Below are 72,089 nucleotides of genomic sequence, written 5' to 3'. Positions count from 1 at the left end.
AGGTCATTACAACAAATCATATCTATATTTTTAGACTTAACAATCTCCCCCTTAGATGTGATTTGTTGTTGATAATCTCTTGTTGTTGATCATCTTCGTAATCTTGTACACTTAGGGGTCTCGGGGATCTCTTTGATGACTTGAACTCTCCCCCTTGGAATAGGATTAGTTGTTGTCTTGAAATGTTGTAGAGGAATGATTACAATGCACACCATCTTTTGATCCTGATATTGGTTCTCCCCCTTGGTGTGCGTTGTTCAAATATATCTTTATTAAATTGATAGGAGTGTAGGAAAGAGCTTGTTTGACGATTTTCTTAAGCTCCCCCTTGAAGGATGAATCATCGTGCTCCCTCTCAATCAGACATAGGGAGTTCGAATTGTTGTTGGGAAGAGTTTTTTTGGGGATTTTGTGCGGAAGTTTGAGTAGTGGGGTTTTCGGTTAGCATTGTCATTGTTTTTGATGTACAATTTGTAGCATTGTCATTGTCATTCTTCAAAACCAATTAAGTACTCATTTGGTGAGTTACTTGCTTTCAAACCAAAACCCGTAAGTTTGAAAAACCAAAATGAGTTTAAATTTCCATTGCGCCCATCAAACTTATTTTTCAATAATACAACGTGTATTAAACCCAAATGGAATGTAATGTCAATCAATCACATCGATCGTACCTACAAATGGTACTTCAAAGATAAACTCAAAATGAATTGATTTTCATAATGGCTTCTACATACTTCAGTGTAGAACCCACACTTCAAATTGGTGTGAAACACCATAATGGCTTTTGTACATATAACAGTACAAAACCCGTGCTTTAGTGTTTTTCTCGCAGGTGTAAGGATAACATCGTCATTGTTATTTAGCGAGGTTTTATGAAAACAATCGACTCAACTCTGTTTCAAAGGGGAGGAAATTTAATTTCTTCAAGACGGAGTATTCCTCATGCACTTACCCGGAAAACTAACCCTATTCTTCATTTTGATTATTATTAACTGTTGAATATGCTTACCTTCAAAATAATCAAATGATAACGGTGTAAAGTCACCTCCACAGAAAGTAAAGTCTTCCGCTAAGTCACAATTTTCTGGCTTATGTCATAAATTGTAGTCCAGAATGGCTGAAGAGGTTTCGAAAAACCTTGAAAAGAAACCCTGCGTATCGGCTAGAAATCCTCTTGCTAAATCACATCAAAACCAAGATGTGGTTGAGCCTCAACATCAAACAGGGTCTGGAGGTCAGACTTATCTTGATGAGGGAGATCTGTCTCGTCTAACGGAGAGGCAATATGACACTACATCGGTAGATTTATCAGACCTCCAGAAGGATGATCCCCTTAACGATAGGTCAGCATTTAAGCCTAACCACACACACTCCTCAGAGAGTGCAATAACTGAAATAGATTTGTCACCTCATGACATATCAATGATTTCAGGACTCGATGTAACATCTTCCTACATTACAATGATTTCTACCGAGACTTCAGTGTTGGGTACAGTTGGAAGACTTGGTATAACCAAGAGCGGCAAAGTCGCACAAAAGTCCCATGATACTTTAATCATGGAGGCGGATAGCTTGCTAACGTTGGCTGAAACTTCGGTTATCAGTCATCCTCACCATCCGCTGACAGTGGCGGAACTTAAAATTTTCGATTAGGGGGGCGACAATAAACGTTCAAAATTTTTTAAGTGTAGTACATTACCAAATAAGCATCATATAATCATATAAAATCGAAGATGAAAATTAGTACAAGTCGACTCCACGATCTTTAAACATTTTTAAAATTATCCATAAAAGATTTTAAATTAAACTCTTCAACAAAAGATTTACTATTAATTAATAACAAAAGCTAAACTCAAGTTTCAAAAAGTCATAAATAAACTTAGCATTCAATATAGAATTATACGGAGTAATAATTTTAAGCTTTAAAGCATAAACTCCATATTATTAGTATTAGATATTAGACGTAAAGATATTCAGTTGCCATCCAATTTAATTAATAGTTTAAGGCCCGTTAAGTAATAATTCTTTCAGCCCATTCTTTTAGACAATAGAATGCTACAAAACTTATAACAGTAGCCCAATAATCTGGGAGGGCCATGGCCCTCTTTGGTCCTAAGGTAGCTCCGCCATTGTCCGCTGAGGTAATTCTCGGACCAACCAATACCGGTGAGGTCCCCAAATCCGGAAAATGTTTTAGTGAGAAACTTTCCTAGTGTAACAACTGGCATGAACATTTTTAACCTGTCTAGTGTAACAACTAGCTTGAATTTTACAAAACCAAAAACGTTTTCTGAAGATCCTGTTTTTCTTGAGGATCAAATTTTTATGACATAAATTCATGTGTCTTGTCCATCTTGCCTCTTTTAACTCGAGGTGATTTTGTTAGGACTTGATACTTGTACCTTGTCGCAAACCTAAAACCAAGGTTTTGCTGTGGATGACACATTTCATTACCTCAACTTCCACCACCAATAATTACCCTAAAAACCCGTCCTCACGACGACTCAAACAACTTCACCGACATTGCTAGGATCTTCAGTGCCTAACACATCTGGAGGAGATGGTCACAGAGTTAATCAACATGATGCATATTTGGATTTACACACATTGTCACTTTGTCATTGTAATTGTATCAACTCAAGTTCATGATGTATTCGTTTCACAAACACACCCTGAGGGGGAGAAAAGCAAATGTTGATACTAATTCCGGAAGTAATTTCATGAGCTCAAACTAAGTCTCCCTCAAATACCAAAGGCCAACACCAAATGAGGATCTTCATCAAGAACATTCAAAGCCTACCAATCATACAACCTTCCGCACCAACATTTTTGAAGATCTTATCTAACCAACATTCAAAGAAACAAACTATTGTCTAATCAAGGGGGAGCAAGAGAATGCAATGATCAAGGGGGAGCAAGAGATAATACATCAATTTAGGGGGAGCAAAAGAAGACCACACATCTCAAGCTTCATCATTAAAGCTCTCTCACGTCAACAAATCAAGTCAACCCATTTACTCAACATGATTTCAAGACAATCAAGCGATATTCAAAGATCAAGAGAATCTCCAAAAGAAGAAGATTCTCAACAACTCATCAACATGACACAAAACAACTTAATCATGAGATCAACAAAGACAAGAACTTCCAAAAGAAGTTTTTCAACAATTTCAACAACACCTTAACTATACAACTTCCAACATCAAAGATTCAAAGTTTATGAGAATTACAAAAGAAGAATTCTCATCAATTCAAGATATCAAAATGATCTACAAATCTTCACCAACTACCATAAACAACTACTTACAAGAAGACACAAGAGAACCTGACTTACATTCAAGACAAAAGCATCATCAACGAGCCTTCAAATAAGTCTTCCTCCAAAGTTCAAAGTCAAGAGATGATCAATGTCAAATCACATCTAAGGGGGAGATTGTTAGGTCTTTAAAATAGATGTAATTTGAGACTAGAAGTATTTTGTAAGTGTGATGGTATGTACCATATAAATACCTCCACCATGCATTAGTTTAGTCTTAAGCCTTCACAATTCACCCTCACCCTTACACCTATACTTTCACACACTTAACAAACACTCTCAACCTCACACTTGTAATCACCTACACTTAACCAATTGTAACTTACAGTGATTTTCAGATTCAACACACATTCATAGCATCTTCATATTCATATATACAGATTCATATACCTATACATACACAAACACAGATACATACACTTACATAATCATAAACATGAATTGAATCAGAAAACGTACTTAACGGAAACTTTATTATTTTTGGGCCTTAATATCGAGGTATAAATGTGACTTTCCAGTCGATATCAAATAATCCACACTTAGATTTTTCTTGTCCCCGAGCAAACCTTTGACCTTTTAGACACAGAAGATTCCTTTTCGTAGTGATCAAGCGATCTTTGTTCCGCAAGACGTAAAAATGAAAACTTGATTTTATTCTTTTTGTTATTCCCGAATCTATCTCCACAAGCATGAGAGGAGGTTACATAACTGTGGGTATCTCACTCTGGTCACTCAACTCACTTAAGTGTATCGGGTGTCCTATAGTTATAAGAAATGAAATCGCTCATAGCCAGTCATGTTTGCACTCTTTGTCATAGGCTTGATCGAGACTCAAATCTCCATCACGTATTTGATAGAAATTCCAGTTATATACTCAGCTTACTTGTGAAGGGAATGTGATTAGAGGTTTGGGTTGTGGAGGTTTTAGGATAGGTAGGAGTTCTTTAAGGATCGATTTTGGTAATCCTTTCAGCTTTTTATCGTAAATTTCAAACTGAGCATCCTTCTTTTTAACTGCCTGGAGTACTTTTCTCGAATCTTTAGGCTCTGCTCTTTTTCTCAGATCCTATTTATTATATATATATATATATATATATATATATATATATATATATATATATATATATATATATATATATTGGCAAGCATCTTTTGCTTCTCTTCGATGTCTCCTTTTTATCAGCGGTCTTCTTGATACTTGACTTGGATGCTCGCATTTTATAATGCGGTTATATGAAGGATTTTACTAAAGTTTACAATTTCCGTAGAATTTATTTTTTTGTTTATGAGATGGATGAAAAGAGAATAGATAGTGATAGATGGTTTCGTGGTGGAGTTTTGGAAGTGAAAATGAAAATGGAAATGGAAATGGAAGTGTGTAATGAGGGTGTTTTGCCTTCACGAGAAGCTGAGGTTTTTAACTTAGTAGTTCTCTTCAAAAAGTGTGATTTCGAAATGTAGATCAATAGCAAGTTCTGATTCAGAGATGCCGACATCAGTACACTCAACGAAAGTATAGTGAAGCACTAAAAATGAGTGCTTCACTGGGCCTTATTTGTGGTACCTCACTGCAATTATAATGGGTCAAAATGTGCCTTGGTTATGCAATGCTCTTTTGGAGAATTGGTTCAGTTTTCGCAAAAAGTTTTGACTTTGTTTTACCTTTTTGTCTATTTTGGTAACAAAAACTTTTTGATCTTTTATAGAATTTGGAACCCTAAGTGTTTTATATAGCTCAAAAAGTTTTAAATTTTGTGAAAAACTCAGTTTGCTAAACACTTGAGGATTTGCTAGAATCTTTATGTGCAATATATTGCTATCCCACACTTTTAAAATAACATTATCCTCAATGTTAGGGATACAAGGTATCCCACACTTTAGTTTTGAAAAGTATTTTTTTATTTTAAGTTTATGATGGTGGAGTTGCTAATCCCACACTTGGTGTTTAAAGTGGTCTATTATATTGCGTATATTCTATTTGAAAAAGCGATGAAGACGTAGTACTCCCCTATGGTCGCAAGGTGTGTATGGATGGTTCGCCTTTTGTGGTTTCTTCTAATCTCGTAGTGGCACCTTTCTCGTTCAATATGTCCTTGCTTCAAGTCGTGCTTGCATTTTGTTGTGTGGTCTCGATAGTCGTTTATTTGTGATGCTTATTCATGCACACTTATTAACTAATACAACCATACATGCTTAAAAGAAAAGATAGTTATGTCCAAAAATGGACGTACAGTATTGAAAATGTAAATAGTTCGAATAATGTATCAAAGATAGTCATAGTGAAGATGATAAAAGGGGTTAGAGCGTAAAATCACTGCTGGTCAGGAAGATGAAAAGGGTTAGAGTATGATACACTGGTGCGGGGATGTCGTGGTGTCCTTAAATCTGTCTGACCCTCATCTAGCATCTCCTCGTCGGTGGCAAACCTTCGTGTCCATTCTGCAGTGTTGGTGCCAGAGGATACCGCGATGCGGAACTCATCTGATCGTACTATCAATCCAGTGATAGATGAGGTGCTGGTGTGTATCATCGGCCCCGTATGCCAACTCGCTCCTTCTTCTAAATCTCTTCCCCATGCACGTGACATATCCAGATCTTCAAATCCATGGGTTACACCCTCAGTCATACCCTGACTAATCGCCTGATCCCATGCCGACATCTGAGCACTGGTAGATGCGTCTCTATGAGTACTAGTGATAGGTGGTCCGAAGATGTTAGTGACCAATCCATCAAGCCCTGTGCTCTGCTCTGGAAATGATGTTGGCGGTGGAGAAGTAACAACTGTATGCTGGGATTAGTGATGTTGTGGAGGACCAGGAGGAAATGGAGGACGCTGATAACTCGTGTTGGCTGGCGTCTCTCGGGTCTCTATGAGCATCAATCAAAGGATGTGGCCAAGGATATGGTGGGATGTTGAAGTGATCACCCGCATGATGTGTAAAGTGCTGAAGGTTCTGGAGCATTGCTGACTCAGCAAACCACCTCTCTGGCCCATACATGTCACCCATGTGATAATGATAAGGATCGTAATATGGTGGTACCTCATGGTGCACATGTGAGTGTTTCTGTGCACCCTTATCAGTGGGCTCACCATGTAATGTGGGGTCATCCTCATCCTTTGGTTCTTGAGAACCCCAAGCTCATATCCTACCACATCTAGTCCTAGGATCGGGTCTAAATATCTCATCCCTGATCACTACATTAGGTAAGTCCGGCCGACTGAACCTCCAACCGATGGATTAGCTAGAACTATCAGTCGATCATCCTGTATCCGAATCAACTGCAGTTGTGCAGTAACTTATAACCAATCTCCTCTGACTCGGACTCCCTCCTATAGCCCAAAGCTTCTGTATCCCCCAAAATATGCATCCGCTTAAGTAACTTAGTGACAGTAGTTCCTAGAAGTGGCTCAACCGTAGCCAATGAGGTTTTCTCAACAGTAAGTGCCTGAGCCAAAAGGTATGCAACCTGCATGTTTTGATTTTGGAACATGGAGTGCATAAAATGCATATCAGAAATCGTTCATTCCCACTATTCCGAGTCTTCGGGTGAATCGTCTTTGCCAGAAGGTGATGCAAAATGCGGTGAACGGGGTTGATGAATCGCGAGGCCTTTTTCCCGGACCTCCACTGCTGGATCACTAGTGTATGTTTGCCTGAAAACATGGTGATCGACTGTTGTATTCAGAGAAGTATACCCTTGTTTGAATATCGGGCATTCCAAGTGAGTACTTTTGTATAATTCTAGATGACGAGCGAACCGCGTGAGAGTGAGGTGGTGGGTGATGTTCTGATGTCGAAAATGTATGCAATTACGAGTGTTATACTCGTCAGGGTCGATATCTGCCTCAAACTCCCATGTAGCCATAAACTCTGCGTATGGCTCTCTGTACACGTACTCGTTTATCTCAAATAGTTTTAACCAAGCCTTGTGTTCTTTATCGTTTGCCTGGAAACATAACAAATTTCTCAATTCTTCAGCCCAACCACATTGCTCCATTATTATCCAGTTGATATACTTATTGTGCCATTTTCTCCGATTTATCCAATTTCGCATGAATGGTTCATATAACGTGGCGTTGCCACGCCCGCGAATAGAATCGGCAACTCGTATTCTTCCGAAAGTTGGTATCTACGTGCCATCTTCAATAATCAAGCAATGTAGGCTATGTTCCAAAATAATAAGACTTCGTATAACAATAAGATACGAAAAAGTGTATATATTTTTCGAAAAAAATTTGAAATGAGGGCTTTAAAAATGGCACTTTCCATATCCCTGTTATCGACAATTATAGCCAAAATTACCGGAATCAATATCTAAACAAACTATAAACATACTTTAAGCAAGATTTAAAGCATACATGTGATTGCAACAAATAATGCTTAAAAATAATAATTATAGCGAGTTAGTACGTAATAAGCAATTTTATCAAAATATGATGATTTTTAATCATACAAAAATCAAAATGATCATTTTTAATTATCTTAAATATTTTTAAACTTCAAACTTTTCCTATAATTCCTTCGAGTCATGATTTATAACCATTTTTGTCGAAAAGTATTAGTTTAGCAAAAATGTACATAATAAGGGAAATCAAAGACTATGTTCCATATTTGTTTCTAAGTCAATGATATCTTAATTATAACTAGTTTTCAAGTTATCTTAGGTTTTAAAAACGTTTTAACATTAGGGAAAACCGAAAGCTTAATTTCGTACATTTTTCTTAACTTGTAGTTTTCAACAAAACGATCCTAAATCTTGTTCCAAAGTGTTTTAGGTGATACACTTAGCCTAAATAAGCTAGCAAAACATCAAAATTCCCAAAGTTTCACCAATTGCTAGTCAAGAACACAATTTATCGAATCGTAAGCTAAAAGTGAACCTAAAGGCCTCAATCAACCTAAAAACTAGCATACAATATCCACATTGTCCTACTAATCATGCAAGGAATCATAATCAAGCATAAAACACAAATTTTTTCAAAAGTTAAAAATTAAACCCCAAATAAAAATTCGATTTTTAACTGTGAAAATGTACCTTAAACACGAAATTGACAGCGGAAATGCATTTAGGAGGAACGAGAGAATAGGTTTTGAGCTTTGAATCGCTTGATTTGGTCAAGATTTGGTGATGGTCATGTGGTGGTCTAGCCGTCGGTCGAAAGAGGAGAAGAAGGGAGGAGAAGAAAAAAGAAAAGAAGAAGAAAAGGAGAAAAAGAAATGGACGGTTTTATTTATGCGGTGCCGTTAAGTCGCAAAATGTCAGAATTATTTACCAAAAGGGAGCAATGATTTTATTATATATATTTAGCTGGGGTTTCCTAGCTATATTTCACCTACTTGTCTTCCTTTAAACGAGTAAGTGGTAAGTATAACTTAGGTTCGTATTTTTATATGTTTGCTCAGTAATGTGGGACAAAAGTTCCTTGAAAGTCAACCTTAATAACAAGTGGTGATAGAATAAACTTAACTAAGATAGCATGAAATTATAAAGATAAAGGGATATATATGTAGAATATGATACGGACGGAAGGTTGTTAAAAGAGTTTAACTTCCTAGAATGAACACTAAACCTCAATCAATCGGGTCAAGGACCTAATCAATTTGTCACTAAGAGTTTAGGCTTTGAAGATTATGGCTAAGAAGGATATCCCTACTCCCAACGTTAACCTTAAAAGGGTTTAAACAACCTTGAGGATGAAATCCTAGGTACATGAATAAAGTGGTATATCCCTAAAGGAAAGTCTCTACTTTTCTTAATCCTAGTTGGTTTAACTACAGTAACGCTTCTCCACTTGATACAAAGTTATACCTTAACATTAACAGATGTGCAATCTTAGATATCCTAAGGTACTGCTAATTGGGTTAAAGGTCTCTCCTTTGGGATCACTTACTCAACTCCAGATCATCTTACAATATCTCTAGAACATTGTTTCTGACGCGAACCATGCTTTTGAGTAAGTCAGTGTTCACTGAACTCTATGTTACCTACTCTAATCACAACCTATGTGGGCAGCTCTTTTTTGATGGATAAGTATTATCAGTACGTAGGTACTATTTCCCTATTGTGACATTAAGCACATATAACTACTTACCTTGTATCCTAGGATTGATCAGGTCCTAACACTAGGTTATAGCCACGTGAGTAAATGGAAAGGGTGGTCTGTAAATTAGACTTCTAAACCCGACAAGGTTTCAGCATAACAATAGTATAAGTTTCAGATAAGGTATTCAACATATAATAAACAATTGTAACATATAATCAAACATGCAAGATGAAAGCAACTTAAAATAACAAAGTAATTTTATTAAGTTAAGGAAGGCTTTCACCGTTTACAGACGAGATCTGGACCATTACAAGTGCTGACATCCTCTAGATCGCTCCTAGTACAATCTTCAACATTCGCCTCGGGGTACTTACTTTCTCGCTCGGAGATGAGAAGGCCTTGAAAGCTTCTAGTGAGAGAAACTGTATTTTAGTGAGAGAGTGAAGAGATGTGTAGAAATAGGATGCCAAGTGGCCTTTAAATAGAAATGGAAATGACTGGAAACGGATGGCAAGCCAGCGCCATAGGCCGTCATGGGTGCCCGGTGCCTGGGAAGCCGGTTGTCTAGCCCGTTTCACATGCTCGGTGTTGGATGATCTGGCAATCCAGCGCTACATTGGCAAGGCCGGCAATGGTGATGGTTGGCTGTTTTGCTTGGATCGTCTTGCTCGTTCCTGGTATTGTAACTTGGTTTCCGGGGTCGTAACTTGTCTTTCATCGTTTTCGCTCTAGGATCTTCGTTTTAGCTCCGTTTCACTTGATTCTTTTTGCATCGCCTTTGTAATTACTAAATCTACAAAATTAATCGACAAAGAGATTATTTTGGCGATAGAGTTTGAAACTTTATTATTTTGGGGCCTTAATATCAAGGTAAAAATGTGACTTTTCAGTCGATATCAACTAGACTAGCCATACCTCCACTAGTAACGACTCGACGCGCCTGAGCATACGTACAAATAGGCACGGGTCGTCTTCGAGCTTCTCCATACACGATTAGTTCTCCCCCACTTGGGGTTCTTACCCTTACGAATTTCGTATGGCATGCAACATTAGATCTATAACGATCGAGCCAATCCATACCAACAACATCATCGAACTCACACAAAGTAATAGGAACCAAGTCAATATTAAATTTCTCGGTCCCAAAATCAATAACACAATTTTTATAAACCCCCACCGCAACCGAGAACCTACCATCCGCTATCTCAACTTGCAACAGTGAGTCAAGATCACTTAAAGGACAATCTAACTTAGCCGCATATTTTAAAGAAACATACATGTCGGCACCACTATCAAATAGTACTTTTGCGGGTTTAGAATTAACCATAAAAGTACCTGAAACAACTTCATTGGATTTCTTATCATCTTCACTTGTCATCAAATAGTTTCGGCCCCTCGCGGGCCCCACCGCTTTCTCTAACCTTTTGGTGTTGTTATGACTCTTTTCACCCATAATCAACTCGGGACACTCGGATATCCGGTGACCCTCTTTGCGGCAATTAAAACATGTAATCTTGTTAGTAGAAGGATTTGTACAATCGCGGGATAAATGACCCGGGTTGCCCACAACTATAGCACCTTGGGCCGCTATCTCACGAACCACCCTTTTTCACACTTCCAACAATTTCGGTCACACTCTTTGATTTTTTGCTAGGAGTGCTACTTGAATCAAACTTTCTCTTACTTGTAGTAAAATCATTCGCCTTCAGGGCGTGAGATTCGAAGCCTTTAACCACATCAAACAACTTTGCAAATGTGTCAACATGGCCAAGACTAATCTTCGCACATAAGTTATCATTCAAGGCCTCATAGAAATCTTCCATCAATAAACGGTCATTCTCGACGTACTTGGGACAAAACCGTGCTTTTGCTAGAAAAGTAGTCTTGAGTGTGTCTAGGTCCATAGACCCTTGTCACAGGTTTCGCAACTCATTCTGTAACCGTGTGAGGTCAGCTTGAGTGCGAACTCTTTGAAGAACTCTGTCTTAAAATCATCCCAAGACATCCCCACAAATTGCTCCTCACCCACCAAAAGGATTTATCATCTAACCAAGTTTTGGCGGCACCCATCAATAGACTTGTAGCTTGCCTTTTCTTCTTGTTGGGAGGGCACACACTTGTTCGAAAGTGTAGTGACCCGAACTTTTCCATGTTTATATATATTAATTGAGATTGATATTTACATGATTAAATGTTTCCAACATGTTAAGCAATCAAACTTGTTAAGACTTGATTAATTGAAATATGTTTCATATAGACAATTGACCACCCAAGTTGACCGGTGATTCACGAACGTTAAAACTTGTAAAAACTATATGATGACATATATATGGTTATATATATAGTTAACATGATATTATGATAAGTAAACATATCATTAAGTATATTAACAATGAACTACATATGTAAAAACAAGACTACTAACTTAATGATTTTGAAACGAGACATATATGTAACGATTATCGTTGTAAAGACATTTAATGTATATATATCATATTAAGAGATATTCATACATGATAATATCATGATAATATAATAATTTAAAATCTCATTTGATATTATAAACATTGGGTTAACAACATTTAACAAGATTGTTAACCTAAAGGTTTCAAAACAACACTTACATGTAACGACTAACGATGACTTAATGACTCAGTTAAAATGTATATACATGTAGTGTTTTAATATGTATTTATACACTTTTGAAAGACTTCAATACACTTATCAAAATACTTCTACTTAACAAAAATGCTTACAATTACATCCTCGTTCAGTTTCATCAACAATTCTACTCGTATGCACCCGTATTCGTACTCGTATAATACACAGCTTTTAGATGTATGTACTATTGGTATATACACTCCAATGATCAGATCTTAGCAGCCCATGTGAGTCACCTAACACATGTGGGAACCATCATTTGGCAACTAGCATGAAATATCTCATAAAATTACAAAAATATGAGTAATCATTCATGACTTATTTACATGAAAACAAAATTACATATCCTTTATATCTAATCCATACACCAACGACTAAAAACACCTACAAAAACTTTCATTCTTCAATTTTCTTCATCTAATTGATCTCTCTCAAGTTCTATCTTCAAGTTCTAAGTGTTCTTCATAAATTCCAAAAGTTCTAGTTTCATAAAATCAAGAATACTTTCAAGTTTGCTAGCTCACTTCCAATCTTGTAAGGTGATCATCCAACCTCAAGAAATCTTTGTTTCTTACAGTAGGTTATTATTCTAATACAAGGTAATAATCATATTCAAACTTTGGTTCAATTTCTATAACTATAACAATCTTATTTCAAGTGATGATCTTACTTGAACTTGTTTTCGTGTCATGATTCTGCTTCAAGAACTTCGAGCCATCCAAGGATCCGTTGAAGCCAGATCCATTTTTCTCTTTTCCAGTAGGTTTATCCAAGGAACTTAAGGTAGTAATTATGTTCATAACATCATTCGATTCATACATATAAAGCTATCTTATTCGAAGGTTTACACTTGTAATCACTAGAACATAGTTTAGTTAATTCTAAACTTGTTCGCAAATAAAAGTTAATCCTTCTAACTTGACTTTTAAAATCAACTAAACACATGTTCTATATCTATATGATATGCTAACTTAATGATTTAAAACCTGGAGACACGAAAAACACCGTAAAACCGGATTTACGCCGTCGTAGTAACATCGCGGGCTGTTTTGGGTTAGTTAATTAAAAACTATGATAAACTTTGATTTAAAAGTTGTTATTCTGAGAAAATGATTTTTATTATGAACATGAAACTATATCCAAAAATTATGGTTAAACTCAAAGTGGAAGTATGTTTTCTAAAATGGTCATCTAGACGTCGTTCTTTCGACTGAAATGACTACCTTTACAAAAACGACTTGTAACTTACTTTTCCGACTATAAACCTATACTTTTTCTGTTTAGATTCATAAAATAGAGTTCAATATGAAACCATAGCAATTTGATTCACTCAAAACGGATTTAAAATGAAGAAGTTATGGGTAAAACAAGATTGGATAATTTTTCTCATTTTAGCTACGTGAAAATTGGTAACAAATCTATTCCAACCATAACTTAATCAACTTGTATTGTATATTATGTAATCTTGAGATACCATAGACACGTATACAATATTTCGACCTATCATGTCGACACATCTATATATATTTCAGAACAACCATAGACACTCTATATGTGAATGTTGGAGTTAACTATACAGGGTTGAGGTTGATTCCAAAATATATATAGTTTGAGTTGTGATCAATACTGAGATACGTATACACTGGGTCGTGGATTGATTCAAGATAATATTTATCGATTTATTTCTGTACATCTAACTGTGGACAACTAGTTGTAGGTTACTAACGAGGACAGCTGACTTAATAAACTTAAAACATCAAAATATATTAAAAGTGTTGTAAATATATTTTGAACATACTTTGATATATATATATATATATATATATATATATATTGTTATAGGTTCGTGAATCAACCAGTGGCCAAGTCTTACTTCCCGACGAAGTAAAAATCTGTGAAAGTGAGTTATAGTCCCACTTTTAAAATCTAATATTTTTGGGATGAGAATACATGCAGGTTTTATAAATGATTTACAAAATAGACACAAGTACGTGAAACTACATTCTATGGTTGAATTATCGAAATCGAATATGCCCCTTTTTATTAAGTCTGGTAATCTAAGAATTAGGAAACAGACACCCTAATTGACGCGAATCCTAAAGATAGATCTATTGGGCCTAACAAACCCCATCCAAAGTACCGGATGCTTTAGTACTTCGAAATTTATATCATATCCGAAGGGTGTCCCGGAATGATGGGGATATTCTTATATATGCATCTTGTTATTGTCGGTTACCAGGTGTTCACCATATGAATGACTTTTATCTCTATGTATGGGATGTGTATTGAAATATGAAATCTTGTGGTCTATTATTATTATTTGATATATATAGGTTAAACCTATAACTCACCAACATTTTTGTTGACGTTTTAAGCATGTTTATTCTCAGGTGATTATTAAGAGCTTCCGCTGTCGCATACTTAAATAAGGATGAGATTTGGAGTCCATGTTTGTATGATATTGTGTAAAAACTGCATTCAAGAAACTTATTTTGTTGTAACATATTTGTATTGTAAATCATTATGTAATGGTCGTGTGTAAACAGGATATTTTAGATTATCATTATTTGATAATTTACGTAAATCTTTTTAAACCTTTATTGATGAAATAAAGGTTATGGTTTGTTTTAAAATGAATGCAGTCTTTGAAAAACGTCTCATATAGAGGTCAAAACCTCGCAACGAAATCAATTAATATGGAACGTTTTTAATCAATAAGAACGGGACATTTCAGTTGGTATCCGAGCGTTGGTCTTAGAGAACCAGAAAATTTGAATTAGTGTGTCTTATCGAGTTTGTTAGGATGCATTAGTGAGTCTGGACTTCGACCGTGTTTTCTTTAAAAATGATTGCTTAACATTTTTGTTGGAAACTATATATTTTTAACATATGAATATTATGTGATATATTAATCTCTTAACGTGTTTGATATTATGTGATAGATGTCTACCTCTAGAACAAGTACCATTGACTCACCTAATAATAATGAAGAGTCAAATGTAAATTGGAATGATTCGTGGACTGATTCACAAGTTCCCGAAGAGGAACCGGAAGAAGAGTCGGAACCGGAAGAAGAATCGGAACCGGAAGAAGAATCGGAACCGGATGAAGAAATAGAACCGGTGGGGGAAATAATAAAACGGTTAAGTAAAAGAAAATCCTCAACCAACCGACCAAGGTTAATTATGGTCAATGGTGTTTCCACCAAGGAAGCAAAATATTGGGAGGATTACAAATTCTCCGATGAATCGGATTCCGACGAGAATTCCGATGATGTTATAGAAATTACCCCAACTGAATTTAAAAAGGCGAAAGAAAATAATAAGGGAAAAGGCATAAAAATAGAGAAATCTAATTTCAATCCCGATGAACTTTATATGTATCGTCAACCCCCGAAGTCCTTAAGTTGTAACAATGACCCGGGAACCTCTAAACCACCAGGTTTTTCTAAACCAATGTGGATAACGACGGCTCGTATTAGGGGAACATCATATATCCCTAGAAACTTGGCAAAACTAACCAAAACCGAAGAAGAAGAAATGAGCGAGTCGGAATAAGATAGTTGTATTCGTGTGGTGTAATATATGTAATATAGTGTGCTTATGCTTTATGATATATGTAAAAATTGCTTGTATTAATAAGTATTTTTTTTATGAATCTAACTCTCGTCTATTTTACAGTTTAAAAACACAAAATGGATAGACAACCCAATATTTTAAGAGACCTACCAGGAGACATGATTGATGAAATCTTGTCTAGAGTCGGTCAGAATTCCTCGGCACAACTATTTAAGACGAGATCAGTTTGTAAGACATTCGAAGAACGTTCCAAGAATGTCTTAGTTTATAAGAGACTTTCGTTTGAAAGATGGGGGATATCACATTGGGAAACCCATAAGTTACGATGTGTTTACTTTGACACATATATTGCGGGGAACCCAAATGCTATTTTACGCAACGGGTTAAGAAATTATTTTGACTCAATATATCCGAATATTGGACTTCGTGATTTAGAAAAAGCGGCTAACATGCAACATAAAGAAGCATGTTATGCTTACGGATTAGTAATGTTCGCTTCTCACCAAAGTGAGAACAAGAACATCGGGCTACAACTATTAAACAAAACGTTTCCACAAGTGACGGAGTCGGTAATTGGGGTAAGAAATGAGGTTTTTAGATTGTTACGGGACTGTTGGACATTACGTAACCCTCGTCCCTTTGACGACGTTACAACACGCTGTCTTATCAACGGCCATAACGGTTATGTTCCACAAGACCAAGGATGGGAAGTAATCCTAGTAAAACCAGAATACATGACTTGTTTCTGGACGTATGAATTACGTGTCTTTATTGCCTTTGTTGAACGACTTGTGTACTAGCTAGAATTATCTTCACAACTATCTTGTATCAAAGTTATTATGTGCTATATTTCATGCTTTATGTAAAATAAGCGGTATTGTAAGTTTGTAAAATATTGTATAAAAGTTTGAACGCGAAATATTATTATAATCAGTTTTTCATATAGAATTGTAGTAGTTGAATTGTATATTAGCTACTAAGTATGAACTTAACGGGTAGGTACTACCCGAATTTAAACTTATAAAACGCTAATATGAAGAAAAAGCTTTTATAAATGAGTTCATATTATGCTACGAAATACTATTAACTACTCTTAATATTCTGTATGATTAACTTGTTCCATTTGACTATTTTGAAGGAAATGGCACCGACTACTCGACACACCGTGAATATGAATGAAGAGGAATTCCGTACTTTTCTAGCTTCAAACATAGCCGCAGTACAGGCTGCGCTACATACCAACAATAACCTTGGATCTACCAGTACAGGAAATCGTGTAGGATGCACCTACAAAGAATTCACTGCCTGCAAACCTTTGGAATTTGATGGAACCGAAGGACCGATCGGATTGAAACGGTGGACCGAGAAGGTCGAATCGGTGTTTGCCATAAGTAAGTGTACTGAAGAGGACAAAGTGAAGTACGCTACGCATACCTTCACAGGTTCTGCGTTAACATGGTGGAATACCTATCTAGAGCAAGTGGGACAAGACGATGCGTACGCACTACCGTGGTCAGCATTCAAGCACTTGATGAACGAGAAGTACCGTCCCAGAACCGAGGTCAATAAGCTCAAGACAGAACTTAGAGGGTTACGAACCCAAGGATTTGATATTAGGCGATTCACAGAATTGTGCCTATTGTGTCCGGGAGCATTCGAAGATGAGGAAGAGAAGATCGACGCGTTTGTGAAAGGATTACCGGAAAGAATCCAAGAAGATATAAGTTCACACGAGCCCGCCTCCATACAACAGGCATGTAGAATGGCTCACAAACTAGTGAACCAGATTGAAGAAAGAATTAAAGAACAGACTGCTGAAGAGGCCAATGTGAAGCAAGTTAAAAGAAAGTGGGAGGAAAACGGTGACAAGAATCACCAATACAACAACAACAGCAATTACAACAATAATCGCAATAATTATCCTAATAATCGCAACATCAATCGCAACTACAACAAACGGCCCAACAACAACAACAACAACAAAAACAACAACAACAACAACAACAACAACAGCAACTACAACAATCATCCCAACAACAATAATAACCGCAACAACAACAACAATCAGAAGCAGCTATGCCAAAGGTGTGAAAAGTATCACTCGGGGTTCTGCACCAAATTTTGCAACAAGTGTAAAAGAAATGGTCATAGCGCGGCGAAGTGTGAGGTCTACGGACCAGGGGTTAATAGAACGAAAGGAACAAATGGTGTCGGAACGAGTAATAGCGGAGCAAGTAGTGTCGGAGCAAGTTATGCCAACGTAGTTTGTTATAAATGTGGAAAACTGGGCCACATTATTAGAAATTGCCCGAACCAGGAGAACACGAATGGACAAGGCCGCGAAAGAGTTTTCAATATTAATGCGGCAGAGGCACAGGAAGACCCGGAGCTTGTTACGGGTACGTTTCTTATTGACAATAAATCTGCTTACGTTTTATTTGATTCGGGTGCGGATAGAAGCTATATGAGTAGAGATTTTTGTGCTAAATTAAGTTGTCCATTGACGCCTTTGGATAGTAAATTTTTACTCCAATTAGCAAATGGTAAATTAATTTCAGCAGATAATATATGTCGGAATCGAGAAATTAAACTGGTTAGCGAAACATTTAAGATTGATTTGATACCAGTAGAGTTAGGGAGTTTTGATGTGATAATCGGTATGGACTGGTTGAAAGAAGTGAAAGCAGAGATCGTTTGTTACAAAAATGCAATTCGCATTATACGAGAAAAAGGAAAACCCTTAATGGTGTACGGAGAAAAGGGCAACACGAAGCTACATCTTATTAGTAATTTGAAGGCACAAAAACTAATAAGAAAAGGTTGCTATGCTGTTCTAACACACGTCGAGAAAGTACAAACTGAAGAAAAGAGCATCAATGATGTTCCCATTGCAAAAGAATTTCCCGATGTATTTCCGAAAGAATTACCGGGATTACCCCCACATCGATCCGTTAAATTTCAAATAGATCTTGTACCAGGAGCTGCACCAATAGCTCGTGCTCCTTACAGACTCGCACCCAGCGAGATGAAAGAACTGCAAATCCAATTACAAGAACTTTTAGAGCGTGGTTTCATTCGACCAAGCACATCACCGTGGGGAGCTCCTGTTTTGTTTGTCAAGAAGAAAGATGGTACATTCAGGTTGTGTATCGAATACCGAGAGTTGAACAAACTTACCATCAAGAACCGCTACCCACTACCGAGAATCGACGACTTATTTGATCAACTACAAGGCTCGTCTGTTTATTCAAAGATTGACTTACGTTCCGGGTATCATCAAATGCGGGTGAAAGAAGATGATATTCCAAAGACTGCTTTCAGAACACGTTACGGTCATTACGAGTTTATGGTCATGCCGTTTGGTTTAACTAATGCACCAGCTGTGTTCATGGACCTTATGAACCGAGTGTGTGGACCATACCATGACAAGTTTGTCATTGTTTTCATTGATGACATACTTATTTACTCAAAGAATGACCAAGAACACGGTGAACATTTGAGAAAGGTGTTAGAAGTATTGAGGAAGGAAGAATTGTACGCTAAGTTTTCAAAGTGTGCATTTTGGTTCGAAGAAGTTCAATTCCTCGGTCACATAGTGAACAAAGAAGGTATTAAGGTGGATCCGGCAAAGATAGAAACTGTTGAAAAGTGGGAAACCCCGAAAACTCCGAAACACATACGCCAGTTTTTAGGACTAGCTGGTTACTACAGAAGGTTCATCCAAGACTTTTCCAGAATAACAAAACCCTTGACTGCATTAACGCATAAAGGGAAGAAATTTGAATGGAATGATGAACAAGAGAAAGCGTTTCAGTTATTGAAGAAAAAGCTAACTACGGCACCTATATTGTCATTGCCTGAAGGGAATGATGATTTTGTGATTTATTGTGACGCATCAAAGCAAGGTCTCGGTTGTGTATTAATGCAACGAACGAAGGTGATTGCTTATGCGTCTAGACAATTGAAGATTCACGAACAAAATTATACGACGCATGATTTGGAATTAGGCGCGGTTGTTTTTGCATTAAAGACTTGGAGGCACTACTTATATGGGGTCAAAAGTATTATATATACCGACCACAAAAGTCTTCAACACATATTTAATCAGAAACAACTAAATATGAGGCAGCGTAGGTGGATTGAATTATTGAATGATTACGACTTTGAGATTCGTTACCACCCGGGGAAGGCAAATGTGGTAGCCGATGCCTTGAGCAGGAAGGACCGAGAACCCATTCGAGTAAAATCTATGAATATAATGATTCATAATAACCTTACTACTCAAATAAAGGAGGCGCAACAAGGAATTTTAAAAGAGGGAAATTTAAAGGATGAAATACCCAAAGGATCGGAGAAGCATCTTAATATTCGGGAAGACGGAACCCGGTATAGGGCTGAAAGGATTTGGGTACCAAAATTTGGAGATATGAGAGAAATGGTACTTAGAGAAGCTCATAAAACCAGATACTCAATACATCCTGGAACGGGGAAGATGTACAAGGATCTCAAGAAACATTTTTGGTGGCCGGGTATGAAAGCCGATGTTGCTAAATACGTAGGAGAATGTTTGACGTGTTCTAAGGTCAAAGCTGAGCATCAGAAACCATCAGGTCTACTTCAACAACCCGAAATCCCGGAATGGAAATGGGAAAACATTACCATGGATTTCATCACTAAATTGCCAAGGACTGCAAGTGGTTTTGATACTATTTGGGTAATAGTTGATCGTCTCACCAAATCAGCACACTTCCTGCCAATAAGAGAAGATGACAAGATGGAGAAGTTAGCACGACTGTATTTGAAGGAAGTCATCTCCAGACATGGAATACCAATCTCTATTATCTCTGATAGGGATGGCAGATTTATTTCAAGATTCTGGCAGACATTACAGCAAGCATTAGGAACTCGTCTAGACATGAGTACTGCCTATCATCCACAAACTGATGGGCAGAGCGAAAGGACGATACAAACGCTTGAAGACATGCTACGAGCATGTGTTATTGATTTCGGAAACAGTTGGGATCGACATCTACCGTTAGCAGAATTTTCCTACAACAACAGCTACCATTCAAGCATTGAGATGGCGCCGTTTGAAGCACTTTATGGTAGAAAGTGCAGGTCTCCGATTTGTTGGAGTGAAGTGGGGGATAGACAGATTACGGGTCCAGAGATTATACAAGAAACTACCGAGAAGATCATCGAAATTCAACAACGGTTGAAAACCGCCCAAAGTCGACAAAAGAGCTACGCTGACATTAAAAGAAAAGATATAGAATTTGAAATTGGAGAGATGGTCATGCTTAAAGTTGCACCTTGGAAAGGCGTTGTTCGATTTGGTAAACGAGGAAAATTAAATCCAAGGTATATTGGACCATTCAAGATTATTGATCGTGTCGGACCAGTAGCTTACCGACTTGAGTTACCTCAACAACTCGCGGCTGTACATAACACTTTCCATGTCTCGAATTTGAAGAAATGTTTTGCTAAAGAAGATCTCACTATTCCGTTAGATGAAATCCAAATTAACGAAAAACTTCAATTCATCGAAGAACCCGTCGAAATAATGGATCGTGAGGTTAAAAGACTTAAGCAAAACAAGATACCAATTGTTAAGGTTCGATGGAATGCTCGTAGAGGACCCGAGTTCACCTGGGAGCGTGAAGATCAGATGAAGAAGAAATACCCGCATCTATTTCCAGAAGATTCGTCAACACCTTCAACAGCTTAAAATTTCGGGACGAAATTTATTTAACGAGTAGGTACTGTAGTGACCCGAACTTTTCCATGTTTATATATATTAATTGAGATTGATATTTACATGATTAAATGTTTCCAACATGTTAAGCAATCAAACTTGTTAAGACTTGATTAATTGAAATATGTTTCATATAGACAATTGACCACCCAAGTTGACCGGTGATTCACGAACGTTAAAACTTGTAAAAACTATATGATGACATATATATGGTTATATATATAGTTAACATGATATTATGATAAGTAAACATATCATTAAGTATATTAACAATGAACTACATATGTAAAAACAAGACTACTAACTTAATGATTTTGAAACGAGACATATATGTAACGATTATCGTTGTAAAGACATTTAATGTATATATATCATATTAAGAGATATTCATACATGATAATATCATGATAATATAATAATTTAAAATCTCATTTGATATTATAAACATTGGGTTAACAACATTTAACAAGATCGTTAACCTAAAGGTTTCAAAACAACACTTACATGTAACGACTAACGATGACTTAACGACTCAGTTAAAATGTATATACATGTAGTGTTTTAATATGTATTTATACACTTTTGAAAGACTTCAATACACTTATCAAAATACTTCTACTTAACAAAAATGCTTACAATTACATCCTCGTTCAGTTTCATCAACAATTCTACTCGTATGCACCCGTATTCGTACTCGTATAATACACAGCTTTTAGATGTATGTACTATTGGTATATACACTCCAATGATCAGCTCTTAGCAGCCCATTTGAGTCACCTAAAACATGTGGGAACCATCATTTGGCAACTAGCATGAAATATCTCATAAAATTACAAAAATATGAGTAATCATTCATGACTTATTTACATGAAAACAAAATTACATATCCTTTATATCTAATCCATACACCAACGACCAAAAACACCTACAAACACTTTCATTCTTCAATTTTCTTCATCTAATAGATCTCTCTCAAGTTCTATCTTCAAGTTCTAAGTGTTCTTCATAAATTCCAAAAGTTCTAGTTTCATAAAATCAAGAATACTTTCAAGTTTGCTAGCTCACTTCCAATCTTGTAAGGTGATCATCCAACCTCAAGAAATCTTTGTTTCTTACAGTAGGTTATCATTCTAATACAAGGTAATAATCATATTCAAACTTTGGTTCAATTTCTATAACTATAACAATCTTATTTCAAGTGATGATCTTACTTGAACTTGTTTTCGTGTCATGATTCTGCTTCAAGAACTTCGAGCCATCCAAGGATCCGTTGAAGCTAGATCCATTTTTCTCTTTTCCAGTAGGTTTATCCAAGGAACTTAAGGTAGTAATGATGTTCATAACATCATTCGATTCATACATATAAAGCTATCTTATTCGAAGGTTTACACTTGTAATCACTAGAACATAGTTTAGTTAATTCTAAACTTGTTCGCAAATAAAAGTTAATCCTTCTAACTTGACTTTTAAAATCAACTAAACACATGTTCTATATCTATATGATATGCTAACTTAATGATTTAAAACCTGGAGACACGAAAAACACCGTAAAACCGAATTTACGCCGTCGTAGTAACATCGCGGGCTGTTTTGGGTTAGTTAATTAAAAACTATGATAAACTTTGATTTAAAAGTTGTTATTCTGAGAAAATGATTTTTATTATGAACATGAAACTATATCCAAAAATTATGGTTAAACTCAAAGTGGAAGTATGTTTTCTAAAATGGTCATCTAGACGTCGTTCTTTCGACTGAAATGACTACCTTTACAAAAACGACTTGTAACTTACTTTTCCGACTATAAACCTATACTTTTTCTGTTTGGATTCATAAAATAGAGTTCAATATGAAACCATAGCAATTTGATTCACTCAAAACGGATTTAAAATGAAGAAGTTATGGGTAAAACAAGATTGGATAATTTTTCTCATTTTAGCTACGTGAAAATTGGTAACAAATCTATTCCAACCATAACTTAATCAACTTGTATTGTATATTATGTAATCTTGAGATACCATAGACACGTATACAATGTTTCGACCTATCATGTCGACACATCTATATATATTTCGGAACAACCATAGACACTCTATATGTGAATGTTGGAGTTAGCTATACAGGGTTGAGGTTAATTCCAAAATATATATAGTTTGAGTTGTGATCAATACTGAGATACGTATACACTGGGTCGTGGATTGATTCAAGATAATATTTATCGATTTATTTCTGTACATCTAACTGTGGACAACTAGTTGTAGGTTACTAACGAGGACAGCTGACTTAATAAACTTAAAACATCAAAATATATTAAAAGTGTTGTAAATATATTTTGAACATACTTTGATATATATGTATATATTGTTATAGGTTCGTGAATCAACCAGTGGCCAAGTCTTACTTCCCGACGAAGTAAAAATCTGTGAAAGTGATTTATAGTCCCACTTTTAAAATCTAATATTTTTGGGATGAGAATACATGCAGGTTTTATAAATGATTTACAAAATAGACACAAGTACGTGAAACTACATTCTATGGTTGAATTATCGAAATCGAATATGCCCCTTTTTATTAAGTCTGGTAATCTAAGAATTAGGGAACAGACACCCTAATTGACGCGAATCCTAAAGATAGATCTATTGGGCCTAACAAACCCCATCCAAAGTACCAGATGCTTTAGTACTTCGAAATTTATATCATATCCGAAGGGTGTCCCGGAATGATGGGGATATTCTTATATATGCATCTTGTTATTGTCGGTTACCAGGTGTTCACCATATTAATGACTTTTATCTCTATGTATGGGATGTGTATTGAAATATGAAATCTTGAGGTCTATTATTATTATTTGATATATATAGGTTAAACCTATAACTCACCAACATTTTTGTTGACGTTTTAAGCATGTTTATTCTCAGGTGATTATTAAGAGCTTCCGCTGTCGCATACTTAAATAAGGATGAGATTTGGAGTCCATGTTTGTATGATATTGTGTAAAAACTGCATTCAAGAAACTTATTTTGTTGTAACATATTTGTATTGTAAACCATTATGTAATGGTCGTGTGTAAACAGGATATTTTAGATTATCATTATTTGATAATCTACGTAAATCTTTTTAAACCTTTATTGATGAAATAAAGGTTATGGTTTGTTTTAAAATGAATGCAGTCTTTGAAAAACGTCTCATATAGAGGTCAAAACCTCGCAACGAAATCAATTAATATGGAACGTTTTTAATCAATAAGAACGGGACATTTCAGAAAGCACCCCTCGACATCCAATATCCATATTGTGCTCTTTGGAGGGTCGGAATCCCCTTCATAGGTTGGCAGTTTAGTTAACCTGAAGTCTTTATAACTAAACTCCTTCGTGTTCGTGTTGTCAAGAACCCCATGATCATGTGGACCCTCTTCGGCACCACCCTCACCTTGAGGTTTGGGAACCTCTTTTCAAACTCCTCCTTGACCACCTCACTTACACGTTCCCGTATAAGATCGGTGATTTGCTCATCTACCGTTTGTTGGAACACTTCCTTAACCTTCCCGGTGAAAATCGCGGAATAGCTTTCTAGTGCGGCCTCTATCTTGGCCATTAACTCATCATCATTGCTCGGACCTTCTTGATAAGGTTTGTTTCTCGTCTTCATTCTAAAGAGTAAAGTAGATTAGAATACATAACGAGATTTAAACCACACACTTAACAACCCATCTCGCTTGACACTCATCATACTTCATTCGTTTGACTCGACGTGTGACCGTACTAATGGTGGCCAATCATTAATACACTCGCGCATCCTATCAAACTCCTTGATACAACGACAATCTCACTTGATGTTATCAACTATGCATAACCAATAAACACTTGCACTAAAGTCTTAGCAATAACCAAATGGTCCCGTAACCCGATAAGTCATGCATAAATACACAAATCCAACCTAAGTCTAGGCACCCATCCTATGGTCACCTAGATCTCTTAGGCCATGCTCTGATACCACTTGAAATGACTCAAACCCGAAAGCGGAAACGACTCACATTTTATTTCTTCATAAAAGTTACCATTGCGTCCCGGGCCAAACTAGTCGCGGCACAATTCCACGTACATTTCTGATGCCGAATGTGATCACCAGCCCAGACCCCCTGTATCACCACCAAGTCATGTCGCGACCTCGCGGGTCACGTCGTGACCTCCCATTATGCCAAATGGTCTGTACTACAAATCAAGCTCGACATTCAATTTGCGCTTCCAATCGCGACACGACTCATATGGGTGGCGACGTGACCTTCAACTGTCAGATTCTACTATTTGCAATAATTACAAACACAAGTATTTTCCAAACATCACAAATCTCGATTCACGTTAACCTACTTAAAAGTCATGTGCGACACAAAATACAACATATTATGAGTTTACACCATCGGGAACTCAAGTCCCATAGTTTGACAAGTGTACATGACTACCCATTACAACAATATGACCCAAAATAGAGCATGACCGTTGGGACCTTTACCAAAAGCGTTTCTTACCAAAACTACCAACATGTGAGCTAAGCCAAGCCCTTACCCTACGAAGTGCAAGAATATATAAAAAGAGTAAAACAACGAGGGTAAGCAATGCTTAGTGAGAAGAATAAATTTACATATATGCATACAACTTACCGACTCAAATTACCACAACAATTCAATACATATGCATATACACCGAGCACCACATCCACATAGCACAAGTAATCCAAAATAGCATGCTAAACACAATATTAAATTCCAACACTTCATGGTTAACCATTAGCACAAGGGAGTGGTTCCTTCAAAGGACCACCGATTGCTTACAACAACCGTTGTTGACACGAACACATGATATACACCAACCCCATGGTGATACGAACACCTGATATACACCATACAACCTGTGGTGACACTAACACACGATATACACCATACAACTCATGTGATATCGAGCACACGAACTTGAGTGAAACCGACACTCTTGAAAATCACTCTAGTGAAACCGACACACTTGGATTCACTAAACCACATCAAACTCAAGCAAGTAAACCATATACATAAGTGCATAAGTATCCCGCTTACCTTAATCGATTGATGAGTTATAACCAAAGCTTGAGCTTCACAATCAACTAACTTAAAGTCACCTAAATCAATTTACACATAGCAAGCCATAATCAACTATAGCTCTTGCAACCCAAAACACCCCAAGTGCAATTTCACCCCATTTTGCACTTGACCACCAAACCAAGTCATGACCATGACTTAACACCCTAAACCACTAATACCTAGTGATTTAGTCCGAAAGTCCACCAATTAAACTCTAGGTCTAGTACTTGAAGCACTCTTAGACCCACTTTGACACTAAAAGAGTAAAACGGTGGTGGTGGTGGTGACGGCAGCGGCGGGGGCGGCGGCGGTGGTGGTGAACTTAGGCAAAACCGGTCTTCTCAACGCCGGTTTTACTAGTTTTCAAAAAAAAGATTCAATATACTATTTGTGTAAATTGCTTTAAAAACCACTAATTAACAAAAAAAAATAAAAAAAAATTAATAATAAAAAAAAACTCTCATTTGAGTGCTGCACAATATTGAAGTGGGTAACTTTTAGTTAACTTACTGTGATGATGAAGGAGCATCGTCTTCCTGTTAAAGTGGTGAAAAATTTACAAGGTGTTGGCCGGTGGTAAATACCACATGTTTTGTGTGGCTTCACATTGAAAACAAAGAAGTCAAAGTTACTATTTTTATTGAGGCCACCTACCATTTAGTTTGACCACATTTTTGTTATGGTTAATTCCATACGTATGGTGCAGAATAAATGGGTAGGTTGCTTGCATGTGATATTTCAACTATAAAAGGAACTTCATTCAAATCATCCCAACTTCAAAAATATACTTGAAAGAGTTATAGGAGCTCTTGTAAGAGTATTAAAAAGAAAGAGTTTATTACTCTTGTTCTTGTGAGAAACATTATAGAGTGAGGGAAGTGTTATAATCTAGTGAGTGGTCCAAATACTTTGTTAGTATTTTTCGGAGCCTAGATTGAGTGATACATTGTAACCTCGGATTGCCATATTTGCTAGTAAAATCCTTCTCCGCTTCCGCCCGTGAACTAGGCCTCACGCCGAACCACGTAAATCCTTGTGTCTTTATTTATTGCTTAATTGTTCTATTAATTTCTTGGTTCTTGAAAGTGCGCAAATCACAACAAACTGGTATCAGAGCTTAGCTGTGATTAAATATTCAAGATGACGGTAATCAGGTCCGATGTAGAGAAATTTAATGGCCAGAACGATTTTGGTCTTTGGCGAATGAAGATGCGGGCTCTACTGAGCCAACAAGGTTATTTGTTAGCTTTGAAAGGGAGAGAACATCTACCCGAAAAGTTGACAGATGAAGAGAAGGATGAACTTCTGGAGAAGGCACACGGCATGATTATTCTAAATCTTGCCGATTGTGTGCTTAGAGAAGTTGCGGCAGAAATCACACCGGCTGGACTTTGGAAACAGCTAGAATCTCTATATATAACTAAGAGTCTCACAAACCGGTTGTACATGAAACAACGGTTGTATACTCTTCGGATGAAAGAAGGTTCACTAAATGATCACATCGATGAGTTCAATAAAATAATTTTGGACTTGAATAATATTGGTGTGAAAATTGATGATGAAGATCAATCGTTAATTTTCTTATGTTCCTTGCCAAAATCTTATGAGCATTTGGTTACAACTCTATTATATAGTAGAAAAACTATTTCCATGAAGGATGTCAAATCTACCTTGAACTCTAGCGAGTTAAGGAAGAAATCCTCGGCGGATTATCTGGAAGAAAGTGCAGAAGGTTTGGTGGCGAGAGGAAGACGTAATGATAGAGCATCAAGTAGTAACAACAAAGGTCGTTCTAGATCAAAAACTAGATCTAGAAAGATCAAGTGTTACAATTGTCACAAGGAAGGTCACATGCGTAGAGACTGTCCAGACTTGAAAGGAAAAAGAGAGACTTGGAATGCAACAGGAGCCGATAAAGTTGCCGCGGTTGCAGAAAATGATTCTGATGGTGCAAATGTTCTTAGTGTTACCGATGGCCGCTCAAGTAATGAGTGGATTCTTGACTCAGGTTGTTCTTATCATATGTGTCCTATTAGGGACTGGTTTACTACCTATCAACAAATAGATGGTGGTAAAGTCCTTATGGGAAATGATGTAGCTTGTAAGGTTGTTGGCATAGGAACGATCCAAATCAAGATGTATGATGGCACAGTGAGGACGTTGACAGATGTCAGGCATGTTCCAGAATTGAAGAAGAATCTTATTTCCTTGGGTACGCTGGACTCCATCGGTTGCGAGTATCGAGCTCGAGGTGGAGTATTAAAAGTTTCAAGAGGTGCACTTGTTGTGATGAAAGGTGAAAGGTTTAATGGCCTTTACCTGTTAAAGGGTAGTACTGTTACTGGTGCGGCTGGAGTTTCTTCATCAGCTAAAGATGTAGATACCACCAAGTTATGGCACATGCGCCTTGGGCACATGAGCGAGAGAGGAATGATGGAGCTTAGTAAACGAGGTTTGTTGTGCGGGCAGAATATCGGAAGATTGGAATTCTGCGAACACTGTGTATTCGGAAAACAAAGCCGAATAAAGTTTGGCACAGCCGTTCATAGGATGAAAGGTACTTTGGATTATATCCATTCAGACCTTTGGGGTCCATCTCCGGTTCCTTCAAAAGGTGGTGCTAGATACATGTTAACCTTTATTGATGACTATTCAAGAAGAGTGTGGGTTTATATCCTTAAACGTAAGGATGAAGTCTTTGTCAATTTCAAGCAATGGAAGATGATGATAGAGAAGCAGACTGGAAAGTTCATCAAGCGCTTGAGAACTGACAATGGACTGGAATTCTGCAAAGGTGAATTCAATGAGTTTTGCAAGAACGAAGGCATTGTGAGACACCACACAGTGCGGTTTACACCACAACAGAATGGCGTTGCAGAACGGATGAATAGAACGCTCCTTGAGCGAGCGAGGTGTATGCTCTCAAATGCAAAATTACCGAATGTATTTTGGGCTGAAGCTATAAACACAGCTTGTTATTTGGTAAATCGATCTCCATCAACGGCAATTGATTGTCAAACTCCTTTGGAGAAATGGTCAGGTTCCCCTGCAAGTTACAGTGATTTGAAGATATTTGGTTGTCCTGCTTATGCTCATGTGAAAGATGGTAAACTTGAGCCGAGGGCCAAAAGATGCATATTTCTAGGGTATGCAGATGGGGTGAAGGGTTATAGATTGTGGTGCCCTGATGGTAAATCATCCCGATTTCTTATCAGCAGGGATGTGACATTTGATGAGTCTGCTATGTTGAAAAAGACAGAGGAGGAACAAGTAGTTGCTGGAAAAGATCGTGAAGTTGAAGAGCAGGTGGAGCAAGAAATAGAAGTTCCACAAGGAGTAGTACAAGATACTCCTGTCGAGCCCGTTGTAGAAGACGTACATGAATCTGGTGTTGATCAAATGACACCAGAAGATCAGTCAGATGAGCAACATGATCTACAGAATTATAATCTAGCAAGAGATAGAGAACGACTAGCAATAAAACCACCACAACGGTTCGGGCATGCAGATTTGGTAGCTTATGCCCTGAGTATGGCAGAAGATATAGAGGTCCAAGAACCTGCTACATATCGTGAAGCTATTAGTGGCCCGGAATCTGCAAAGTGGTCTGTAGCTATGAATGAAGAGATGGAGTCTCTTTATAAGAATCATACGTGGGAGCTGGTGAAACCGCCAAAAAGTCAGAAGATTGTTGGATGCAAATGGATCTTCAAAAAGAAGGACGGAATTCTGGGTGTAGAAGATGAAAGGTTCAAAGCACGCCTTGTAGCAAAAGGCTTTACTCAGAGAGAGGGAATTGACTTTAATGAAGTTTTCTCACCGGTCGTAAAGCATACATCTATTCGCGTGTTACTTGCCATGGTTGCTTTACTTGATATGGAGCTGCAGCAACTAGATGTCAAGACGGCATTCTTACATGGTGAGTTGGAGGAACGGATCTTTATGCGCCAGCCAGAGGGATTTGTGGTCAAAGGAAAGGAAGATTATGCTTGTTTGCTGAAAAAGTCATTATATGGCTTGAAGCAATCACCTCGACAATGGTATAAGCGGTTTGACGTATTCATGACTAGTAAATGTTACTCGCGGAGTGATTATGATAGTTGTGTATATCACAAGAAGCTTCATGATGGCTCGTACATTTATTTGCTATTATATGTGGATGATATGTTGATTGCTTCGAAAAACATGTCAGAGATCGATCAGTTAAAATCTCAACTCAAAAGTGAGTTTGAGATGAAAGATTTGGGTGCAGCTAAGAAGATATTAGGAATGGAGATTATCAGAGATAGACGTGAAGGAAAATTGTATTTGTCACAAAAGAAATATATTGAGAAGGTTCTTCAGCGTTTTGGTATGGATAACTCCAAACCGGTTAGTACTCCACTTGCTGCACATTTCAAACTTTCATCGGCGTTGTCACCGGAAACTGAGGAGGAGGTGGAGCATATGTCACATGTTCCATATGCTAGTGATGTGGGTAGCATCATGTATGCTATGGTATGTACTAGACCGGATATTGCACAGGCGGTAAGCGTGGTGAGTAGATATATGGATTGTCCAGGGAAAGCTCATTGGAAAGCGGTGCAATGGATTCTTCGGTACCTCAGAGGGACAACTGATATTGGCTTAGTATTTGATAATGATGGTAATACTAATGTTACCGGATACGTTGATTCAGACTATGATGGTGATTTGGATCGGAGAAGGTCTCAGACGGGGTATGTTTTTACTCTCGGAAGATGTGCTATTAGTTGGAAAGCAACATTACAATCGACGGTTGCTTTGTCGACAACTGAAGTGGAATACATGGCTCTGACTGAGGCTGTGAAAGAAGCAAAGTGGCTGAGGAGTTTGGTTGGTGATCTGGGTTTGCAACAGGATGAAACTGTAGTGCATTGTGATAGCCAAAGTGCCATACATTTGTCTAAAAATCAAATGTATCATGAAAGAACCAAACACATTGATGTACGGTATCACTTTATTCGTGAAATTATATCTGAAGGAGTTATAATGGTCAAGAAGATTGGCACGGCAGATAATCCAGCGGATATGTTGACTATGCCACTTACTACAAACAAGTTCGAACATTGTTTGGACTTGGTTGGCCTTCGAAGAAAGTGATGAGCCCAGGAGGGCTGGCGGGTAGCGGAGACTGAGAACGGATAGCATAAGAATGGAATGTTCGCCAAGGTAGAGATTTGTTGGCCGGTGGTAAATACCACATGTTTTGTGTGGCTTCACATTGAAAACAAAGAAGTCAAAGTTACTATTTTTATTGAGGCCACCTACCATTTAGTTTGACCACATTTTTGTTATGGTTAATTCCATACGTATGGTGCAGAATAAATGGGTAGGTTGCTTGCATGTGATATTTCAACTATAAAAGGAACTTCATTCAAATCATCCCAACTTCAAAAATATACTTGAAAGAGTTATAGGAGCTCTTGTAAGAGTATTAAAAAGAAAGAGTTTATTACTCTTGTTCTTGTGAGAAACATTATAGAGTGAGGGAAGTGTTATAATCTAGTGAGTGGTCCAAATACTTTGTTAGTATTTTTCGGAGCCTAGATTGAGTGATACATTGTAACCTCGGATTGCCATATTTGCTAGTAAAATCCTTCTCCGCTTCCGCCCGTGGACTAGGCCTCACGCCGAACCACGTAAATCCTTGTGTCTTTATTTATTGCTTAATTGTTCTATTAATTTCTTGGTTCTTGAAAGTGCGCAAATCACAACACAAGGAAAGAACAATCATAAGATATAACCTTGTTGCAACGCAAGCAAAGCATTAACAATAAATACGGAATAACATTTTGAAAACAAACATATATTTAATGCAAGAACTAATTAAAGAGTTTGTGAAATACATAAAGTCTTCATCCAGCCGAAGGAACTCATTTTCTACTCATCCTTCCTTGAAATCACGAACCACTAATGATCACGAGTTGAACAACAGAACGTTCAAAATCACTTCAATCCGATTCCCAAGCTCGGTCTGAACGACGTTGTCATGGGAGGTGCAAAGATTTTCGAAAATGTATAATTTAGTTCTTTAAACATCCCAAGTCTAGAGGTTGAGGCCAGTTCAAACCTCACTAACGGTCAGAGAAAAAGGTCAAAAATGGTCACGAGATAATGCGGATAGGCCGCATACATCGAGTTAGCATGAACAAGGAAAACTTAGTTTATATCACATGAAGTCGTCAAACTATTAACACTATAGGAAATCCATTTTGTTAACTGTAGCATTTATTTAAGGCCAACACTTTTTAACTTCTATATAATAACCCTTCAGTTACGTCTAAATGCATGGAAGGTTGTCCGTACCATACAGGGGACGTGTTTGTGTGCTAAACTTCACTTGTTTTGGGCCACATTACTCTCATTGGGCTTATTACCTAGCCGTATGTGAGGAGCCCATTCAACCAAAAGGTTGAGAGTTTAAGCCTCATACTAGGCATGTATATATCCGTAGATAAATTATTGTTGGATGTGTAAGTTTCCCTTAGTAAAAACAAGATCCGGATCGGCCCGCGCGATGTGGCGGGGCCTTTCGGATTAGATATTAATATGTAACGCATTGTTAAAACTAATATTTCCAAAGCTGTTGAAGCTTTTTATATTTGAACATTTATGAGATGTATATACCATTTATCTTACAATTTCTAATATATGAGTTGTTGATATACCAGGGATGAGATTGGTTTTCTGATTGAGGAATCTTGAGTTTTCAAAAGCTGTTATTGTCCAAAGCTGTTGCTATCAAAATATGGTGCTGTTGATGTGCTATTCCCTTTTCTTCTTCATTTGGTTTGTGTCTGTTCCTGCATATGGTTGAGGTTGGTTAGAAACCCTTTTTTTTTTTTTTTTCTTCTTTTGGATGCTTGGTATACTAACTTTGCTGGCCTGGGTTTTCATGTGCGTACACATACATAAACCTTGAAACCTATAACTGTACATGGATGCAATTTCGATCCATAACCACATAAATTAAGGCTATACATATATGGGTGTAATTTAACCCAGACTATAACTATACATACATGGGTATAATTTCAATTTAACTCATGAACACAAAACTAATACTATACCTACATGGGCGTAATATCAACCCGAACCAAAAACAGACTATAACTATACTGACTTAAAAGCAAAAAAAAAAAAAAAAAAAAAAAAAAAAAAACCAACAAAGTAGTTATTTTTCTTACACTCCTCTTATATAGATATAACAGTTGGATGCGTAACAATCAAGTTGAGCAGAATGTTATTTTGTACATCCTTTTATCAGAATTGATACAATAAGACACAATGTTACATTGATACACACTTTATGTTATTTAGTATATAGTGTACAAAAAGGAAAGACAACAACATTGAAGTTACAAATCATATTGGAAAAGTAAAACTAACCTTCAGGCTCTAAACCTGAATTGGCATAGGTCAGCCCCACTGCTACAATTGAAATAGAGCTAGTGTTTGTTATAACCTTGAATGAAGCGTTTTTCTGTTGTTGCTCAACCCGGTTCAAATATATCCGTCATCATATCTTTTTTGTCCTCCGCAATTTGTAAAATAACTGAAAAAAACCAACCCAGTTTTTGTGATCATATTTTTGTGGCCAGTTTTAACTAAACAACTGATCGCAAAAATATATTTAGTGTCATAAGATGTGTGTGCAGCAAGACATACCAAGTATGGTTTTGTTTACTTATTGTTTTCTAAAAGGTTTACAGATGTATATTGCAAACACTATTTATAGTGTTCATAGTAGTTCGGGTTTTATTTTTTTTACTGAACTATTACATAGCACGCTGTGATGCTTTTGTTAGCCTTTTTTGGTAAATCGCCTCTGCTACTGATTTGCCACCAAGACACACAACAGCAACAAACGGAAGAATCTAGTTAGGGAATGCTATAATGAACCGCAAAAATTTGCAGAGTATAAGTTTTGTTAGTGACTAATCGTTGCCAAAAGGTAAGATTTCTGAGATTTGACAGTATTGTGGTCAACTAACGGTGCTAGTCAGTTATTAAAATGTTAATGTATGTAAGTTATACAGATTCGAAATATTTACAATTCAATCAGCGTCTGATTGATAACAGTTGTAGTACCTGTTAGTTAAGTGTTGCACGTTTTTTCCTTTTAGGCCGATTGATGAAGCGTTCGTTGAAACTCTTCCGCAAAAGCAGCTGCGATTTGAAACAGTAGATTAATATGTTAGGGTACATAAGCCTTAAATTTAGCCACTACAATGATTGAGTTGTAACAAAATCCTTTTTTCCTTTCGGGTTGATTCATGAACCTGCTGTACAGAGTTGTTTACCTATGTATTCGTTGATGGGACGTATTACGTTGGAATATACTTTATGTTCGATCGGTATGTCTCTATTAGTAGTGACCGATAATAGCAAGTATATTCCACGTGATAGTTTGACTATGCAACTCACAGTTTATATGTGGTCTCTGATAAGAAAATAATGAACATTTGAAAAGATAAAATAAAGAAAAAAGAGAAAGAAAACAGAAAACATTGTAATAATACCACTGTAATCATATACTCTTCTAAAAAGCTCCTACACATAATAGTATCAATATCAGGCAGGCTTTGTCAAGCGTTTAATCAAACAGTTCATATGCATGAAAAAGAAGCACCTCTATGAAGCAAATGTTCATCAACTACTACGTACCTTCAATGAGCTTATGAACTACTTGTAAGAATAACATGGTCCAACCCTTCGCTAAGTTGATTGCTTTTCTCAATTACATGTATTGTTTATGGATCCTTGGTCGGTTTTCTTCCCACTGCAATGTCGCATCAATGTCATAAAAATTTTCGCAGTTGCATTTATGTTTTTGTAAGATCATATAGATAGATTTGGCTAAACTGAGATGAACCCAAATTTTGATAATAATTTATCTGCTTATCATTTATAAATAACATATGTAGTCAAAATTAGTTTAAAAACCATGAGGCATAATTAGGTCTATGAATAATCTATAAATGTTATAAGTTTGAACATTTATGGGGTTTCCACTTCAAATGGTAAAAGACATGGATTAAAGTTTCTAACCATGGATGATTAGAATCTAAGATCTCCTTCTGACCATAGATTCTCCAACTATTGCCATCATTAAGAGCACCTTCCACTAAGTCCCTGAACGATTTTAATTGAACGCACTTTTAGCTGTTCATTCCATTTTGTTATTGGTTTCCTACAACAAATTTTTACACATGACCAACTAAAAAACAACTTCTAATACAACCCAAATGAATCAAACTTTAATCAAGTAGAAACCAGTCAAAAAGGAAATTTTAATAAATCAATTGGCATACAAAATACATGATTAGTAATAACAGCATAGCCTGGAAATGCTGGACAGACTCAAATAGAAAGAAAATAACAGCAAGCAGAATGCAATTGAGTGAAAAATTCGTAAAGTTGTAGAGGAATCTAAATTGATATCTCGCAACGGACGCCATAATCAACGTACTATTTTTTTGTGAACCATAATTTTTTTTTTCAGTTAACTCGCAGCAAGAATTTAGGGTTGGGCAAATGACCCAAAAAGGTAACATAAGTTACCAAATTTGACAATCAAGGTAACTCCCAAATCATGTAAGCCCGAAAAGGATTCCAATTTAATTTTTGTGCAAGAAAAGGATTGCGTGTTTAAAAGTTTTAAAATTGAAGTAATATCCAATGAAAAAAAAATCTAAAATCGCGAATTACTTCAAATTGAAAGTTGGAACAGATTCATAGTGCTTCGATTAGCATTTGTTGTGAAGCAAGTTCATCCAAAACATCACGAAATACAACGAATCGAGATGAACAAGTCGTTTTGTTCAAACGACTTGTTCATCTCGATTCGTGTTTTTCGTGTTGTTTTGGATCAAGTTGCTTCACAACAAATGCTAATCTGTTCCAACTTTCAATTTGAAATAATTCGCGATTTTAGATTTTTTTTTCATTGGATATTACCTCAATTTTAAAATTTTTAAACACGCAATCCTTTTCTTGCGCAAAAATTAAATTGGAATCCTTTTCGGGCATTTTTTTTTGGGGGTTACCTTGATTGTCAAATTTGGTAACTTATCTTACCTTTTTGGGCCATTTGCCCTTTAGGGTTTGCTAAAATTAATGAAGTAATAACATAAATCGCACCTTGAATGTTACAGCAGGGTTGTACGAACTTGAGTTCCTTAAGGCAGGATGTCCAATTTAGCTGAGGTGTTGGTTTATCCTTTTGTGTTCTAACGATCCAGACTCCTTGCCTGTGTAATTATGTAGAAGTCTGTTGATGGATATGAGGGAGATGAGGATGTAAGGAGGAGATGATGAAAGAGCGTGGGGAAAATATGGTATAGAAGGAAGTGGAGGTCAGAAGAAGGCGATGACTATGTGCTATATTTAGGGTTTATGTGGTGTGAACACTCAATATAAAACGATGGTGATATAAAACTCGTACGACGAAATCCTGCGAGGCTGTTAGTAGTTAAGGGATAAATGAGATTTTGTCATATCCAAAAGACACCTTTTATCTTCTTCCAAATACTACTGTATAGAAAACACTAAACAAGGTGGACTATAATTAAGCAATACCGAAAAAGGGTGACACAGGTAGTGCACTCTGACACAGAAATATATAATCACTGGACTATAAACAATACCCTCAAACTGCTCTAAATTATACCCTTAAACTGCTCTAAATGTCATTATTTTGGGCGGTTGGCAATGAACCACTTTTTTTTTTTGAACGCCGATTTTTTGGCATCAGTAGATCATTTATTTTCAACGACCCTCTTAATTTGCACGTAACACACACGTTTGGGCGGAAACCCGAACCCGATCGACGGTACCCAGGAACACATCCATTCGGGCAGTGGTCCGGGTAGAGGTCCGTGAACGAATCCGGTAGAACCTCCCTATAAGGTCAATATATACCACCATTATTGGTGTTCAATTGGTTTAAAGAAAATCATGTCATCCCTAAGGATCGAACCCATGACCTCTAGATTACTTTTAGATTTCGGAGAGATTTTTACATAAAGGCGCTCTAACTGTGATTATTCAATCACTTTCAAAACCGGTATACATACATATATGATGTTAAATGAAAACTATAAGTATCAATTTATAAACCACCTTAAAAATATTTAAGCGCAGATAAGAATCCATCAAAATAAGAAGTATCAGGCCAAATATCAGCAGCAAAATCCTTATGACCTCTAGGGAGCAACCATTTATTTACAAGGTTGCAAACATCACTACTCAGGGAGTACTCGGTCGGAATTTTTAGGGAGTATACTCGGGGAGTACTCGGATATTGACCAAGTTAAGTTTGACTTTTACTGATTTTGACCTAGTTATGACCGATTTTCCAAGTAATCACGACTATTGACCAAGTTTGACAGAGTAATCCCCGAATTTTGACCGAGTTTGACTATGTTTGAATGAGTAATCCGAGTAATTAGACGGAGTAATCGGGAGACCTTTTTTGCCGAGTACTGTTCGAGTACTCCCGAGTTATGCAACATTACTTATTTATACGACTGTATATACAAAAATATAATTAGATCGTATACAGTTACACAAATAAAGAATGGACGAAATTATATCAACGAAGAGCCTTTTAAACTCATAATTTTAGTTGAATTTTTTCACACAATAACCACAATCCATTTACCTGACAACAGGAACCACTAGATTCTTTAAAAAGGCTTGAAAACAAACTTTTGAATTCCAATCTTGCAGTTGATACTAGCTACTTGTGGTAGAAGCTAAATCATCTGTCAGCATCTACACGTAAATTTGAATACATCAGTTGATTAGATACTCCTTTGGTAATCTGATAGACGACAGATTCAGATGTGATTTTATAATTCAAATCCTGTCTTATTATGAATTAATTCCAATTTGTTAGAGCAGATGTACCCAAACACATGGTCTGTTGTATATATATATAATAATAATAATTTACATAAAATCTAAAACAATGAGAACTTACTTGAAATCTCAATGCCTTCTTAAGTTGTTTTACAACTTCTTTTGCTTTTGGTCGTCTTTCTCTATCATCACGTAAGCACCGGTACGCAACTTTTCGGAATGCAGTCAATGCTTTCGGCATGATCTGTGCTTTTATTTTCTCAAACACCACCTCCTCACGTTTTTCATTTTCAAAGTTGTGTTTAATGAAACTTGGTATATACATACCTTCCCGTTTGTGGGTCTCAAACGTTGATCTTCCACACAACATCTCAAATAAAACAACACCAAATGAATATATATCCGATTCTTTGGTTAAGAATCCTGATTTTAAGTAAAGTGGATCCACGTAGCCCGGTGTGCCACACGCACGATTGATAACGTAATCAGTTTCGTTATGTATTGCACTTATCAAGGAAAGCCCAAAATCGGCAAGTTTTGCTTTCCAGTCACTCGTTAGTAGAACATTAGCAGTTTTGATGTCCCTATGTATCACTGTTGCTTGTTTTCCGATTCCTCTATGAAGAAAATTCAATGCGGTTGCAACATCAATACATATGTTAAGTCTTTTTATCCAATCTAGACGACCATCGCTCAAATATCTATCAAGACTTCCTCTAGGTGCATACGCATAAACAATGATTTTTGCATCTTCTTGATCACAATAGCCTACAAGACTGATGATATTTTCGTGCTTATACTCAAAAAGAATTTGGAGCTCATTGCGAAATTGTTGTTCCCCTTGACGACTTCTTGTATCCAATTTCTTTGCAACAATTGTATCATCACTTAGTGGAAGTTTTCCTTTATAAACATTTCCAAATCCTCCTCCACCAACACAATTGCTAACATGGAAGTTTTTAGTGGCCAACTTTATATCTTCAAGTGTAATCCGGAGGTCGCCGTCATCGTTGTTTTCCTGTCAACGATGAGACACCGAATAAAATGCGTACATGGATAACACTAGGTATATATCATACTTTCATGGCGATAATCTAACATATAAAAATGATATAAGCGTAAAATTGATTTCAAAATTAAGATTATGGCACATATATGCCATTATCTTGATCCAATAAAAAGTAAGATGAGCGAGAAAAAGAAACCAACGATTTATAACAATTCAGATTGCAACTTTTTAAATGTTATGAGAAAAAGAAACCAACGATTTATAACAAGATGAGTGAGAAAAAGGGAACTCATCAACCTTCAACCTAGAAGTTTTGAGTTCGAGACACGTCGTGGACAAAATATGGTGTGTGTGTGTGTGTGAGTGTTTTTGTGTGTGTGTGTGTGTGTGTGTGTGTGTGTTTGTTGTTCCAAAAAAAAAAAATCATTCCTTGTTTTGTTTGCTCTTTTATTGACCAAGACCCTGCAATTTCATCAACCGAAAATGCAAGTAATTTGTTATAACTTATAAACCTTCTCATAAGGTAATTTCAAGAGCAACTTTAGCAGCCAAGAGGGGTTTTTTATTACATGTAATTAATTATACCATCATATCAATACGTGATAGAAATTTATAGAGAAAAACTAAAATGGTTTTGAGTATTTATAATGGGCCGGAACTTACTTGAAAATATAAGGCTTTCTCGAGCTCCTCTACAACACCTATTGATGTTGGACGTTGATCTTGAGTTTCCCCTAAACACTTGTATGCAATTTCCAGAAATGCATTGAGAGACTTTTTGTTGGGTCCTTTATTTAGGGAAAAATTGTTCTCACCGATTCCATTCTTAAGTATAGGATCAATGATTTCTTGCATTGTTCCATCATGGAAGCATCTCCTTGCCACAGATGCCAGCCCAGTGTCACTCCCCTTTTTGAAAATGCGATTATCGGCTGTCCTCCCACACAAAATTTCAAACATAATTACTCCTAAACTGTATACATCTGATTCTCTTTTCAACGTACCCGTCCTAGTAAATTCTGGATCCCTGTAACTAGTAGGACTTAAATGATACTTAAATTTAAAATGTAGAGCATCACCATCTTCATTCGGACTGAATCTCGTGAAACCATGGTCAAGAATCTTCGCCCCCCAATTTTCATCCAACCCAATGCAACTACTCCTTAATTCACGGTGTATTATCGCCTTTTGGTCTCCGATTTCATAGTGTAGGTACTTTAATCCATATGCAACATCAAGACATATTCTCAAACGTTGTGCCCAAGTAAGAATAGGGTTGTCTTTGATTTTTTTCAAATAATCGTAAAGAAAACCATTAGAAGGATACTCCAAAACGAGGATCATTTCAGAACCTTCATCACACAATCCAAGTAGATTCCCTATGTTGCGATGCTTATTACAACTTAGATACATCATAAAACTGTGACGAAATAGAAATTCTGTATTCTCATCTCTTTTGTGGAAGCATTTCAAACATACAGTAGTGAGTCTCTTTGGTACTTCACCTTTATTTTTCTCTTCTGCTAAGGCGAATATTTCTTGATCAAAAACCAAAAGTTCTGCTTTGTACAAGTCATATAATCCATCATTCCCAATAATGCATGCCTTAGAAAAGTAATCGGTGGCCAAAAGTATATCACTCCGTCGAATATTTAGGTATGCATAGGGAAGATCCTGCAACATTTTGATACATACATGATCATACGTACATTTGCATAATTTTGTTAATTTGATGTATTATAAGTGGAACATTTTATTGTTACGGAGTATAATATTAGGATCCGCAAATAGCCCAAAAAGTAACATAAAAGCCAAGATTTTTGAATGAAGGGACTATCAATTTTTAACTTTGCTCATAAAGGTAACATGATTTCAATCTTGTGTGAACAAGATTCTGATTTGAAAAAAGTTCAATAAAGGTAATATTCATACACATGTGCATCCACATATAATCCGGACCCATACGTGCCTCATTTACTTACTAAATGTCGGGTTCATATTAGTATTAATTTTATTTCTTTTAAAGGCAAGCCCCCAAAATGTAGCTAGTGGGGATTGAACCTTGGTCTTAGAGATTTCCAAACACCTAACCACTAGACTACCCTTGGAGTTATATTAGCATTGATTTTTTGGTTATTCCAGCTTTGTTGATATAATGTTGTAAAAATAATCATGAGTTAAGCTAATGAGTATACATGTGATAACAAATAATTTCCATAAATACAATAATTAATATACGCATTGAAAAGATAAATATCTGATCGAACCAATAAGTATTAAATGTAATTGTTAATAATAAAAAAAATCACTTAATTAAATACACGTTTAACAAGTAGCAAGGGTCACGGGTTACCAAAATCTATAAATCATTTACAATTCAAGATAAATTAAAAATATTTATGTACCTTACTGTTATCCCAAGAATAACGTACAACTGCATCTTTCTTTAACATCTATCAGTTACAAAATTGAGAAATCAGTTAATATTACTATATCAAAATCGGAAGATAGGGAAAAACTAAAAAGCAAAGAGAAATGATAAGTTTACAAAAGCTTTACATAAGTAAATTTAAAAAATAACATATTCCAACCAAATGATTTGAGGTAGGAAGTTAATTGCCAACTCATATTGTAAAATTTATGTCGCTCTAGCAATGCTCAAAGGCAAAGCAAATATAAAAGAAGGGTCTTACAAGATTTTCATTTGTCGGTTCTACCGATTTCCAAAATTCTTCAACAACTTTGTCGATCTCTTGGCATTGTACTTGATCCTCCTTTTAAGCAATCATGTGAAGAACAAAAGATTAGCAATACAAATAAATAACTGATACAAGTATAGTTCCCGGTTGAGTTTTTAACTATTGCCGAGTATGCTGCATATAATAGTTCTTATGAATGTGATATATACTACTAAAAGTAACATTATAAAAAATTTAACATTTCCTCCCAATAACGAAACTGTATTTTATCTACTAAATGATTATTTAAATAAAGTAGCTTGACTTACTTGCAAAGATAATGCTCTCTCTAGCTCTTTAATGACGACTTTGATTGTTGGACGTTGGTCTTGAGTTTTTGAGAGACACTGATATGCAATTTTTATGAATATGTCTAAAGAATCTTTTTTACACTCATTATTAATTATAGGATCTATCATTTCCTTTAGTGTACCATCATGGAAGCATCGCCGTACAACAAATGCCAGTCCTCTGTCACTCTCCTTAGTAAAAGCATCATCATTGGCTATCCTCCCACATAAAATTTCAAACAAAACTACTCCAAAACCATATACATCCGATTCTCGTGTTAACTTGCCCGTCTCCTCAAATTCTGGATCGACAGAACAATCATAGCCAAGGATACAATTGAGTTCGAGAGCATCTAAATTTGGAGGAAGGAATACAGAGAAACCAAAGTCAGCAATCTTTGCACCCCAATTCTCATCTAAAACAATTGTGGCGCTCCTTATATCACAGTTTATAATCGCCTTTTGATTTTCCACCTCATAGTGTAGATAATTTATAGCATGTGAAACATCAAGGCATATTTTCAAACGTTGTGCCCAAGTAAGAATAGGCCTGTTTTTTATATTAAACAAATATTCACGAAGATACCCATTAGAAGCATGCTCAAAAACGAGAATCGTCTCAGAACCTTCATCACAAACTCCAAGTAAGGTGACTATGTTGCAATGATTACAAATTTTAAGCATTTCCAGTTCTGTAGCAAATACGTCTCCTCGAATGTCTTTTCTAGGGAAGACACGTTTTATAACTACAGTGACACGTGTCTTGGATAGTTCACTACTATTCTTCTCTTCTAAAGTGGCAACATTTTCTTTATCGAAAAGCTCAAGTTCTGATTTGTACAAGTCGTAGTATATGGTACCCCCGATGTGGTATGCTTCAGAAAAGTTATCTGTGGCCAACATTATGTCAGCAAGTCTAATCTTCAAGTCACTCACTTGGAATTTTACGTGTTCCAAGGTGTTTCTCTGCGATAAGAATCATATATTATAATCAGGTTTTTGGAATGATGTTCAAGTTGCAGCAAGGTATGCCTCTCTTTTTATTATCATATTTTTAAATTTAAATATAGGTATACTAAAACAGATAAACGAGTTAAAAACTTGTGAATTATTTTCAGAAAGTGATACCACGATTCAGTGATATCTATTGTCATTGATTATTTTACACTACAAGACTCAAATTCTCCAACAAAAAGACTGCAAGATAATAACAACCTTAGAGAGGTGTTGCGTAATAAAGGAAAATCACATGGACTATTTGACCTACAACAGCTGGACTGTTGAACTATACCCAACCCACCATGTACACTTCAAAACCTATATCAACTGTTTATTTTATTTTATTTTTTTGAAAGGAAAAAAAAACAGTAGATATAACCTCAACTATATGAATGGGAAAGATATTAATAGATATATACTACCAAAAAAAAATGATGATATCAAAAGTTAACAAAAAAAGAAGAGGGTCTGAGTATCTCACAATATAGATTTCATATGGCAGCTGAAATTCTAATGCTTTCTCAAGTTCGTAGATAACATGGGTCATATCCGGGCGAAGTACTCTCTCATCGTTTAAGCAGGAATAAGCTACTGATGTGAAGGTCTGGACTGAGTCCAGGGACAATCGGTTCTGTAGCAGCCAAGTTAGCATTATAGCATTTACTGTATTGTCTTCATAGTGAAATCTGGCTACTGGAGCTAGAAACTTATCATTCCCATTTGTAATGAACGCTTTCCTACCGCATAATACTTCCCATAAAACAACACCAAATGAGTAGACGTCTGACTTGTAGGTCACACCTCTGGTCTTTTGAATTGACGGATCGATATATCCTGTCGTTCCAATGGCTTCTGAGAAGAGAACCTGATCCATTCGTTGTACCGAATGGTTGATGGAATATTCAAAACCAGATAACTTTGGCTCAAATTTATTATCTAAAAGTATTGTAGAGCTGTTGATGTTACGATGTATCACCGAGTAACTCCGTCCATTTTCATAATGGATGTAACTTAATGCACGCGCAACTCCAACACAAATCTTCAATCTTTGAACCCATGAGAGGGTTGGATTGCTTAGATACATCACGAGACTTCTCTTGGCCTCATGCTTGTTTATGATCACCTTCTCCCCTTTTTCATCGCAAAATCCGATAATAGAGACTATGTTTTCATGTTTGAGACTAGAAAGAGCAGAAATCTCTGTCCAAAACTCGATGCCTCGCTTATGCTTACTGTCTAATCTCCGTGCAGCAATATTTACCCACTTCCCTGACCGCAAGAGCTTTCCTTTATAAACCTTGCCCAACCCACCATGGCCGATGACATTTTTATCATCAAAGTGATTGGTGGCTTCTAGGACGTCTTCAAGTGAGATTTGTAAGTGACTAAACTCCGTGATTGTAGATGCCATATTCTGTTGATAAAGTGATAAAGGTAACTCAGACTGTGGATTACAAATGAATGTAAGATATATGAAATACCACACACACACACACATGAATATATATATATATATATATATATATATATATATATATATATATATATATATATATATATATATACACACACACGCATATATATACATATATATATACACACACACACATATATGTGTGTATATATATATGTATATATGTATATATATGTGTGTATATATACACACACACATATAATAATAAAAAGTCATGTGACAAGGAGATCTACGTTGCTTTCATATATATATATATATATATATATATATATATATATATATATATATATATATATATATATATTGGTAGGATCAAGAGGGAAGTAACCATTCGGGGGGAAGCGGGGGGAAGCAAAAACTTTTTTTTTTTTCGTTTTTTGAAAAAACTTTGTTCACAAACATTATAGATGAGATGAAAATATGAACATTTAGTAGAGACATCTTGTGATAAATGTTTTCATTTTGGCGGGAAAACGCTCGAATAAGTAATATATAACAATTATCGTGTTTTTCGAGCGTATTTTGAGGTTTTAGCTATTGGGGTTTAGATATTAGGGTTTATAGGGTTTAGATATTAGGGTTTAGAAATTTAGGGTTTAGGGTTTAGATTTAGGGTTTAGATTTAGGATTTAGATTGAGTTTTTAACACGAACGGTTTAGAGTTTAGGGTTTAGGGTTTAGGGTTTGGTGTTTTGGGTTTATGGAATAAACCCAAAACACCAAACCCTAAACCCTAAACTCTAAATCGGGCTAAATTTTACTTCACAAAACATGGAAAAAAAAACGTTCACATTCTTCACGAACAATATTATCTTGAATGTTATTTTTGTCGATCGTTTTCCCTCCTAAATAATAACATTCATCACGAAGTGTCTCTTCTAAATGTTCATATTTTCGTGTGATCTTGATGCCGGAAAAAAAAAATTCAAAAAAAATGAAAAAAAAAAATTTAATTGCTTCCCCCCGCTTCCCCCCGATTGGTTACTTCCCCATTGATCCTGCCCCTATATATATATATATATATATATATATATATATATATATATATATATATATAGGGGCAGGATCAATGGGGAAGTAACCATTCGGGGGGAAGCAAAAACTTTTTTTTTTTTTTCGTTTTTTGAAAAAACTTTGTTCACGAACATTATAGATGAGATGAAAATATGAACATTTAGTAGAGACACTTTGTGATAAATGTTTTTATTTTGGCGGGAAAACGCTCGAAGAAGTAATATATAACAATTATCGTATTTTTCGATCGTATTTTGAGGTTTTAGCTATTGGGGTTTAGATATTAGGGTTTATAGGGTTTAGATATTAGGGTTTAGATTTAGAGTTTAGATTTAGGATTTAGATTGAGTTTTTAACACGAACGGTTTAGAGTTTAGGGTTTAGGGTTTGGTGTTTTGGGTTTAAATAAACCCAAAACACCAAACCCTAAACCCTAAACCCTAAACTCTAAATCGGGCTAAGTTTTACTTCACAAAACATGAAGAAAAAAAAACGTTCATATTCTTCACGAACAATATTATCTTGAATGTTATTTTTGTCGATCGTTTTCCCGCCTAAATAATAACATTCGTCACGAAGTGTCTCTTCTAAATGTTCATATTTTCGTGTGATCTTGATGCCGGAAAAAAAAAATTCAAAAAAAATGAATTTTTTATTTTTTTTTGCTTCCCCCGCTTCCCCTTGATTGGTTACTTCCCCATTGATCATGCCCATATATATATATATATATATATATATATATATATATATGAAAGCAACGCAGATCTCCTTGTCACATGACTTTTTATTATTATCTCTTATTAAAAAAATCATAACAATCTAAACAATTACTGTAGTAAATAGTCACAGGTGGGATGTCGCATTAGTCATGAGCTGTCTTACACTGCCCGTTATTTTTTCTATTAACGGTCGGGTTAAAATAATTAGAGCATAATAACAGAAGAGTTTTTTATAGCATTTATTAAAGTTTTTTTGGGAAAACTTTAGAGAAACAGGTCAAATTTGAAAAGAACTATGATTTTTATATTATCAACTTGCTATTGATAATTACTAATTATAAACAGTTTAAAATTGAAGTTGGGAGCAGCCTCCATGTGGGCTTAGAATTAAAGAAACGAAAACATATATCGAAGAGGACAATGAACTAGTACTAACATTCATGGCATCCGAGGAAAACAATTGCAAGTTGGTTGATGTTATATAATTTTTTTTAAAAAAAAAAAAAATCAATCACAAAGTTTTATTATTCACCTAGATCACCATGAAAGAGTGATCTTCCTTGCATATATAGACAATTAGATCAAGATACCAACTACTAAACAGTTGTGTTATGAGTGCAACTTTAATAATTCACATTTTGTGTATGCCCTGTTAAAAGAAACAATAAAAAAGGCCTTGGTGATCAGCATACATATTTTACATAACAACAACTTAGTCCCAAATGTACGCCATAAATGAAAACTGTAAATACACGAGAAAGCTCAACCACAAATAAGAAACTACACCTGAAATATAAAACCTTACTGGACATTATCTAATAATTGTGATAAATATCATTAATGATTCAATGACTTTCAAACTAAATACATATGAAAATAAGCGAAAACTTTAGGTGTGGATCAAACGACCTGTAAAGCGCAGATAAGAATCCATTGAAAGCATAAATAGAAGGACAAACATCAGCAACAACAGCAGCAGAAATCTTATGACCACTAGGAAGCAACCGTTTATATGACTAAGTAATAAAATCAGATCATAATCATTGAGATCGTTAGGGTTTCAGAAACGATAACGTGGTCAATTTGGATATATGGTGAGTGTAATTGAAGTAGTTTGTCACATATAGAAGTTAGGGTTTATATGCCGTCGGTGAAAATGAGTTTTTGTAAGGGAATTAGGCCGTTCTTCAATCGTTCATGGCGAAGGTGTATGTATGGGTCTCGTGGTTGCGACGGTATTGATGGTTGATCCGGCGGTGGTTGTGTGTCTTTCATTGTGCGAATTCCGGGGATGAATGAATTTGGGGATTAGTGAATGAATCTGAATGGAATGAATTTTGATTTGGGCAAATTGGGTGAAACTGAATCTTTCTTTGAATTTATTTGAGTAAAACTGAATTTTATTATAATAAAAAAAAAAAGATTTTTCTTAGCTCTAAAGACTATCCGTAAGATTTTCAAACACGCATCTTTGTATTGTACCTTGATAAAAACCGCCATTGACTTCTAGTAACCAAATCCCCCACTACCTAAATGTACAAAATAAGTTAGACCATTCCCATCGGCAAGTGATGGGGAATGTCATCATCAACTGCGTGGGAGGGCGCCGATGGCAATGGTGCCGCCCTCCACCGCCCTCGGTCAGCTCGTCCTGTAAATTTTCATGGATACGCATAAACGAGGACGAAGAAAGAGTGTGTTTGTGGCTATTTAAACGGCTATATAGCCGTTGTAATAATATTTTAATTTTATTTTTTTTCAATACCTCCACTATATATACTACTATCCCCATATTACATACATCACACTTTTACTCTCATCCCACACCAATATATATCACACTTTTAAACCCTCAATATTACTAAAAAAATCACCAATGGGTTCAAAATTGGATAGTCTGACAAAATATGCAATAGATGCTGCGAGTTCGGAATTTGGTACTGTCGCACTCAATCTGTTGGATATGATAGATCTAGAAGAAAAAGAAGAAATCGTCGAACTGATCCCAAGAGCGCCTAGAAGATTTTTATTAAGAGATCGAGAGGGAACCGGTATGCGCTTATGGAATGATTATTTTTCAGATAATCCCACTTTTCCCGGGGATTATTTTCGCAGAAGTTATAAAATGAGTCGGCCACTCTTCATACGCATTTGCCAAGGTATAATTAATTATTCTCAAGAACCTATTCCGGATTATTTTTTATATTTTCATCAAAGGCGGGATGCTACCGGGTTGCTTGGTTTCAATATTTTTCAAAAATGCACATCCGCGATACGACAATTAGCGTACGGTACTGCACCTGATGCTTTTGATGAGTACTTGTATATGGGTCAACAAACGTCATACGATTGTTTGAATAATTTTTGTAAAAGTGTATTTCATTTGTACGCTATTGAATATTTGAGAAAACCGACTCCACAAGACGTACAACGTCTTATAACTGCGCATGCTGAAGTACACGGTTTTCCGGGCATGTTGGGTAGTCTAGATTGCATGCATTGGGCATGGAAAAACTGCCCATATAGATACAAAGGTCATTATACAATAGGCGATCATGGATACCCAACAATCATGTTAGAAGTGGTTGCATCGTATGACTTATGGATTTGGCACGCTTATTTTGGACCCGCCGGTTCAAACAACGACATCAATGTGCTTAATCAATCCGATTTATTTAACGACCTACTTCAAGATAATGCACGTGCGTGTAATTTTTCGGTTAGTGGGTGTAATTTCACTATAGGTTATTATTTAACCGATGGGATATATCCTGAATGAGCGACTTTGGTTAAGTCTTTCAAAGTCCACCTACCCCTGAATGTGTAAAATTTAAAAGGTTCCAAGAAGTTGCCCGAAAAGATATTGAACGGGCCTTCGGAGTGCTTCAAAGTCGTTGGGCAATAATTAAAAACCCTTCCCGACAATTCTATGTTGAAAGAATCCGAAGAATTATGCACACTTGTGTTATATTACACAACATGATCACCGAGGACAACGGAAGGGCAATGTGTGACCTTGAAGAAAACTATAGGCCCGCTCGTCGTACAAGGAAATCAATTGAAGAAAGGGTTCAAGCGCACATTCGGGTTAATAAAGAATTGCGAGATTCCACCATTCATCATCTACTACGACAAAAGCTCATTAAACACATCTGGAATCTTCCTGCAAATTTCCGTGTTCGACACGTACCACAAGTTGGGCCTTCCGGTACAACCTCCAATGATGACGAAGACGGGGACGAGGACTACGAAGAAGACGAAGACGAGGACAACGAAGACGACGAAGACTGTTACAACGATGATGAGTAGTTTAATAGTGGTTTTTATATGTTTAAGTTTATGTAATTTTTAATTTATGTTCAAGTTTATGTCGTTTTCCTTTTGAAAAAAAAATGTAACCGTATTAACCTTTGTTGTTTAATAAATGTGATGTTCAAAAACAATTTTTTATTTGTTATATAATAATAATAATAATAATAATAATAATAATAATAATAATAATAATAATAATAATAATAATAATAATAATTGAGGAAGTATGTCATGGTTGACAATTGTGTGTTATGGGAGTGTTATGGGAGGAAGTGGTGATAAAGGAGGAGAGAAAAAGCTGATGTGGCGCTGAGGAAATCCCCATGACGGCGTCATGGTTGGGATTGGTCTTATGCATGATTTAATTTCGTAACCATAGTCCTATGCAATGTTGTAAAAAAACCTGATTACTCGCCGATTAATCTCCGATTAATCATTTTTAAGAGCAATCCGTTCTATTTTCCAAAAATCCGTTTAATTAAACGGTCAACGTCAATTGATGGGTCAAAATCGAATTTGGTAACCAAAGTTGGTCAAAGTCAAAAATCGTATCATTTTAACATGAATTTAAACTAGAACTTTATAATTTTGGAGCAAAATGAACATATTTAGACAATTATGTTAAACTTTATTTTTATATTTATGATTTTTTTCTATATTTACACATATAATTTTTAAAATTTAATATTTCAATGTATACAGTACCATCCGATTAATCCCTGATTAATCCCCGAATTCCCGATTAATCTTTCCAAAGTCCCGACCGATTAATCCCCGAATAGCGAATTTCGCAACCTTGGTCCTATGGGCTATGGTTAGACAAATCCTAAAAGAAATGATAAATTGCAAAATATTTTTACCAGTCCGATGAACGGTTTCTAAAGTATGTGAATGTTATTTTTATTTGATTTGTATTTGTATTATATTATACTAGTTTAATGCCCGCGAATTCGCGTGACTAATTTATGGGACGAAACAAGTATTAGTTAGAAAGTACTTAATGTGAAACATTATGTTATTTGTGTGGTTTTTAGTAACAGACACAATCATAGAATATTGTTATATAGTTGTTGAGTAAATGATAAACAATAATTCGTAAATGCAAGTCTAAACATGCTTTATAAATTACTCCCTCCGTCCCACTTGAAATGTCCACATTTCCATTTTGAGATATCCCATTACAAATGTCCACTTTGTATTTCAACCAATGAGAAGAGGTTATTCTGAAGAGAGAAGAAATCTGATTGGTAGAGAATGAAGTTACTGGAATTTCCTAAAACTGTGTGCAAAAAGTAAGTGGACACTTATAGTGGGACGGAGGTAGTATATATTAAGGCCCGCGATTTCGCGGGCACTATTCTATGAGTGTTATAGAAAGTGTGATGATTTAAGTAAGTAGCTTTATACATCAGTAGCTTTATACATAATGACATATTGATAATGAAATCAAAGTTTTTACACATGGATAAATAAGCAGACACAAGGATGCCTACAACAATTGTAATTATTAAATAGAGAACAATAAATTGTAAACCAATTTGAAGAAGTGGTAGGGTTCCTTTCCGGATCATGCCTTCACCACCTATTGGCCAACAATGCGACTAAACATGAAATCCATTTAATTAGGCACACATTAAGCTCCAATAACAAATTCTCTCAAAACCTTTGGATTTAATTCATACAACTTAAAATACAATAGCATTTTCAAAAAATTGTTGGTACATTACCATGTAGTTATCTGAAACTTTTTCTCCTCATAACAACTATTTTCTAATGATTCCTCTAAATCTGTGTACATGCGAAATAAAACCTACGCCATAGTAACAAAAATATAAAAACCATACATTTACTTATGGTACAAAGCTATCATCCTATAATAATTACTACATTTTTGGTCACTCTGCCATGTTAAAAAGTTCAAATAAAGAATCCCGGTATGAGCAAACTATGTTTAGGATATCGATGTCTGTCAATAGCAGGCACTGTATGAAGCTGAGGTACAACCCACTTGACCCATTACACTTTTAGTTGAGTTCATTATAAATGGCATTTGACCCATTAGAGTTAAATGACAATCCAAAACTACCAATTCATAAGATATAGCTTGAGCTTTCCAACAGGCTAGTATCTAAAAACAACATCTGATTTGTCTGACTTTCCATCATTTAAGCTTGAATTACATGTACATGATACATTATTATGCATTGGAAGCTTTCAAGCTACATCTCCATGGCCCGTGACTCTAAAACCAGCTTGTGTCAAAATGAGTTTCTTATAATAAAAGGTTAAAAAAGTACTTCGATATGTTATTGGTTTAAACAGATGTATATCATTACTAAACTCACCAAAATGTATAACTTATAAATATAAATACATTTGACCCAATTGACATGTGACCCGTTTTGACTCGTTACCTAAAACTACCCAACCTGACCCGTTTAAGAAATTGACCCGTTTAACCTATGACCCAATTCAACCCAAAACCATTTTGACCGGTTACCCAAACCGACCCAACTTGACCCGTTTGCCAGGCATACTTTTTAATGATCTACTTAAAAACCTTATTATGTTGAAACCAGGGAGTTCACTACCTGCATAATATGTAAGATGAAGGAGGCCTGTGTGACACTCAAAACACCATGATTATCACTGACTATATGCCAATTCTTAACAAAGCTACTACATATATAACATGACAAACTGATGATGTAGCGTGAGGGTACGAAATAGTATTATTTTTAATACAAAATATTACACAAGTTTTATTAATTTACGGATAGAATATACCTAAACTTTGCTACAACACTATAGGCAGTGTACCTAATCGTAGAGTAGTGTAGTTTTTAGTAAGTCCGGTTCGTTCCACAGGGAGCTAGTGATTACGTACTATATTTTTATAAAACTATATTTATATATATATATATATATATATATATATATATATATATATATATATATATATATATATATATATATATATATATATATATATATATATATATATATATATATATATATAAGTAGTAATATTATTATAAAAGGGGGGTTTTTACCGTTTAATGACCGGTTTGTCGATTTTATATTTTTAAGCGTAAAGATAAATGACAATAATTAAAGTGTGTAAAATAAATAAATGACGATAAATAAAATAACAATAAATAAAATTGCGATAGAATATGAAATAAAAGAATTATGCTTATTTAAACTTTCGTAATCATGATGTTTAACGTTTTGATTTTAATTAATTGTTACTCGGGTTAATTGTCCTTTGTCATGGTTTATTTGATACCTATCTGGTTTTTGTCCATAATAGTCCATCGGTCATAAATATAAAGTGCGAGTGTGCTCGTCAAATTACCCTTATACCCGAAGTCAAATATTCCAACTAATTAAGGATTTAAACTGTGACGCAGTTATCACTTTTGTCAACAATTACACCAGTTATCACTGTATGTAATCCACCCCTGTTTTGATTAGATATGAATATTAATTTACCCACTTGATCAGTTTGAATAATCAATTACCCAACCCGAATAATTAATTAAATGATTATAATAGATTCCATATGAACGTCACTAAATAGGACAACCATAATCATTATTAATTATTAGGATAATTAATTTGAAGATAGGTTCGACAGACTCCAATGAGTTGTCACTCAATTAGACAATACCCCCCATCTATTAATAGTCAATAGTCCAATTTCCACAAGTGTCGGTCTTTTGCCCAAACCTTAATTATGGTCCAAAGTTCAATAACCCCATCTTAATATTTTAGCCTAACATCATGATTACTTCGGCTCAAATAAGTAAAATAATAACTTAGTTACGAGACATTAAATTAAAAAGGAAGAACATAGCTTACAGTGGTGATTAATCGTGTAGCGTTGCACGGACATAATTTCGACTTAAAACCCGTAAAACATTTCTTACAATAACCCAACTAAACCATAACTTTATTATTAAAATTAACTTATATTAAAATTATAATATAAATATATATTACATATTACAGAAGAGAGAAAGAAATATGAAGAAAGGTGTACATAAATCGATCAAATGAATTGCCTTTTATAGGCAAATATTGAATTGAAATTTTCACTTATGACCCCTTAACTATGCTCAATTAACAACTTTTTATTATTTATTATTATTCTTATTATGAATTATTTAAATATTATATTATATTCTTGTGCATAGTTGACTTGTACTTTCAGCTCCGTTGCGTCGAGCGTTGATAGTTGGCTCGGGTACCGGTTCCGGATTTTCGAACGTCCTTTCGTATAATTTAATATCTTGTACTTTGCATTTTGTAACTTGTACTCTTGTCATTTTTAGACGTTTCTCATCAATAAATTGAACCTTTTGAATTGTATCTTGTACATTTGAGCTTTTTGGACGTTTGTGTCTTCAAATCTTCGTTTTCGCCTTTTGTCTTCGCACTTATTTATTTAAACAATTACAATAAAAATATAATACAATTACATATGAAAACCTATTATTTAGGAGGGATATTGCTATGAAATATATGTTCCTTTTTAGCCTTATCAAATATCCCTATACTTGAGCGTTGCTTGTCCTCAAGCAATACAGAACTTGAAATAAAAACATACATGAATCACTTTTTTATTCATCACACTTTATACATCAGTGATTTTGATATGGTGGTATAAACAATGATAGTAACGATAGAACCATGGTTAAAGGTGGGTGTGTCATCCACAGTTGCCTCGGGTTTAGGTCAACGACACTTGCAATCAAATAGCCGATTTACTTTCGGTTTCCAAAGCAAAGTGCACATTTGAAAGGTGGTTTACAGTCCCACATGACTATGAAAATGTAGATCCTTAAGGAAATTGGATCTTTATGAAAACATTTGATCTTTTTGAAAATTTAATCTAGCTTTTACCCTAGATAAGTTTTCCGGAATAACCCTTCACCGGTGTTTGCAAAATATTTTTGTGGGTTGTGTGGGTTTCAGATTTGAAAATTTTAGCTCAACACTTGTGGTTTTGTGTTACCCACTTGCTAACCTTGTATTGGGAAAGCAACACGTCCAGTTTACTTGTTCCGTATATTACCTTTCGGTAAACTACCGTCCGGTTGTAAAGGAAAGCGATGAACAAGAAACTGTTAAGGCAATGTCTAATGACATGCATATGATTATGGTCTTAAAATGTGTCGGATGCCAGTACTATCCATTGTAGGAGAAATAGTAAAGATCATCCTATGATTTTTCGGTCTGGCACAAGGTCCTGTCTCTGACCATGCTATGCAACCACTGTTTCTTACGGTTGACACCCGATTTGGTTCAGGTGACCTAATGAATTCTGATGAATTCTCAGGATTTTACGTACAATGGTAATGAACGCATTGAAAATAGGTTTTCAGAAAACAAATCGGTTTTATTTTTGATCAAAATATTTTCTCGTTCAAGCTCGAGTTTAGATATCATTGAATTTCATGAGTTTGTAATTCTCAATCTTTAAGGTCAATCTCTAGGATTGAGTAATATCAGTCTTAAAAGCTGATTTTTGATCTTTAAGGAGATTACCCTTTCTGGGGATTTGATTCATTAGTCTTATCAAGCTAATTTGCACGGTGCCCCCCCATTGTGCGAGATAAATCCTTCTCATGGTTAGGATAAATCTGACCACATGGCGACCCTGTTTGATGCTGAGGTCCGTGGATTTCCTGCTGATTTTAGAGATGACTTTTCTAGATTTTTCGTCAACCTACAGCTGGTCTGGACGACAACTTCTTGACCTAAATCAAGAAGCGCGTGTCTTTTTCGGAAGACTTTACTTCCTTTTAATGATGGAATTGATTCATCGTGTAGATCCATCTTTCTTACAGTAAATCGGGTAAACCAGTTAATTTAGTCCAAAGTAAAAGCACCTGCAATAACTTTACAAAAACATGTGATAGATAGTTTTTAATTGAATAACTTGGTACATTCTCCCCACACTTGGCTTTTTTCATGCGTCTTTTTATATCTTAATAAATAAATTCAAGCGTTTTAGTTGTTTCTCAATTTATGTCCTTTCCGAGGTAACAATAATTTCGGCATTAACACCTAGTTTTATCGTTCATAAATATGTATAAACATGATTTTGAATTCATTTAATTAAAAAATTTTAAAATTTTCATAATATTTAAAAAATAAGCCAAGTATAAACCCGAGAGAATTTATAACCCTTCCCCACACTTGAGATCATGCAATGCCCTCATTTGCATGAAATCAGACTATAATTATAAATTCATGAGGGTGATTAGTGTAGGAAAGTGATTAAAAATACCCAGTTTGTAATTACAAAGCTCGTCGAATGATAGATGGCGCGCCTCATCGTTCATTCCTTCATTTATTATATCACATTTGTTGTTTTGCATCTTGTCGTCAAAATCAGTAGCTTTTGCTGAACTTAATGTTAGTTTTTGAAAGTGCGTTGTTTTACCCTGTTGTTTACATGATAAAATACAAACATATATGCATATTTTTAAAGTTGGGTATATTACCCCACGTTCAAAAATTTATAAAATCAATTTTTTTTTTTTGCATACTTTAAATCAATAAAATTAAAAATAATGATGACAAAATTTTTCGCCCCGCCCTCGGGTAAAGTAATTTCGGCTCAACGACCTAGTCTTCAACTCACGACGAATTTTAGAAATCATTTTTTTTCAACTTAATGAAATAAAGTAAATTTTTGTTTTTAAATTCACACAAAACTTAAAAAGAAAACATATTAATTTCATATAAAACCTAAAAAACAAAAAAAATTCAGAATGGGGGAAGAAAACTAGTTCTTTAGTGTCTGCTAGTGAAAAAGACCAATCGGATTCCATTCTCGGAACTACACGAGAACAGAACAACTAACTCCAAACATCATTTTCTTTTTAGAATATTTGAATCTCCTCACACTTAGGTAGATGTGGTGTCGAAATTGTGATTAACTTCATCATCAATTTCTCTTGGACCATAATCAACTTGCATATCTGTGACTTTTGCTTTAAGCCAGTGATCAGCTTTTTCCGTAATATCCACAAATTCAACTAGTTTCGCCTTTTCTTTAGGCAACAGATTGGATACTAACCGGTTATATAACTTAAAGTTCCCCTTACTTTTAGCATCAATAACCCGTTTAAAAAGTTTCTTCATTGAACTGTTAATAACGGGGTCATTTAATTTCGTATCAACTATGGGGTTCTTTATTATCAAGTCATCATTAGGTGTCACTTCATTTTCCCCACACTTAGGCGTTCTATTATTGTTAAGCATTACCGTTGGAGTTGGTAAAACAACATGGTTCTTACCAATCGTTTTTGTCGGTTCAACGGTTTTGGTTTGTGGATATTTAGACTTTCGAATCATAAAGGTGATCGATTTCTCCTCATTACTAAGTGTCATTCTACCCTTTCTTACATTAAATAACGCCCCGGTGGACGCTAAGAATGGTCGACCTAAAATTAGAGGAACGTTTGAGTCCTCTTCTATGTCAATGACAATGAATTCGACTAGAAAGGTTAAATTACCTACTTGAACGGGTAGGTTGTCAGAAATTCCAACTGGGTGCTTAATGGTTTGATCAAGGAGTCGAACACTCATATCCGTTGGACTTAACTCACCTACACCTAATCTCTTATATAATGAAAGAGGCATAATACTTACACTCGCACCTAAATCTGCTAGTGCATCATACATGACACAATCACTAAGTAGACAAGGAACAATAAATTCACCTGGATCACCTATCCTAGGTAGAGGTTTTGGTGGAACTGTCTTCACTGGGTTTACTTCTACGATTTTTATTTCTTGCACTTTCTTATTCTTCTTCTTCTTCTTCTTTCCAGAGGTATCACAAACTTTATTACCTATCACTTGCTCATACTCAACTCCTTTTCTTGAAAACGGGATGGGTGTTTTGTATGGTGCCACTACTGGCTTTACATACTCGGGTGGTGGTGGTGTTGTAACTTCTTCATTGTTACTTACATCTAAAACTTTCCCATCTTCTGGTATTGGTTTTTCAGAATTTGTTGATATCATGTTAACATTTTCATTCCGAGGATTTACTTCATTATTACTCGGTAGCTTTCCTTGTTCCCTTTCACTCATCAATCTAACAAGAGTACCTACTTGTTTTTCTAGATTCAAAATGGAAGCTTGTTGAGTTCTAAATGACTGATCAAACCTCTCATTCGTTTGGGTTTGAGTTTCAATAAATTGTGTTTGAGATTCAACTAGCTTAAATACCACTTCTTCCAGATTTGACTTCTTCTCGTCGGTTTGTTGTGGTGGTTTATATAAGCCAGGTCTTTGTTGATTGAAAGTGTTGTTTTGAGTTGGTTGGTTATTCGGACCTTGTTGGTTATACGAGTTATTGTCGGGTCCATTTGGATTGTAAAGAATGTTTTGATTTCGATTGAAGTTTGGCCTTGGCGGTTGATAATTATTCTGATAACTATTTTCCAGCCTTTGGTTCATGTAGACAACATTCTCACGTTGTTCCATCGTTTGTTCAATGTGACAGTCTTTCATTAAGTGTGGTCCACCGCATTGCTCACAACTGATTCGTATTGCGTGAATATCTTTATTCATCTTTTCCATTCGTCTCTCGAAAGCATCTATTTTTGCGGAAACGGAATCAAAGTTATGGCTAGAATCGGCTCTAGCCACTTTAGATGAACGATATATATCTTTCTCTTGGTGCCACTCATGAGAGTGGGAGGCTGTGTTATCAATAATTTTGTAAGCTTCAGTTGCGGTTTTCTTCATAATGGAACCACCAGCTGTTATGTCGATGTCTTTTCGTGTAGCGATGTTTACGCCTTTATAGAAGATTTGCACTATTTGAAAAGTATCTAATCCGTGTTGAGGACATCCTCTCAACATCCTTCCGAATCTTGTCCACGCCTCATATAATGTTTCATTTGGTTTTTGCACGAACGTGGCAATTTCTCCTTGAAGTCTCACGACTTTAGATGCCGGAAAGAATCTTTTAAGAAATTTCTCAACTAAAACATCCCATGTGTCAATCGCCCCTTCAGGTAACGATTCTAACCAATCTTTGGCTTCTCCCTTTAAAGTCCTGGGAAACAACATGAGATAGATCTGTTCATCCTCAACTTCTCGGATTTTGAATAGTGTACAGATCCTATTAAACGTACGAAGATGTTCGTTTGGATCTTCCTTCGGCGCACCACTATATTGGCACTGATTAGTTACCATGTGTAGGATTTGTCCTTTGATTTCATAATCTGGCGCATTAATGTCTGGCTTAATAATGGCGTGACCTTGGCCCGTGCGTGTGGCTCTCATTCGGTCTTCCATACTTAGAGGTTCCAGATTTTTCATAATTGAATTTGTTGAATACGAATCACTAGAAGATTCTGATTTAATGGTTTGTGGTTCAGGAGGAATGATTAGTGGTTCTGGATCTTGGAATTGTCCCTGAATATTCTCCGGATTCTCAATTGTGAGGTCGAGTTCAAAAGATGGATTATTGAAAATTTGAGTTGGAGTTCTTGGTCGACTAGATGATGATTCTAAAGAAAAATCAACGGCGACAATATTGGCTAGATGTCTTGATCGAGTTATAGGTGGTGAACGTATGAAAGGTGGTGAACGTTTTACTCGGTGCATTCACTGAATATCCTATTAGTTTTTAAAAGGAAAGAAAAATTATATAAGTTATCCAATTAATAGGCTTTTCTGATTTTGCCCACGTTTCGAATAGCCAAAAGATGCAGCAGAGGGGCAGGATTCGTTTGGTCTCAATATAATTGAGTACTGTTTGGCTCCAATAACCCGGTCCACGTACAAATCCAACTATTACTACGAACCAGAAAATTTTGATGTCTATCAATTTAACCACTTAAAATAAATTTTCGTAATTTTAAGAAATTTAGATAAGAAGTAGAATAAAAATCTTATCCTAAAACTAGAATAGCGAGAAATAAGAAAGAAAAAAAAAGCGTCGAAAAAGGTCGAAAAATAGGCGTCGAAAAATAAAAATAAGAAAGTAGCGCGAAAAACGGCGTCGCAAAATTCTAAAGCGCATAAATCTTAGTCTAAGGAATAAGCACTTAAGGGATTTTACGGCAAACCTAAAAATTCTAGAAATAAAAATAACTATGGCAAAACTAAACTTAATACTAAAAATTGTAACTAGAGTCTAAAAATCTAAAGGTAATAAAAAAAACTTTTTTTTTAATTTTTTTTTTATATTTCGTTTTTTAAGGATTTGAAAATTTTTAAAATTTTTTTTTTTTTTATATATATTTTTTTTAAAACTTTTTTTTTTCTAAAAAAAATGTTTTTTTTACAATTTTTTTTTAAACGAAATTTTTTTTCTTTAAAAAAACGATTTTTTTACACAATTTTTTTTTAAAGGAATTAATAATTTTTTTATTATTATTATTTTTTTTTTCAAAACTTTCTTTTTAACTCATTTACTATTCATGAATAGTAAATGAAAAGAAATTAATTAATTTACTATTCACATGAAAGCGACATGATATAAATTATTAATTGCAAGTTACATAATATACCCCTGAAATATTTAATAAATACGACTTTTTTAAAACTTTTAAAACTTTTACGATTCAAATAATTTACTATTCACATGAAAGCGACATTATAGAAATTATTAATTATAAGTTACATAATATAGCCCTGAAATATTTAATAAATACGACTTTTTAAAACTTTTAAAACTTTTACGTATCAAATTTGATTCTAAAATATTATTATATTATTATATTTTATTTCAATATTATTATATTATTATATTTATTAAATTATTATATTTAAATTAATATATCTTTAATCAATCAAAAACTAAAAAAAAAACTTAAATTCTCCGTGAAAACACAAAAAGTGTCCCCGAAATTACTTTTTTTTTATAACTATATTTTTACAGATATAAATTAAAAATATAGCGTTTTAGCGCTCCCCGGCAGCGGCGCCAAAAAACTTGATGATGTAGCGTGAGGGTACGAAATAGTATTATTTTTAATACAAAATACTACAAAATATTACACAAGTTTTATTAATTTACGGATGGAATATACCTAAACTTTGCTACAACACTATAGGCAGTGTACCTAATCGTAGAGTAGTGTAGTTTTTAGTAAGTCCGGTTCGTTCCACAGGGAGCTAGTGATTACGTACTATATTTTTATAAAACTATATTTATATATATATATATATATATATATATATATATATATATATATATATAAGTAGTAATATTATTATAAAAGGGGGGGTTTTTACCGTTTAATGACCGGTTTGTCGATTTTATATTTTTAAGCGTAAAGATAAATGACAATAATTAAAGTGTGTAAAATAAATAAATGGCGATAAATAAAATAACAATAAATAAAATTGCGATAGAATATGAAATAAAAGGATTATGCTTATTTAAACTTTCGTAATCATGATGTTTAACGTTTTGATTTTAATTAATTGTTACTCGGGTTAATTGTCCTTTGTCATGGTTTATTTGATACCTATCTGGTTTTTGTCCATAATAGTCCATCGGTCATAAATATAAAGTGCGAGTGTCCTCATCAAATTACCCTTATACCCGAAGTCAAATATTCCAACTAATTAAGGATTTAAACTGTGACGCGGTTATCACTTTTGTCAACAATTACACCAGTTATCACTGTATGTAATCCACCCCTGTTTTGATTAGATATGAATATTAATTTACCCACTTGATCAGTTTGAATAATCAATTACCCAACCCGAATAATTAATTAAATGATTATAATAGATTCCATATGAACGTCACTAAATAGGATAACCATAATCATTATTAATTATTAGGATAATTAATTTGAAGATAGGTTCGACAGACTCCAATGAGTTGTCACTCAATTAGACAATACCCCCCATCTATTAATAGTCAATAGTCCAATTTCCACAAGTGTCGGTCTTTTGCCCAAACCTTAATTATGGTCCAAAGTTCAATAACCCCATCTTAATATTTTAGCCTAACATCATGATTACTTCGGCTCAAATAAGCATAATAATAACTTAGTTACGAGACATTAAATTAAAAAGGAAGAACATAGCTTACAGTGGTGATTAATCGCGTAGCGTTGCACGGACATAATTTCGACTTAAAACCCGTAAAACATTTCTTACAATAACCCAACTAAACCATAACTTTATTATTAAAATTAACTTATATTAAAATTATAATATAAATATATATTCCATATTACAGAAGAGATAAAGAAATATGAAGAAAGGTGTACATAAATCGATCAAATGAATTGCCTTTTATAGGCAAATATTGAATTGAAATTTTCACTTATGACCCCTTAACTATGCTCAATTAACAACTTTTTATTATTTATTATTATTCTTATTATGAATTATTTAAATATTATATTATATTATTGTGCATAGTTGACTTGTACTTTCAGCTCCGTTGCGTCGAGCGTTGATAGTTGGCTCGGGTAACGGTTCCGGATTTTCGAACGTCCTTTCGTATAATTTAATATCTTGTACTTTGCGTTTTGTAACTTGTACTCTTGTCATTTTTAGACGTTTCTCATCAATAAATTGAACCTTTTGAATTGTATCTTGTACATTTGAGCTTTTTGGACGTTTGTGTCTTCAAATCTTCGTTTTCGCCTTTTGTCTTCGCACTTATTTATTTAAACAATTACAATGAAAATATAATACAATTACATATGAAAACCTATTATTTAGGAGGGATATTGCTATGAAATATATGTTCCTTTTTAGCCTTATCACAAACACACAAAATGTTATAATCAAACTAACCACCTTCGAAGAAAGATAAACTACTACCTCTACCATACAACTTTAATTAAAATTGAAAAAGGGGATGATAACTCATTACCTGTTTTTAATACGTTATCCAGCCCACCGATGTAATCCAACAGAACACATTTCAATCTTTACCAATACATTATTCGTTTTAACATGCTATCGAGCTCACACATGTTGCCACCTATGATTTGAGCGAGCTACATGATCAAGTGAAATATAGCATTAATATAAATAGTAAAATGATAACCTGCCAAATCCATCTCCTTTAGTTTTAAAATATTAGACTGTTCACCCTAAATCTAAACCTTAAATCTAAACCCAAAACCCTAAACCTAAACTCTAAACCCTAAAATCTAAACTCAAAAATCTAAATCTAAACCGTAAACCCTAACCTAAATCCTAAACGGTAAATCTAAACCCTAAACCTAACCTCTAAACCTTACACCCTAAAGCCTGAACCCTAACCTAAATCCCGAAAACTCTAAACCCTAAACCCAAACCTAAACCCTAACCTAAACCCTAAACGATAGATCTAAACCATAAATCTAACCTCTAAACCCTACACCCTAAATCTATACCCTTACCTAAACCCCGAAAACTCTAAACCCTAACCCTAAACCCTAAACCCTAAAATATAAACCCTATTCCCTAAATCTAAACCCTAAACTCTAAACCCTACACCTTATACCCTAACCTAACCCCTAAAAACTCTAAACCTAAACCCTAAGCCCTAAAATATAAACACTAAAATCTAAACCCTAAACCTAAACCCTAATTCTAAACCCAAAACCATACACCCTAGAATCTAAACTATAACCTAAACCCTAAATCTAAACCCTAAATCTAAACCCTAAAATCTAAACCCAAAACCTTAAATCTAAACCCTAAACCCAAACCTAAGACTCGAATACTAAGCAAAACCGATCCATTTTGACCCATAATGGAAAATGACCCATATTGACACCCTACCCATCTACTGACCAGATTTGGGAACGCTGCAGCTAAACTATCCGTTCGCCTTTTCCCACCATATATTTCACCTGCAGCTATATATATATTTGTATATTTTGATCAACTCTAGATGATCTTAAAATTAAAGTAGTTTCTTCTGATGTCCTGGGACACAACCCTTCTTTTCTTTTAATATCCGAATCGACTTATTTCTCTTTCCATCATGGATACGCATATCTAACAATTTTAAAAACACCCCAGATGAGAAATAATAAAAAACTTAAACGAATAATAATAAAAATCAAATCTTTTTTTTAATAAAAATACCTCATTCTTGTTAATTCTTCTACTTCTTCATCGTTACAGCCTTTTGTGCATCCCAAAAAGCCAACATATCCATTAACACATATTATCAGTTTAAACAAATGTTGCTTCATCTAAGAACATGATCATTTAACCACAACTAACACACAAATTAGATAATTCATAAGTTAATAATGTAATAATATGAGAAATAACTAATGCAATAAAAATTCTCAATCAATACACCTATAACGTGCAAGTTCACCTATTTCAATAAACTTATGCAGAAACGCATTCTAGGTATTGAACTTCAAAGATGTACCAACATGGTATAACATTATAGTGACTAAAGTAAAATATTATAGCAACAGTCAATGCAAAGGTGCTTTTAGCGTTTTCATTATTTTTTGATGGGACCTAGATAAACAAACAACAAATACTCAATAAACTAACATACACATCCCACAATAGAGAAACTGATATTGTGACGATCGCTCCAAATCCATATGGACGAACACGTCATTCATTGATTTCATTGCGAGGTATTTGACCTCTATATGATACGTTTTGTAAACATTGCATTCTTTTGAAAAGGCACACCATAAATGAATATTTAAATCAAAGGTTTTCGACATCTGATGATTTCTACATATAGACAATCACCATAAATAATAGTTTACAACAGTACTACCGTTGACAATGCAGTCAAAATAAGATACATGGTGATGATTTGGTGAATGCAACGTTTCCTTGAAAAATATGTCATGTAAGACTCCATGCACATAGCTTGTCTAACATCAAAGCAAACAGCGGAAGACTTCTAGGAAACCTGAGAATAAACATGCTAACAAGTGTCAATACAAAGGTTGGTGAGTTCATAGTTTTAATGTTTCGTATAATCTGTATATAAAGGTGGACCACAAGATTTCAGTTGTTTCATCCAGAAATGTTTATCAAAATATTCTACAAGATTGATCACCCTGGTAACTAAACTTAACGTATATATAATTTGTACCCTTTGTATAATCATCTTAATAATACACGCAAACCAACGTGTATGCTTCTCAAATAGCATACGTCCGTTAAAAGGCTAGTGCTCTAGCTCGGACGGGGATATCAAGCCCTATGGATCCATATACTACTACTCGCGCCCACCAGTTCTTATAACTGGCAGTTAACAGTTACCAAAGCTAAGGGATTTTCGGTTCAAACTCAGTGTAGAATTTAGTATGTACTTGTATCCATTGCGTTTAAAATAAAGTGCATGTATTCTCAGCCCAAAAATATATATTGCAAAAGCAATTAAAAAGGGATCAATGAAACTCACACATATAAATATTGTAAATCAGTTAATAAAGCATTTGCATGTATTCTCAGCCCAAAAATGTAGAGAGTAAAAGGGATCATATGAAACTCACCTTAGCAGCATATATAGTCGTTCACCAAAATGTGACCGAAACTCGGATTACCAAATAACCGTAGATCTCAACGTATCAATATTGTGATTCCATATTTCAGAAAAGTACGTAGACGCAACAGAGATGATAAACACTAGATTTGATTCATAATTATACCCCCGAACATTACCCATAACCTCCTTGGCAATAACCCATAATTTCCTTATCTTTATCCCGCTCATAAAACTATTTTGAAAGTGACACGCTCATGACCTCGTCGTAGTATTTTATGTATAATACTAATAATATTACTAATAATAATTAGATTAATAATAACATTAATCTTAATAATAAAAATAATAATAATAATAATAATAATAATAATAATAATAATAATAATAATAATAATAATAATAATAATAATAATAATAATATAAATATAAGATGTATCGTATATGTGTGTGAGAAAACAGAATCGAAGTCGAGCTTTTATATAGACTTGGCCAGCAATATGGTGCCATGCGATCGCATGGCTTCCAAGCCTTTCTCCCATGCGATCGCATGGGCAAGATTTCCAGCTCACGATCTTTTAACATTTAGCTTGTCCACATAATATTATATAATATATATATATATATATATATATATAATATATTTAATTTATATAATTAATTATATATTATATTAAATTCATATGCATAGTTGACTTGTAATTTTTGTTCCGATAAGTCGTACGTTTTTACTCAACTTATGTCCCGGTTCCGGTTTCTCGAACGCATTTTCGTACACTTAGAAAACTCGCTTTTTACGTTTCGTGACTCGTACATTTGTTAAAATATAGTCTTAAATTATCCCTAAACCATACCACTCGAGGTATAACTTATACATTTGAGTGTTTTGGTCATTTACTTCTATAAATCATCGTCTCGCTATTTGTTAATATATATATATATATATATATATATATATAATACATACATTTTCATTTTGAAATAGTGTTTTACTGTAGCAATTCACTGTAGCAAAGTCAATTTCACTATAGCAAATAGTGATTTTCGAAAACACTGTAGCATTTTGGGTACTGTAGCAAATTAGTGTTTTACTGGTTCATCTTAAACGCTTTAGTTAACTTATCTAAATATCAATCGAATCAATAAACGAATGTTACTATCGTTTACTAAATAACTTGAAATTATATATATGTATATATCTTTTTAATATACATAAATCAGTTTTTAAATACACATAAAATTTAATAATAAATATTTCAACTTATCATATATATTCAAATAGATATTTAAACCAATAAGTTTAATGTACGTTATCAAACAATTAATACATTGTTACATTTTCAAGTTATAGTATATATGTATATATTTACATATAATTGTTCGCGAATCGTTGAAAACAACCGAAGGGTATTTAAATATATAAAAGTAGTTCAAAAATTTTGAGATTCAGTTTTACAGACTTTGCTTATCGTGTCGGAAATGTTAATCATACAAAGATTAAGTTTAAATTTGGTCAGAAATTTCCGGGTCATCACAGATATACCCTTAGACACCATAAGTGATCCCTGTTAATCCATAAGATATATTGTAATATGTATCTAGACAATATTTTTCAAGAGTCAAGTAACCCCTTATGTCTATAATACAATCTCTGCATACGCTCTTCCATAAATTTATATCCTAACTTTTACTATTATTGTTTATTGTGTATATCATAGCTTACGCATCTTGCGACTTTCTTCACGTTTGTAATATGAAAAATTCATACTTTATAACGACAACTAAAAATACTGCAACATTATGTTTCATACCTTAATTGATAGGCGAGATGAAATTGCAGACGAAGACTTTAACGCAGGAAACCCTATATCCAACGAAATCGACCCATCAGGTTTTACCTCCAGCACGCCCTAAAAAGGTAATAATTTTTTTTTTATATCAGAGTGACCACCCATCCCAGCGAAATGCCGCGGTGCGGCAATTCTGGGCGCGGCGCGGCCAGACAAAGAATTTCAGACCAGTTATACATTTTTCCTGTTTTCAAAATATGCCTAAGGGCGCGGCGCGGTGAATGGGGTCACGGCGCGGCCCTGTGCTGTCGCTGGTACTAAACTTAACTTGCTTTAAAATCACACTTTCCAAACATGATACATCATCTATCTTTTATCTACATGAATTTAACTTTTCTAACATCATAACGAGACACTAAAGTCACTCGATCGCGCACGACCCATTGCACCAATCAACATATCGTTTTGACCCATATCGTCTTATATGTCAAACTTGATCCATTTCGACTCATTCCATTATCTATCACGCTTCATTTGAACATACTTAAGCCTTTCATTAACCTTATTACAAAATCTTTGACTACTTGTTTATTCCAAAACGTTTAACGGACATAACTAAAAACGTCAACACATGTAATTACCTAAAGCATGATCCAATTTCGAGGCTCACAATTCCACTTACAAAACCAATTTGATCATACTTGAAAACTCTAAAGCAAAACAACCTTGAATTGCGAACGTTTGAACACATGATCATCCGCATTCAATAACATAGATCATCATAATAATAAAAGCAAGATTTAGAAAGTTACTTTTACTTACTTGAGCTAACTTCTTACTTAAATTTCTTGCAAAACCGCTACTTCTTCGACGCTTCCTATATACCCTTTAGAAACTTGCAAGATCCGTTTCCTTCACTTGTCCCAATGCATTCATGAAAGTCTACTTTATGATCTCTCGCCGCTTTTCAAGAACCTACATACATGACAACATTGAATATGGGTAAGCTCAATGCTTAGTGAGTAACATAGAGAATTAAGAATAAGTGTTCATAAACTTGGCACACTATAAATAACAATAATTATCCTTCGTAACCCGTCTTCTTGGTAACTATTCTCTTTTAAGAGAGTTTGTATGTCCTTGCTTCACGAACACATCATACACTTCATCACTAATACATCATAACAATACATATCTACAACATATTACATTCATAAAAGAACTCAACAATAATCATAAATCATCAATCACATAATACTTACCTTGCGCACCCGTGTATGTACAAGTGTATCCCCACTTACCTATCGTGGCCCTCATGATCGGCTTGTCCCGGTGTAATTCCTTCTTCATTGGTTTATCATAGACTCATATCTCGTCATTCTACTCGAATTCCTTTGCTATTAAAAAATCTTGAAAGACTTCTTTAACATCTTGAAATTGTATTAGCAAACTTAGCACATCATAATATCATCTATCGCATTCATCATTAAGTACCCATTAACAACCGTAACCTAAACTAATAAAATTGACTTCATGAAAATTTTTAACTTGATAACTTATCGTAAACAAAATACTTGTTCTACTCGATCATAATATTCATGATACAACGAAAAACACATCATGATATCGAATACATAATTAAATCGTTAATTGAATATAAATTTACCTATGTACTCATCTTGGCCTCTTTTGCACACTTGGCCGCTTTCCTTCCCTTGATTAGCTCCTAATCACAATGCTAATCACATTAATAACTTGCTTAACACATAAATCCGCTCATAACACCATTAGACATCAAAGTGGCTACTAGCTTAATTTTAACCCAATTAAGCTTTTGACCGATTTTGACTCAAGAAAGGAACTTGAACCACTACACTACAAGTGGTAACTCATGTCCAAATAACTCCTAATAACATGGACACTTACAACATGCCCAAAATTCCAAACAATAATACTTTATACAAGCTTTACACAATTCCACCATTTGGACAGTCCTACATTCATAGCATATTCTGGCCCATTTAAGTCTCTGTTCAGCATTTAAAGACTTGTTCATTGGAAAGGACACTCAAAGCCCTTTTCGAAAAGTGCTCACACGCCCTAAACGGAGCTACGGTTGATTTTATATGATTTTACAAAATCAAGTTTTGTGCAGTTTTTCTTAGTGACGGGTTTGACATCATTGACTCCATTTTCAACTCAATTCAACATAAAAACATTTCCAACAAAACCAAGCTACTTACATATACTAATAACACTATTATGAATGATTTTTAACACAATTTAATCATCATACATGGCTAATAACATCATGAACATTACTAGTTCTTCTGTTAGGCATTTTAACAAACACCTTATATGCATAAGTATGTCATGTTCTTTAACATCACAACAATAATTCTTTAATCCATAGTATCACTTATGAAACTCAAATTCATGAATAATTAGACATAAGCATCATCAAAGATTCATTCCTAACAATTAAAATCATCATCATCAACATCAACTCTTCTTTGAGGCATTTCATTAAACACCTTACATGCAAGCCCCAAAAGAAGCAACACTACAACTTACTTGATGTTTAACTCACCAAGAACCCTAATTTGTCATACCCCATCCTAATCCATCTGGATGAAGTCACCAACTGTAATGACCCGGAATTTTTTGACCAAATTATACTTATGAGATTAATATTTACATAAATTAAACCATACCAACATGATAAGCAATCCAAATTGTTGAGACTTGTGTTTTTGAAAAGAGTTTTACACAACGTTTGACCGTCCAATATGACCGATGATATCACGCACTATATAACATATGATAATTATACGTTTGTGTATATATATGTATTTATATATATTTAACATGATCTAAGGATGGTTTAACATCTCATGGTGTACTAATGACAATGAGTTATAAGTATATTTTGAAACTACTAACTTAAGTTTTCAAAACGATAACTATACGTAGCATTCTTTGATATATATACTTATAATTTATAATGCTTATACATGTATCGTATATATAATGTAATTAATCACTTTTTAAGGACTTAAATACATAAAACAATATAAGTATATTCACAAAAGATAGCTATATTTGAATTCTCGTTCCATTTCCTCAAGATTTCTATACGTATATCTAGGGTATATGTACCTGTATCATACCCAGCTTCTATACGTATTTACTATTGGTATATACACATCAAATCAACATCCTAATCAACATTATTACTGCCCTAGATATGAGGTAACTAGAATTTGTCAAGTAGTATGAATTATTAGTAAGAAAACAAAATTAGGAATCCTTTTCTTTCTTTATAAACTAAAAACGTTTTTATAAATGAACACCATTTCTTCACTCCATTTTCTCATACCTACACCCTCATTTCTCTCTCAAAATACTCCTAACTTCATACTTGATCATCTCCAAGCATTTTCCCCATCATTTAGCTTCAATTACAAGCCTTAAACACCATAAGAAAACTCTTTCAAGAACATATCAAAATAACCACCCATTTGAAGAAGTTTACTTCCAACCTTTTGATCTAACTCCACCACTCTTTGATTTCAAGATTATTTCTTATCTTTTGCAGTAACTTTGTCCAAGTAACTTGAGGTAGTAACCTTGTTCATAATCTTATTCAATTCATATTCATATAGCTATCTTATTTTGTGGTATAAAATTTTAACAACAAGAACGTAGTTTGAATGATTTCAAACTTGTTCGCAAAATAATTAGATCCTTCTAACTTGACTTTTAAAACACTTCAAGACCTGTAATATATCATAATGATATGCTAACCTAACAAGATATAACTTGATTTTACAAAGAACATCTTAAAAACTGAATCTGCGTCGTCGGAGTGCAACCGGGGGCTGTTTTGGGTTGGAGAATTAAAAACCATCTTGAACTTTGAATTGGAAGTTCATGTTCTGGAAAATGATATTTCTTATGAATATGTTAACACATAAAAATTTCATGGTTTAACTCAAAGTGTAAGTATTTTTAGAAAAATGATCATTAAATGTTGTTTTTATGATGGAAAATGATCACTTTCATAAGTTTCACCAAAGTTTGACCTATAACCTATGATTTCTAATACAAACTAAGGTATTTTTAGTTCATATTCTTAAAATTTGACTCGATCCAAGGAAGTGGCAAGTTGAACCAACAAAAACGGAGTTGTAATGAAGAAACTACGACTAAAATAAGATTGGGTATCCGAAGCTAGTTTAGCTACGAAAATATTTGGAGAAAAAGTAAATTAATCATATCTTTTCTAATTAATATGATATTTTATATATAATTACTTATGATTTGATTTTATATATTTCAGGACCACCCGTAAACAACACGAGAAGATTAATCATAAGACCTCATGATTGTACGCAACACGTCATTTGACAACACGGTACTTTATGTACGCAACACGTCATTTGACAACATGGTACCACGGGTCGAGATTAATTCTGATCAATTTGAATACGATGGGGTCTTTATTTATTTTATTTAAGCAACTAATTGTGGACCACTAACATCGGACTGCTAACTACGGACTAAGAAAATATTAAAAGTATTAAAAGTATATATATATATGTAACGATTACTTAAAAAGAAAATATGTTGATATATTATATATATGGTTAGGTTCGTGATATCTATCAGAGACCAAGTCGAATTAAATACCTTCAAGGCAAAAGTGAGTTTCATTTGCTCCCTTTTTAATTGCTTTTGCAATATATATTTTTGGGCTGAGAATACATGCGCTGCTTTTATACATGTTTACAAAATAGACACAAGTACTTAAAAATATATTCTACGTTGAGTTGTACCACTGGCATATTTCCCTGTAGCTTGGTAACTACTATTTACATGGGTATTGTAAACGCGAATCCTGTTGATCGATCTATAGGG

The 72,089-nt window shown here is 34.9% G+C and overlaps 1 protein-coding gene and 1 pseudogene across 8 annotated transcripts; one reads left to right on the top strand and one right to left on the bottom strand.

Moving 5' to 3' along the window:
- Positions 1-22,046: 22,046 nt before the first annotated feature.
- Positions 22,047-47,931, bottom strand: LOC139903978 (uncharacterized). Of its 8 annotated transcripts, none has more exons than XM_071885908.1 (15): positions 47,502-47,931; positions 43,867-44,799; positions 42,366-43,352; positions 42,052-42,132; positions 41,764-41,811; positions 40,022-41,032; positions 38,471-39,367; positions 38,150-38,262; positions 36,628-37,034; positions 35,536-35,677; positions 35,152-35,266; positions 34,576-34,653; positions 33,874-34,039; positions 33,153-33,287; positions 22,047-22,133 (listed from the first exon to the last, which is right to left on the bottom strand). In XM_071885908.1, the coding sequence occupies exons 2-8, from the start codon at positions 44,794-44,796 to the stop codon at positions 38,224-38,226; spliced, it is 3,993 nt and encodes a 1,330-aa protein (XP_071742009.1). In that variant the 5' UTR covers positions 44,797-44,799; positions 47,502-47,931; the 3' UTR covers positions 22,047-22,133; positions 33,153-33,287; positions 33,874-34,039; positions 34,576-34,653; positions 35,152-35,266; positions 35,536-35,677; positions 36,628-37,034; positions 38,150-38,223. The 8 variants fall into 8 exon arrangements, with proteins under 8 accessions (XP_071742009.1, XP_071742008.1, XP_071742006.1 ...); XM_071885907.1 differs by lacking the exon at positions 22,047-22,133 and adding an exon at positions 27,539-27,567; XM_071885905.1 differs by lacking the exon at positions 22,047-22,133 and having other exon boundaries at positions 33,026-33,287.
- Positions 47,932-48,468: 537 nt separating this feature from the next.
- LOC139841147 (protein ALP1-like) lies at positions 48,469-49,901 on the top strand (annotated as a pseudogene).
- The last annotated feature ends 22,188 nt before the right edge of the window (positions 49,902-72,089 follow it).

This window comes from Rutidosis leptorrhynchoides, chromosome 4, assembly GCF_046630445.1.
Source record: "Rutidosis leptorrhynchoides isolate AG116_Rl617_1_P2 chromosome 4, CSIRO_AGI_Rlap_v1, whole genome shotgun sequence".
NCBI lineage: Eukaryota > Viridiplantae > Streptophyta > Magnoliopsida > Asterales > Asteraceae > Rutidosis > Rutidosis leptorrhynchoides.
The sequence above is the reverse complement of the archived record's forward strand: the minus strand, read 5'-3'. Positions and strand labels throughout refer to the sequence as shown.

What these genes read in the sequence shown, in the direction of transcription:
- LOC139903978 (XM_071885908.1), bottom strand. Translation starts at nt 44,796, where the DNA reads ATGGCATCTACAATCACGGAGTTTAGTCACTTACAAATCTCACTTGAA. An exon ending in AGAGAGCATTATCTTTGCAA is followed by an intron (nt 42,133 to 42,365) that starts GTAAGTCAAGCT and finishes ATTGCTTAAAAG; the next exon opens with GAGGATCAAGTACAATGCCA. An exon ending in AGAAAGCCTTATATTTTCAA is followed by an intron (nt 39,368 to 40,021) that starts GTAAGTTCCGGC and finishes CATCGTTGACAG; the next exon opens with GAAAACAACGATGACGGCGA.